This window comes from Humulus lupulus, chromosome 5 (assembly GCF_963169125.1).
Source record: "Humulus lupulus chromosome 5, drHumLupu1.1, whole genome shotgun sequence".
Classification (NCBI taxonomy): Eukaryota; Viridiplantae; Streptophyta; class Magnoliopsida; order Rosales; family Cannabaceae; genus Humulus; species Humulus lupulus.
The window spans coordinates 81,791,389-81,863,477 of NC_084797.1; the positions used below are offsets into that span (position 1 = coordinate 81,791,389).

At 41.4% G+C, this 72,089-nt stretch overlaps 1 protein-coding gene across 1 annotated transcript; it reads right to left on the bottom strand.

The window, feature by feature from the left end:
• Positions 1 to 20,203: 20,203 nt before the first annotated feature.
• LOC133779258 (uncharacterized) lies at positions 20,204 to 29,711 on the bottom strand (the record flags this gene model as incomplete). Its single annotated transcript, XM_062219242.1, has 6 exons — positions 20,204 to 20,246; positions 25,657 to 25,856; positions 25,992 to 26,760; positions 26,893 to 27,526; positions 27,968 to 28,220; positions 28,590 to 29,711. Coding segments are annotated over 6 exons (3,021 nt in total), but the record flags the coding sequence as incomplete, so codon positions are not given.
• Between the last annotated feature and the right edge of the window lie 42,378 nt (positions 29,712 to 72,089).

Genomic DNA, 72,089 nt, shown 5'->3' on the forward strand with positions numbered 1-72,089 from the left:
CTTAATATTCACTGAGCTCGGTTTAAGTGGGCCGGAGTCAGTGGGATAATGGAGGGTGCGGCCTGAGGACGCTAACCCTAGTTATCATTTGTGAATTGATGTATGATATGAGTTGATGTGTTTAGTATGCTGAATACTTGATTATTCTGAATGTTTATATGGTTGAGAATATGTTATGCAATATGAGATATTGGATTGTCTTTTGATTGCTTATGCTTTGTTGTTGTGTTTTCTTGCTGGGCCTTGGTTCACGGGTGCTACGTGGTGCAGGTAAAGGCAAAGGCAAGTTGGACCAATCCTAAGAAGGAGAGCTGCAGGGTTGAATGTACATAGCCAGCTGTTCGGTCGCCATGGCCGAGGAGTGGATCAGGACTGAGATTACCTAATTGTCTGTTTTGCCTTAATATGGCCAATACTGTATTTAGTTCTTGAATCTTTTGTAAATGGTTTTAATCTTAACATTTTTGGGATCCCGTGTAAACAGGAAATGTTTCTTTATGATGATGGTGAATTTTGAGACCAAAACATTTTAACCCTAGTTCCTTTATAGTTTCGGTAACAAGTTCTTAATTAAACGACTTGATTAGCAAGTCTAGCACTTTTATAAACACATAGTGTAACGGTCTTGGCTATGCAGGGCGTTACAGGTCATTCTTTTACTAATTCTTGCTCGAACCCGAGGTAAGAAAACTGCACCGCATATGTGACATGCATTGTTATTCTTGATGCATGTTGTATGTTTAAATGTAAACATTGATAGCATATAGAATGTTTAGCAATCTTGCTCATTTGCATATGGTTATTTTTTAGGCATGCTGGATGATTAAGTGTGATGCATGTGATGCATGAGAAACATGTGATTAGGGCATGCCATGAGTATTGACTGTGAGATTGATCAGAGCTTTAGTCTCTGTGTTTGTGCATGATCATAATTATGCTAGCAACTGTTAAGTAAGCATGTTGAATGCCCTACGTTTGAATATTCAACATATGACATATGTTTGGTAGCAATGCTTACTTGTGCATGGTATTGACTCATTAGTCAGAATTGGCAAAGGTGTTAGTATCAACTGTGAAGCTGTGACTCATTAGTCAGGTTCGGCAGTGGTACTGGGCACTGGTCACACAGTGCTGACTCATAAGTCAGGACAGCCTTAGCGTGTTCAACGCAAGCCAATAAAGATTAGATCTAATCGATATCTGCATTGAATGACTCAAAGAGCATTAATGCCGGACCGACCTCAAGTTCGATGAATACTATAAGCGCTTGTGTGACTTACCTATTAGTCACTCATCTGTAAGGCTAGTGGCTTACCTAGCAGCCACTCTTCTGTTTAAATTAGTGACTTGCTTGTCAGTCACCCAGTATGGTTTTCTAGAACCTCAAGTTATATTCACCCATCTGTTTAAGAGCTATAAGCTCTGTGTGATTATAATGATAATCATTTGATAATGTTTATATGAAATGCTGAGTTTTCTTGTTGGGCTTCGGCTCATGAGTGCTTTGTGGTGCATGTAAAGGCAAAAGAAAGCTAGACCATCCTTAAGTTGGAGAGCTTAGGTGATGATGTGAACATATGCAGCTGCTCGACCGCCATGGCCGAGGTTTGAAGGAAAGGAACCAGTGCTAAACCCTGTTTTGCCGCTTAGATCGGCTGGTTGTAAATATTTTGTTGTAAAAAACCTTTAAATTATATTTTTTGGTTCCCAATGTATACAGTAAACGTTCTAGTGAGATGCTATATCTTAGCCGAAATTTTTAATCCCTAAACCGCTAATCATACTTAGTTACACGTTTATGGCCAAATGACTCGATTAGCGAGTTTAGCACGGTTTGCAATGTGCACCATAACGGTCCCTGGAGTTGACGCGTTACAACTTTGGTATCAGAGCCTGTCAATGTTTATGGGTTCCTGAAGACAAGCTGGGCATGTACACTTGTCACTGAAGATAGCTTCACTCAGGGAATGGTAACTATTTTTGTAGTTATGTATTTAACTGCTTAAATAGAATGTAAATGCTTTACCTGCACATTGTATTAGGGAGCATGAGATTTTGATAGAGCCAGGCTAAACTCTTGACTATATGATTATATGCTCCGTAATTATATATATGATTGTGATCATATGATTACCTGCTCCATGAATATATAATTATATTATTTGCATGCTGGAGTTGGAGGCATGGTATGAATGATGGAAGAGCAGGGAACATGATTAATGTATGAATGCCATGGGCATGTTTTTTTAGCACTACAAGTGGTTTGAGATTATGGTATGGTAAGATTGGTCCCACGGGGAAAGCTCTTGATATGCTCATAATGATTAATGGGTCAAGTTATTGACTGCAGATTCAAACAACAGGTTTATAGCCAAGGCAGACAATGAGGCCTGGTGGTGGTTAAACAGAGGCTGGAAATTACAGCCAGGGTATCAGTTCTTCATCTGCTCCTACGAATTTTCAGCATATTGTCACAGATTTGCAATCAAGAATGCAGAGGCATGAGGAAAAGATCATGTGTTTGAAGTAACATCGGAGTCTGTTGGGGAGCACTTCTTCCTTGGTTATGCCAGGAGTGGCACCAGCTTTGGCTCAGCCTAGGGTTGAGAATAGATGGGAATTTCTCTGTGGAAGATTCCAGGAGTATTACCCTCCAGTCTTCGAGGGAAGCCTAGATCCATTCAGAGCTGAGCAATGGATGGCCATGATCAGTTCCATTCTTGACAGTATGGGGCTGGTAGGTCACGATAGGGTGATTTGTGCTACATATGTACTGCGGGATGATGCCCAGACATGGTTGGAGGTAGTATCCCAAACACGAGACACGGCTGTGATGGACTGGAAAGAGTTTAGGCAGCTGTTTAATGAAAAAGTATTATTGTGATGTAGCTAAGACATCTAAGATGAATGAGTTTTCGCATCTCGTTCAGGGTAAGGCAACAATAACTGAGTATGTTAATAAATTTGATGGGTTGGCCAAGTTTGCTTTTGATCTAGTATCCATAGATGTAGCTCGGAAGGAAAGGTTTATTCAAGGATTGAATCCTGGAATAGCTCAGGGCATTAGAGTTGCCCCAGTACATGAAGTCTCTACCTATGCTTAGGTGGTAGAGAAGGCTCTTTCTGTTGAGAGCATAAGAGATGAGAATAAGAGTGTTAAGGAATACGAATCTCAGATAATGGTATCTCCACTTATTGGAGTAAGCAAGAAGAAAAGCTGGAAGACTTACCCAGAATGCGCTCGGTGCAAGAGGCATCATCTGGGAGAATGCCGAGCAAGGGCATGTTTCTTATGTGACATGGTTGGGCACTTCAAGAAGGATTGCCCAAGGTTAAGAAAGGATAAGAAAAAGGGGATAGACAGCTCGACTCCGGCTCAAGTGTTTATTTCGAGGCAGTCAGAGTCTGAGACTGAGACTAGTTCCTCAGGGGTGGCAGGTCAGTTTTCTAGTTTTGATTTCTAAGTTATGCTATTGGTTTTGGTGTCATGTTATTCCTTTGTTTGTTGCATATATAGGGGCATAAAGATGATATGTTGATCACATGGTTATGTTGTGATGGGAAAGTGATATAGTATTGGTGATTTAAGATATGAGTTGGGTTATGATTAAATGAGACTCATCAGTGATTTTGATTAAGTTGGTTATAACTGACTTCAGATGATTCGGGATATGGATTGGTTAAGTAATTATGGGGCAATGCTAAATGGCAAGGAAAGTATAGTAACTCTTGAGCTTGAGAGTGGAAAGCCTTGTGACAGTTGGCACTGTGCATAGAGTTGGTATGCTGATGACATTTGTATTGAGAGCTAGAGTTTTATTGCAGAGGGATGCATAGAACTCTTAGCTAGTGTGGTGGATACCACTTAGATGGTGCCAGTGGGGTCAGGACAGACTGGATTAGTCTGTGAGTTTCTGGATGTGCTTCCAGGGGATCTGCCAGGGTTTCCTTTATATGAAAAGGTAGAATGGTGATTGGATTAGTGCCAGGAGTGGAGTCAAATTTAGGGCACTGTATTGAATGGCTCAGTAGGGTTGTAAGAACTCAAGGTTTAGATATTGAGTAAGATGGAATTCTCTAAGGTGGATCTTGGATCTGGTTAGGATCAGTTAGAGACCAGGGAGAAGGTTGATCAGAAGACTATTATAATAGATAAGAGCACAGGGAGTGCTGAGTATGTCTTGAGAATTTGTTTAATGCCAAGTGTTTGTGAATTAGATGGACAGAATATTCAAAAGATTATTTGAATGGGTCAAGGAACACCTTGGAAGGCAAGAGTTTCCTTGGGTGGTAAGGATATTACAGGTGCTTTATGAAAAGGTTCTGAGTCTTTTTGCAGATCAGAACCAGTTAGTGGGTTGTTATGACATCTCAGTGACAGAGAAAAGTAATTGCCTAAGCAACATGTTGATTAAAGTATCTGACCAGAACTAGAGTAGAGTTTCTGGTGGGCCAGGTGGCCAGTTTATTGTTTGAGATTATTATCTCAGAGAAGATCAAAAGGAAAATAACTAAGTGAACCACATATAAGAAAAATTGAATGGAAATCTTAGCTGGATTAGCTAAGGGTTTTGCAATATCAGGTATGTGTTTATTGTGGTGTAAGGATCGGACTTGGGATCCGATGAACATTGAGATTAATTGGGAGATTCTGGATGAATCTCATGTTACTCTTTTATTCTCTTCATTCATGTATCATGGGAATGTGGTAGGATATGAAAGCTTCATAGTGATGGCCTGTGATGGAGAGGGATGTAATGGTATATGTGGCAAAGTTCTTAACCTGTTAGTAGGCCGGATCAGAGGGTCAGAAATTAGTGAGACCATGGTAGCCTTTGAGTACTTTATAATGGAAACAAGATAGCATCGGGATGGGTTTTGCGGTGGGATTGCCCAGGTTAGTGGGCCAGTATGAGTTGGCAGTGAGTCAATGTGGACCAGCAATCCAAGTGAGTTTGTTTTTGTCAGTAAGGATAAGTGACACAGCTGATTCGTATTCAGATCTCTTTGAGAAAGGAAGAGAGTTATCCAGTGTTGAAAAGGTATCTTATGAGATAAGGTATGATAAAGGATGTTTAGCACCAGTTCATTGGAATGAGATGAGTGAGGTGTTGATTATGGATCATAAGATGGTTCAAGGGACCATTGAGACTATGAGAGGTTGGAGCTTCGATGCTCACTTCTTAGAGTAAATGGAAAAGTTTTACTGAATTGAAAAGCAGGAACATAGAGTTCCAGGTAGAAGATCATATCTTCCTTACAAGTATCACCGTGGAAATGGGTGATGAGTTAAGGGCAAGTTGAGCCCTAGAAAAGTATAACCGTTTGAGTCCTGAATAGGACTGGTCAGGTTAACTTGATTCGACCTTGTTTTGGCACTGTCAGTTGTGAACAGTGTATTTTGTATTTACATGCTGAGGACATGGGTTGAAAGAAACTCATGAGTTGAGTTATGACAATTTGAAGATTGAGGCTAAGTTATCTTGAAAGGAATAGCCAGTCCAGTTATGGGACAAAAAGAATAAGGTTCTGAGGAATAAAGTATACCTTGGGTTAAGGTATGTTGCAGAAGCAGTGAGGTCAAGAGAATGACCTGGGAAACTGGAATTAGTTGTGCGGAATTCTTATTCCGGGCAAGTCAAATAAATTTCGAGGACGAAATTTTTGTAAGGAGGGGATAGTTGTAATGGCCCAAATTTCCTAATAAGGTTTATGACCTTGATTAGGAGGCCGGGAGGGTCATAATTGATTAATTATGATATTTAATGATTATATGCATGTTTATGTGAATTATATTATTATATGATGGTAAATGCATGCATATGGGTTCAATTTTAATTGTAAGGGCATTTTGGTAATTTGACCCGTTGATGGCGTGATTGTGTATTTTCATGCATATGGGTGAACTATAAATAATACCACATTATATGTGGATTGGTTCGAGCCATTCGGCATGAGACGATCATGGAATGCAAGTTTTCGGTCCAGTCATAACGAGATTAAGTTCGGGGCTCAGAGTGAGTCTCGGGGTAATTTGGTGATTAGAACGTTGCCGGGAATTAAAGGGTAACGGGATATGAATTATTGGTATTTGAGAATATTGAGAATGACGGGAATTGGAGGGTATTAATTATAATTAATGAGATAGGCAGGAAAGGACGGTTTTACCCTTGGAAGACTTTAGAGGGATTTAAGCGACCTAGGGGAAAAATAGACATTTCACCCCTAAGATATATATCAATCTTTGGGTTGTAGAAACTTTCAGAACAGAGCATTTGTTTTCCCTTCTCATGATCATCATCTCCTCTCTTTCTCCCTTGGAATTTTTGACCCCAATTTGAAGTATCAAGCTAGGAAATCAAGTTTACAGGTTATAAACTTGGTTCAACCATTGAAGGGGATCTAAGTCAAGCTTAAGGTAAGGAATTCAGCCATGAAAATCTTTGGTTTATACCCTGTTTTTCTAGTAAGTTTTCAGTTGATAATTTGAGGTGTTAGTTGTGAGAATTCATGGAAGTTTTTGTGTAAGATTATTTGGGTTTTGATGAGGGTGTGTTGTAGATGAAGTTTAGGGGTTAAATTAGATGTTTAGATGATGTTTGAGATTGGTTTTGAGGCTTGGTTTCAGGGGGAAATCGCAAGGAGGGAAACCAGAAAAGTTTCTGGTCCGCTGATGGCGCCCCAGCGCTAGGCAGGGCAGGTTTTGGGCTTCTCTGACTTTGGGGCAGCGCCCCAGTGCTAGTGAATTTTCCAGCAAGCCTATTTTAGGGCTCGGGGTGACTTTTAAGGCTTGGGGGTTGGTTCCTTTACCCCGTTTGGGTAGATTAAGAGTCCCGAGAGTGCGGGATGGATCCCAGGAGTGTGGTTTTAGATTATAAACCTTTTTATGATTTATTTTATTGATGGGATTCCATATTTGGTTATGACTAGGCGGTCTGCTAAAGGATCAAAGGGTTGATCGTTCTCTAGGGTCGTTCGTTTACTAATTCTTGCTCGAACCTGAGGTAAGAAAAATGCACCCTGTGTATATGTGACATGCATGGTTATTCTTGATGCATGTTGGATGTTTAAATGTAATGCACGAGAAACATGTGATTAGGACATGCTATGTATATTGAATATGAGATTGTTCAGAGCTTGAGCCTCTGTGTTTATGCATGATCCTAATTGTGCTAGTAATAATTGAGTAAGCATGATGAATGCCATGCATTCGGATATTTGACATATGATATATGTTTGGTGGCATTGCTTACTTGTGTATGGCACTGACTAGTCAGGGTCGGCACTGGTCGAGTATCATAGACCTAATAGCCGAGAACGGCATAGCGTCATGAACGCAGGGCTGATTAAAAGATTAGATCTAATCGATATCATCATTGAATGACTCTAGGGCATTAATGCTGGATCAACCCTAAGGTCGATGAATCTTATAAGCGCTTGACTAGTCTAAGCTAGTTACTTAGAGCAAGGGCCTAAGGCTTAGGTGATTGCTTGTCACATGGCTAGGGAACAGAGTTCCATAGTTATGACTCTAGAGTCATGAGGAAGGTTATGTTGGTGACTAGTCATCATGCACCTATCCTGTTTAAGCTAGTGAAAGGTTCACTTATCTATAAAGCCCTGGTGACCCTATCATCACATGACTATTGGGAATAAACCCACCTTAGTGACTATTACAACTGTCACTCTTCTATTTGGGGCTAAAAGCCTTGAATGATTATTATGATCATTGGTTGATGTGTTATACTCAACAATACATGAATTCATTTGCCTGCTTGACTAGGGCTATATCTGCTAGGCGTGTGCCTTATGATTTGATGACATGTTATTACTGTTCATGAGCATATTGAGTTTTTTTGCTGGGCTTCGGCTCACGGGTGCAATGTGGTGCAGGTAAAGGCAAAAGAAAGCTGGACCATCCTTGAGTTGGAGAGCTTAGGTGACGATGTGTACATATGCAGCTGCTCGACCGCCACGGCCGAGGGTTTGAAGAGGAACTAGGGTTAAACCCTGTTTTGCTGCTTAGATCGGCTGGTTGTAAATATTTTCTTGTAATAGGCCTTTAAATTATATTTTTGGGATCCCAATGTATATAGTAAACGTTCTAATGAAATGTTACATCTTAACCAAAATTTTCAATCCCTAAACCGCTAATCATACTTAGATACACGATTGGCCAAATAACTCGATTAGCGAGTTTAGCACTGTTTATAAGGCACATCGTAACGGTCCCTGGAGTTTGGGGCGTTACAAGCACCCTTTGCCTGTTCTAACCTCTTTTCAAAGACATTTTGAGCGTTTTGTTCACGACTTCTACTTGGCCATTCGTTTGGGGTTGCACTACGACCGAGAAACTTTTGTGAATTCCATGCTTCTCGCATAAATCGGTGAAAATGCTACTATCGATATACAAACCCTTATCCGACACCAATTTTCTCGGGAGCCCGTACCGGAAGATAATGTTCTTGATCACAAAATCCAGAATCTTCTTGGATGTGATGGTTACGAGTGGTTCGACCTCAACCCATTTGGTAAAGTAGTCGACTGCTAGCACTGCGTACCATGCACCTCATTTCCCTATGGGTAACAATCCGATTAAGTTGATTCCCCAAACTGCGAAAGGCCACGGGCTGGTCTTCTAAGTCAACTCATTAGGAGGTGCTCGGGGTATGTTGACGTAACGCTGGCACTTGTCCCACTTCTTAACAATTAATTAATTATGTGTAATTAATTAATTGTTTGACTAATTAGTTTTATTCGAATAACTTTATAGTAGTTGAAATTAATATTAATCAGTATTTGGATTAATATTATAGAGAGTTAAATATTATCTTAGTATAAGATAATTATTCAAAACAGATAAATTAAGATAAGGTTAATTTTGAGTTAAGTGATATTTATTTTTGAAATAATATTTGTATTATTTTTTAATAAATATATTGTCTTAACTTTAATTAAAAAAACAAATGAGAAAAAATAGGGACATATGAGTGTGTGTACACGCCACTCACTGTGTTTGCTCAGTGAGTGGCACCACACTCATGTGACAAGTGTCCCTGGGATTTGAATTTTGAATTGTTTAAAATTCAAATATTATTTGTTTATTTAATTATTGTTTTAATTTGATTAAAATAAAGATCTAACATATCAGTTTTGAATTGATTAAATTTAAAAAGAAATAAAATTGTTTTATTATCTATATAAGTTTAAAAAGATACGATCTTTAATCAGACGTATCAGTTGGAATCAGTCGATATATTTTTCTAAGCCTAAAAAATTCCCTAGAACTCTCAAAAGCCTTCTATTCTCCAAACTCTCTAGATCTCATGTGTTGAGAACATCTAACGAGCCTAAATAATTAAACCAGTGAATCTCACGTGCCCACACATGTCCTTGTGTGTTTGAGGAATTGCTTGGAAGACTTTGGTGTGAGTCTTCGTGTAATGCCCTAGATAGTCAAGACAATTACACTGTGTATTTTAAATAGTGCTGGACTTGCTAATCAAGTTATTTGTACATAAACGTGTTACTAAGGTTAATTAACGAATTAGGGTCAAAAGATTTTGATTGTAGAAATAGCTATTTTCAAAAGTTTGAGTCTGTACATGGGATCCCAAAAAATAAGTGTTTACAAGGCATATACAACTTCAAAATAATTACAAGGTAAGCCAGCCTAAGCGGAAAAATTAAGTTGGCTCTAGTCCCCGTTGATCCCTCGGCCGTGGCAGTCGAGCAGCTGCAAATGTACACGCCGCCCCTAAAGCTCTCCAACTCACAACTGGTCCAACTTTCCCTTTCCCGTACCTGCACCATATAACACCCGTGAGCCAAGGCTCAGCAAGAAAACTTAAATAACAAACATAAATGAACAACAATATATAAATAGTCGACTCAAAGTATTCAACTCAAAATAATAACATGACATAAGCAATGAGCTAGGTAGTAATAATGTGCTCATTCCAACACATAATTCAATCTCAACATTCAATGCAGTTAGTTAAGTGCAAACGACACTTCTATTTATTTTAGTGACATCCCTTAGGCCGAGTCCTCTGGTCATATAGCTGACCCTGACACGCTTAGGCCCAGTTGCGTTCTGCACAATTATCGTTAGCCCCGATTCCCTTAGTCCGGACATTCAGATTAAGCATAAACAAATGAATAGATTGCAGAATACGCAATCAGTTGCAACATAAACAAGCATGCATAACAAAATATTCTCAAACACAAATATAATCATACTTTCATGTATAATCATAGTCATAATCATATTTGTTAACAAGGGTCCAAGCCCTGATCACAACCCGGGCGCAGTTTTCTTACCTCGAGTCTGAGCAGAAGGTGTAAGGCAGTCCCGAGCACGATCCCTAATCCTGAGCCTTAGCGGTAAAACCTAGTCACAATGCAATAGTGGATAACCATCAAAACTTAAACCAATTAAAAGCTTCAAAATAATATACTAGCCTTTGGGACCTCGAATTCTACTAAATCGAGTAGTAGAATCCTTCTCGAGCCCATATGTTTGAGTTCTCGAGCTAAAAAAATGTTTTGGCTGTTTTTCTCAATTAGAGTCATGGCTCAGGCCCAAGGGCCGAGTCAGAGAGCTTGGGGCTCTCTCCTGAGAGACACGGGCCGCGGTGCACCATAACCAGCACTGCAGTGCTTAGGCGATTTCAGAGAACCACCTAAGCCATTTCATGTATACAGGTTTCGACGCTTGAAGAACAACACCACGGCTTGAACCCGAAACCCTGAAATTATGGGGCTTTTCCCTGCATTTACCCCTAACCAAATTCACCAAAATTTGTCCTAAACATGCCCTACAGCCAGAATTGAGTCTAGGACTCTCAATAACATATCACAAACAACACAACCAACCCAGTAATTCAAGCCAATACCTTAACCCAAATCAAAACTCAACCATTATTAAAAACTTAACCTAAACTAAAATCACAGCAGAAATCCACCAAAACCAAATAAAAAGCCTTACCTCTACTAAGAATTTTGACCCCCTGAGTTGTTCCAATTCAATCCTAGCTTCAATCCCCTATTCACAGCCTCAATTGTCAACCCTTCATCCTCAAAATCTTAAGGTTTCTCCAAAGCTTCAAGAGAGAAAGAAAGAGAGAGAGAGAGAGAGAGAGAGAGAGAGAGAGTAAGCTGAGGGAATGTCCTTTTTGTTTCTGGTTGTTTCTCAGGATTGCCTAAGTATATCCTAAGCTTAGAAAATGACTAAAATGCCCCTAGTCTTATCCTTAGCCCTTTAATGCCTCCAAGGGCGAACCCGTCATTTACCACATTTCTCGCTAATCCTCAAGTAGTTCTATAAATTCCTAATTAATCATGACATACCCAATTTATCACCAAATAACTACCCGTTAATCGGTAAATCTCGAGTACGCACTACGTTCCCAAAATACCCCTAGGCTCACCCCGAGCCGGGTATTTGATCCTGTTGTGACTATTTCACTAATCCGCTCACTAGGATCTCCTCGAGCCGAACATCGCAAATATATCCACATAATAATTTGGTCTCAATCATTTAACACATATAATCACATTTATACCCTCAACAAGTCAAAATTACAAATATGCCCTTATTAACAAGAGGGGGCCCGCATGCATATTTAATACACATATATTCATATTACCATATAAATCATGTATGCCACGTAGTCACACATTTATTCAATTAATTCCACATATATAAATCCAATTATGCCCTCCTGACAATCAAGGCACTAAGCCTTATTATCAAATTTGGGACATTACACTTTTTGTGGATAGGAAGATCATTTGATTATACAAAAGGACTTAAGGACTCTTGATAGGCTACAAGAGGTATTCTTCTTTCCTTTTTGTGTGTATATTTAATGTATAAATATATGTATTGATCCTGGCTCCGTATTAAAGATTTTTTTTAAAACCAGCAGCCCCTTCCGCTGCATCCCTGATTTTGTTAAATTAATACCAACAAGTAGTTCTCATGCTTTAGCCAAATAAAAGGCCATCTTAGAGCCCTGAGCTCGGTATTCACCAGTCACTTGATTTATCATTAGATGTGAATCACTGAAAATCTCGAGTCCCTTAGCTTGAAACTCTTGGGGAACTTGTAATCCTTCGAGGAGTGCTTCATATTCCGCTTCATTATTGGAAGCCTCAAAACTGAATCTCAAGACGTTGTGTACCCGATGACCGTCGGATGATACCAAAATAAGGTCACCTCCCGAGCCAACCTCGTTTGAGGACCCATCAACAAATAACTTCTAAGTGGGGACCTATATTCTGCTTGTCTCAGGCCTATCACATATTTTGGTACTTTTAGCGACAACATTAGCTAACATTTGTCCTTTGATAGTCATTCTTGGGCAGTAAGCTATATCGTATTGGCTGAGTTCAATGGCCCATTTTAACAGTCTTCTTGAAGCTTCTGGCTTTTGGAAGACTTGTCATAGAGGATGGTGATAGGATAGTTTTTACAACGTTTTGGAGAGTCATTTCAGGGAATTTATATGCTTATTTTGTAACGCCCTCCTACCCTAGAGTCGTTACCATGTGATTTTAAAACATGCAATTAACTCACTAATTGAGGTATAAAGGCCAAAAAGTGTGATTAATTAAAGTAAAGACTCATTTAAATAAGATTTTAGTATAAGAGGTTGGACATTCATTTAAATCATAAAAGTGCTACATTGGGATCCAAAAATATCGTTTAAAATATATTTACAACTCAAAAGTTAGGGTACAGTTTACCTAAGCCACAAAATCAAATGTTTGTACAGTGTTCCTCAAAACTATCCCAGTTGTGGAGGCCAGGTAGGCCAAACATGTACACACCACTCCATGCCCTACAACTCATGGTTGGCCGATCTTTTTCTTGCCGTTACCTGCACCATATAGCACCCGTGAGCGGAGGCCCATCAAAAAAACTTCACAACACAATATATAATAATTTATTTCAACAAATGCATAACTAATCAAACATAACCGACAATCTAAAAGTATCTATCAGAATTCACAACAACGCTGCAACGCCCTGCTAATTAGGGTCCATTACCAAGTGTGTTTAAAATTAGTGATGGACTCGCTAAACGAGTCATTTGGACTAAAACATGTGATTAAGCCACTAAGGGTTCAAGTATAAAATTTTTAGTCAAGACATAAACATTTCCATTGAACAAAAACTTAAGTCTTTACATGGGATCCCAAAATACAAGTTTAAAAGTTGGTTACAACCCAGAGATTACAAAATAAACCGACCTAATTGGAAAAACAGGGTCCAACCATAGCTCCCCTGTGATATATCGGTCGTGGCGGTCGAGCGGACTGCATTTGTACACATCACCGCTATTGTTCTCCAACTCATGGCTGACCAAGCTTCTCCTTACCCTTACTTGTACCACAAAGCACCCGTGAGCCAAATGACTCAGCAAGAAAACATATTCAGACAATTCACAGAATATAACAACATGCTTAGTAGTAATAACTGGAACCAAGCATACACACTGTACAGATAAGTGACCATAGGGTCACAAAAGTGCATGTCATACTCCCTTTTATTCATATGGTATCCGAACCAGTCAAGCGCATAAGGCATTCCCGAGGTGGCCTAGCCATAATGGCCTGCGCTCAACGCGCATAACACCAATCACGACTTATAAGTTGAGCCTTACAGACCCTTGACTTATAAGTCAAGCCTTGGAAACCTTCAACTTATAAGCCGAACCCCCTTTTAACCAGATATACCCTTGACTAGAAGATCAAGCTTTAATTAGATACAACAAATAAATTCTCGGTTAATAAACCGAGCTTCCTAGGCAGAACAAACATCCACATAATACATTCATCATACATGTAGATACAATGCTCCACAGTATACTAAGCAGATATGCACATGCATAATTATAATCATGCTCATTAGCTGGGCTCGAGCCCTAATCACATTTACATTTAACAAATGGACCAAGCCCCAATCATATTACATTAATAGCTGGGCCAAGCCTCAATCATACATTTCACGTATCGGATGCAATTTTTTTACCTCAATCTTCGTGCAGGTAGTGGAACGACCTCGAGCGCTGATCCTGACTCGAGCTTGGTGGAAACCCTAGTCACAACGCAAGTATACGTCATCATGACTTAACCCTAGAACTCGAGTTCTAATTTTGACCCATCCAGATGTTTTTATCATAATTCCAGCCACAGAAACCCTACTCTAAGCCCAAGTAACAAAACCTACTAATCATACCATCCAAAACATCCACAAACTTACAATTCAGAAATAAAAAAAATATAAAACTCAAGAACACAAATTAAATACCCAAATAGAGGAATCACACCTCTAAATTTGAATTTATGGATGTGATGATAACCTTAGCTGCTTCTAACTCCAATCCCAAGTTGCCACTCCTCTAGAATTGCCTTCACTTTCCACAAAAATTCAAGCTTAGACTTGCCTTGGTGTGCCTTAAGTGAGTTCTTCCAAATTGCTCCCACAACCAAAGAAAAGAGTGTTGTATGTGAGTGAGCTAGGTACCCAGTTGCTGGCCTAGTCAATAGACCCATGTGGTCAAAAGACCATAATGCCCCTTGCCCCATTACCCCTAACGGTTACTCTCAAGGGTAATTTAGTCGTTTGGCATATTTCCCGCTAACCTCAAATTATCATATACAATCCCAAATAATTTATCAAACCAATGTTCATCAATTAATTCCCATTACTCAATAATTCCCGATAATTTACCAAAATACCCCTAAGCTCACCCCGAGCCGGGTATTTTGCCCCGTTGTGACTTTTCCGCTAACTAGCTCCCTAGTACCGCCTCATGCCGGGTAGCTCAAATATATCCACATAATAATGTGGTCGCAATCGTATATCACACATATTTATAATTATACCATTAATGAGTCAAAATTATGAAAATACCCTTCTAATAAGAAACAGGCCCACATGCATATTTTATACACCTAAACATGCAAGCATAATCATATCATAATACAATTCACATAATAACATGCTCATAACACATAAGCACTCAATTAATTCAATTTTTGCCTCCCGACCCCCTAATCCAGGCACTAAGCCATATTAGGTAATTTGGGGCGCTACAAGTGGCCTACGCCGATCAGGGTGCGCTACCAGGCACCAAGTTCACGGTCCCAACCAAGCGGGGGAGTACAACACCCTTAGAGGGACTCGATCTGGTGGCCGGCATTCAACATGCTTAATGTCGATCCTGGAATTTGCCACTCCCGGCCTTTGCTATTCTCGATCTCTACCTATCCCGGCCCTTGCCGCTCCCGACCCTTGTCGCTTCTGGGCTTTGCTATTCCCAGCCTTTGCCGATCCCGACCTTTGCCGTTCCGTCACAAGCACATGCATGACGTAATAGTTACAAACAATACACATAACACTAAGCACAATATAGCTCTACGGGCACATGCAGTTTTCTTACCTTGAGTCCTGAGCTGACAACACAAGGCGATCCTGGGCACAATCCCTAAATCCGAGCTTATTGGTAAAACCTAGTCACAACGCAACAATAATAAATATCCATCAAACACTAAACCAATTAAAAACTTCAGAATAATATTCTAGCCTCTGGGACCTCGAATTCTACTAAACTGGGTAGTAGAATCCTTCCCGAGCCCTTAAATTTGAGTTCCTGAGCTTAAACCCTATTTTAGCCATTCCCCTAATTTGAGCCGCAACCCAACCCCCTAGGGCCGTAACGCGCTACGAGTCAGAGAGCCCCAAGGCCTTCTTCTGGGGGACGCGGGCCGCAGCATGCCCTAACATGCGTCGCGATGCCTTGACGGTTTCAAAGACCCCTAAGGTCTTCCAAGTTCATGCGGGTCATGACGCTAAAAAAAAATGCCGCGGCGCGACCTCGCAAACCCAAAATTTCTGGGTTTTTCTTGCGTTTTCCCCAAACCAAAATAATCAGAATTCACTCCAAATGTAAACTAAATCCAGAATTGAACCTCTATGCCTCAATACTACACCTAAGGCAACACAACCACCACAACAACTAAGCCCAAAACTTCATCACAACTCAAAATCAAATCCTTGAGTTCAAAACTCAAAAACACCAAAACCAAACTAGAAATTCAATAAGAACAGAGGAATTTGCTTACCCTCATCGCAAATTACGAACCTAGGCTGGCCCTTGATTAATTCCCAACTCTATATCCCTTCCAAGCTCACCAAATCCAAGTTTCTAGCCTTAAATTCCTAAGCCAACTCCTCCAAAATGATGCAACCCCATTCAAGGCTCAAGGGAAAGAGGGAAATGAGAGAGAGAAGAAAAGAGAGCTGCTGAGTGTAGTTTCTAGAGTTGTTTGAAAGTTTCCTACAGATTCTAAGTCTACGAAGGTGGGTGGGACCATTCCTCTACACCCGTTCTTCGTCATGATCCTGGACCACTTTGACCTCGCTCCACTTCAGCTGGCACCCAACAGCTGGTTGACCCTGAGCTGCTTGTACATGGCGTTCATGAAGCTCAATGATCACACTCCCACGAACCAAGAGGTGCATTTCATGTACAATCTCATGCCCACTCCCAAGTTGAAGTGCTTCTACTTTTTACAAAAGGCCAACTCTTTGGTCTCTTTGATCAAAGGATCCGTTTCTAACCCGGGTTCGTGGAAGTAGGTCTTTTTCTTTGTCAAAGGCCCTCTTTCTGTCTGCGAACATTTTCGTTCCTCTCCAAGTAAGTACTTCAAGTCTTTTATTTTACATTAAGCTTGCTATTGTGGACCTTATATTCATAATGATAGCTGGGTTGGTTGTTCAGAGAGTTTTACTATCCTTGCGTTTCTGAGTCAGAGGCGGCTCCGGTGGATGTCTTCCTTGATGCGGACCCTTCAACAAAGATGGCTGCCCATCTTTTTACTGTGGCCAACCTCAACTATTATGGTCTATCCAGGGTTTTGTAGCTCAACATGCTATGGCACATTTCTAAGCGAAAGAAAAAAATGGCTCCGGCAGAACCTCACTCAGACGATGGTGATGTTGAATGGGTGCCTGAGGAGACTTCTCTCGAATCAAAATGTCCAGCCCGACTGCCTCCAGCCTCTAGGGGATGCCCTTCTTCTGTTCCTATGTACCATGACACGACTTCTCATTCCCATGGTTCACAGTCCATGCAAGGGCGCTTTGTTCTTCCTTCTTACGATGAATTTGACAATCTCCCTTATGCCTCTGCTAGTCATGGCTATTGTGGGTATCCTTCATCTAATGCTCCTGCGCCTCCTCCTCGCTCGGTGAGTGGGTCATCTGTCCCTGCTCACCCCGACACTCTTGATTTGGAAGGGATGTCTTGGGTGAGTCGCACATTAACCCTTATGTGCAAAGGTATGCCCAGGTTGTCGAGGATATCCCCGAGAGCGAGTGGAGAGGTCTCGAGAGTTTTAACATGGCGGAGCTTGGGGAGACCCTCATGCACTCCACTACTTGGGTGAGTTCATGCATCTTACATTGGTCTTTTTTTGTGTTTGGGTTCCCTATTTGCTCACTTTTTGTTTCCTTGCAGACTTCTCTGGTGGCTCAGCACTTGATAGATTCGGCACTTGACTTATCTTCATCCAACGCTGAAAGGGATCATCTTGTGACCAGAGTTCAGGAGCTTGAGGGACAACTTACTAATGCCAATCTCAAGCTAGAGACAGCCTTGGCGAATGCCTCATCGTCAGCCAAAAAGAAAAAGGGAGCAGAAGCCCAGGATGAGGTGTTGCGAGAGAGGATCACCCTCCTGGAGGTCGATCTGGCAGAGGTTGAATATAAGTCTGTGGAGCACATCCTGTAGGAGTGTGGAGGCAGAATCCTGGTTTCGACTCCTCCTTTGGTGATCATGCCGTTTCCAAGGTGGTCGAGTGGAATGCTCGCGTTGGGAGGCCTCGAGATTTTCTTTTTACAGCTTTTATTTTCCCATTTCAATTTGGTTGTATAATTATTCAAACCTTATTATACCGGAGAGGTTTCTCCAGGTTCTTTGCTTTTTTCCTTTAGGAACTTTTATAAGTCCTGTTGTGGTTGGTGGTGACTTTATCCTGCAGAATTATAACTTTTTTTTTTGCTTTTTTTTTTTATATATATGTGATCTTTTGTTATTGTTTCTTTATGTTTGAGGTCCTTTTGAGCCTGCTCCTGTATACAGGAGCAAAAAAGGGTTTGATATGTCTCTCTTTTTTGATAACTTGCTGATGTTTAATCTGGACCAGTAGTAATAGTCTCTTCGGTGCACCTTGACTGTATTTGTAAGGATATGTTTACCTTTTGGGTTGTAGCTATCCTTTTATATATTTTCGCGTGCGCTTGTTATTTTTTTGCGAGAAGCGTCCTTCTCGTCATTATGTATAGTACTATTTTTACAAGGGTCTCTTTTAGGACCCTTTTTGGCTAGACGACTTGGTGGCTGCTCTAGGCTTATTGGTGGATGCTCTCCCTGAGGTGTTCCCCTCGTGGAAGTATCAACCTTTATTACGGGGTTATCCTCATGAAATCGTTTGACTTCTTTTCACATGCGTCTCTTTTACAAGGGTACCTTTTAGGATGCTTTTTGGCTAGATGACTTAGTGGCCGCTCTAGGCTTATTGGTGGATGTCCCCCTTGAGGCTTTACCCCTCGTGGAGGTGTTAGCCCTTATTAGGGGGGTTATCCTCGTGAGACCTTTTGGCTCCCTTGACATCCATAAGGGTAGCTAATCCTTATGAACCCAAGAAGTGCTCCAGATTTATCAGCGGGTGTCCTCATTGAGACCATACCCCTCGCGGAGGTGTTTAGCCTTTGTTGTGAGGTTATCCCTGCAGGACCTTTTGGCTCCCTTGATATCCACAAGGGTAGCTAACCCTCATGAACTCAAGAGGTTCCTTGCAAGATTTTCTTCTTTATTTCTTTTTTTTTCTTTGCTATATACTCTGCCCCCAAGTGGTTGGCGAGATTGATCTCGTCGGGCACTTTGATCATTTTGCTAATGTACTTTGATAATTTCAATTGGCGATGGGTACACAAGAGGTAGATATGTGCTCGCATAAATGAGGAGTGTGACACGCCAATAAGAAACATATTCATTAAAAATGAGTTGAGTAGATAGATATTTATGGAAACAATGTGCTTACTTCGTACCAGGGGATTTAGGTGACCCCTTTAATTCATAGCTGCCTCTGAGGGGATGACTCATAACTACGTTGGGAGGTTAATAGTCTTTGATTCATTGTACCAAAAGTGGAGCTTTACTCGATATTCCTTCTCAAGCACGTATCCTCAGCTGGTCATGTTCCTCCTCTACTCGGATGCATTCTAAAGCTCTTTCATAGAAGTCACCTATGTCCCCTATTTCTCTCTTGAGCACACTTCCTCACATTCCGCTCTTCGGATGTACCCTTGCGGTAATGGCCATTCTTAACTCGTCCTTAGATTACCTTCCCACTTTGGCTACCTCTGCGTTGAAGCGTTGGATATACTTTCTCAGGCTTTCATTTTCACCTTGCTTTATGTTGATGTGGCTCCTAGCAGGTGTCACAGCGCTAGGGAATGAGCATTGTTGCGGGAGGCATTCCCCTCCTCGAGTCATACGCGATTTTTTGGGGTTAGATGGGAGAGATTCTTCTAGGATCTCCTTCGAAAGTGGAGATTTTTCCATGGATGTATTGGCTTCCAACTTCCTTTTCTATGCAACTCCTATCTATTTTCTAAGGTTCTTCATCGTGTTGCCTAGCTCCTCCCTCCTCCTGTTTATCGCGTTTAGAAGGTCGCAGGTGGATAGAGCTAGGGTCTTTCTCTCCTCCATGAAAGAATCTGTGAGGACCTTTTTTCCTTTCACTCCATCTTCACTTTGTTGGGACATACCCCTCTTGTCCCCCGACTTCTTCCTCGAGGAGGCAGTATTCAGATCATGCGTGTGCCCCTCATTTCTTGACCGCACCTGTGGCAAGGAACCTTCGTGGTGCTTCAGACATGGGGAACTACTCTCTGGAAGTTGGATTTTTCCACTGTCAATGGGGACAATCGTTTCCTTCTTTCCCTGTACTTCTCCTACATTCATGGTGGAAGGTACATCAAATTTTGCTTGTGCCATGTAGTAGAGCACTTTTAGCATTTTTCGCACTGTCTCTTCTAATTTTTTATTTTTTTAGGCGTAGCTCATCTATCTTTCTCTTATCCATTTCGATTCTGATCTCCTCAGCAACTCGAGGGTCTAACTCATGCAGGTTTGCGCTTCCATGCACTACCATCACCATGTGTACTGGCGGTTTCATGATTGAGCGAAGGGACGTGTTATAACTTTCCTCGCTTCATTCTTTTCCCCTTTCACTCTCGCTATTCCTCCAGGAGTTGGGAATTTCATGGCCAAGTGGTATACTTAGGTTATTGCCTTCAACTCTCTTAAGGATGGTCTTCCAAATACTGAATTTAAGGCTAAGGCATAGTCTACCACGACAAAGTTTGTCATTACAGTGGTTTGTCTAGGTTGCTCTCCCATGGTGAAGGGTAACTCGATTGCGCCTAAGGGCTGTATCGAGTCCCTTGTAAACCCATACAAGGAGGTATTGCTGGGTGGTATAGGATGTCTATGGAGCTCCCATTGTCTACCAGGACCCGATGCACCCTCATGTTAGCCAGCTGTACAGTCAGTACCAAGGGGTTGTTGTGCGGAAAATGCACACCCCGTACGTCTTCTTCAATGAAGGCTATTGAGTCATTTTCTCCCTTAAAGCTTTTTGGGGGTCGTTGTTCCAAGCTTAAGATGCATGGAAGTGGACTTTGCCTGGCTTCCCTGCCGTATCTATCTTGCCCCTTCCTCGATTCGCCTCTGAATCCTGGCCCTCCAAAGATGGTCCTCACCTCTCCTTGCACCTCTATGGCTACATCTCGTGCCCGTGGCAAGGGTGGTTTGTCTTCTGGTCTTTTGTTTTCTCTTCGGATGTATCTACCCAAGTTCCCCCTACGTATGAGTTCTTCGATTTCCACCTTTAAATGAGTGCATTCTGCCGTGGAGTGGCCAATGTCTTTATGGTACTGACAGTATTTGCTGGGATCTCTCTTCGATCGGTCTCTCTTCATTGGTGGGGGTCTCTTGAAGGGGACCTGATTCTCATTCGTGACGAAGATATGTTCCCTAGTATGTGTTAGGTCAGTATAAAAGGTGTATGGGGTCTGCCTATGTTCACCCACACGTTTGGGTTTCCTAGGATGATCATCACTCGGCCCTTCGTAGGCCCTATTTTTCTTTGCACTATTTAGGCCTTCATGGGTTGAGGGTTTTAGGGATGGCTCACTCTTTCTAGCCTTAAGACTCTCATGGCCATCCTCAATGTAGATGTATTTCTGTGCCTGTTCATAGATGTAACGCCCTGGTTACTCCAAGACCGTTACTGTGAACTTTGAACCGTGCTTAACTCGCTAACCGAGTTCTTTGGTTATAAACGTGCATCTAGGTGTTATTAAAAGGTTAAGATGTAAAACAAATCAAAAGGAAAGGATATATTTTATTTAAAACATAAAACTGTTCATGGGCCCATAAAAACGTTTACAAGTTATTTACGATACAAAATGGTCATTATAGTATAAAATTTACAACCCGTCGACCTAAGCGGCAAAAAATAGGGTTAACCCCTACTCCCTTTGAGAAACTCCTTGGCCGTGGTGGTCAAGAGGCCGCATATGTACACATCGCCACCTAAGCTCTCCACTCAAGGCTGGGTGAGCTTTTCTTTCCCTTTACCTACATCATATAGCACCCATGAGCCAAAGCCCAGCAAGAAAACTCATTACTGCATATAAACATTATCAAATGATGATCATTATAATCATACAGAGCTTATATCCCTGAACAGATGAGTGAATATCACTTTGTGGTTACGTTAACCACGAAGGAGCGTATAACTCTAATTAGATGAGTGGTTTAACACTTGAGGTTCTGGTAAACCATAATGAGTGACTGAAAATCAAGTCACTATGGGGCTGGACACCTATAGCCATGTGACTAAATAGTCATTGGGGCTCTCTAGCCCTGGCTCTAATCCGTTGAGTGACTGATGGGTAGTCACTACGGGCTCGACACCCACAGCCATGTGACTAAACAGTCACTGGGGCTTTCTAGCCCTGGCTCTAAGTGACTAGCCTTTGGCTAGACAAGCGCTTTTAGTTTTCATCGAACTTGAGGTTGGTCTGACATTAATACTCATTTAAGTCATTCAATGCAGATGTCGATTAGATCTAATCTTTGTCGGCTTGCATTAAACACGCTAAGACCGTTCATGACTTATGAGTCAATACCATGTGACCAGTGCTCAGTACTACTGCCAAACTTGACTAATGAGTCACAGCTTCACAATTAATACTGACACCATTTCCAATTCTGACTATTTAGTCAGTGCCATGCACAAGTGAGCAAGATTTTCCAAGCATTCAATATGCAATCAATGTCCACACTTAAACATTCAACATGCCTCAAGAATAACCATGCATGTCACATATGGGGTGCAATTTTCTTACCTCTGGTTTGAGCGAGAATTAGTAAAAGAACGACCCTTTAGAATGATCTGTCTTTTAGTTCCTTAGCGGTCACCTAGTCATAACCAATTGGAATCAATCAATAAAGTAAATCAATAAAAGGTTCATAATCTAAAACCTCACTCCCGGGATCAATCCCACACTCTCAGGACTCCTAATCCACCCAAACGGGGTAAAGAAACCAACCCCCGAACCCCGAAAGTCATCCCGAGCCCTAAAACTAGGACTTACAGAAGCTGACCTAGCGCTGGGGCGCTGCCCCAAGTCAGAGAGACCCACCTCCCTGCTCTGCCTAGCGCTGGGGCGCCACCTGCAGGACCCGATTTTTTTGGTCTTCTCCCCTGTGATTTTGTAACGCCCTACTTCCTTAGAGCCGTTACTAAGTGAGTTTTAAGACAAAACAGTGTGCAATGAACTCGCTAACCGAGGTTTTTTTTTAAACGAAAGTGTGACTAATTAAAAAGTGAAGGCTGTAATCCTTGAAAATGCGTTGTTTCATTAAAACTTCTAGTATTAAACATTTGGGATCCCAAAATAAGGTTTGAAAACTATTTACATCTTGAAATAAGTTTACAGTTGATTAGTTATAAGAATCATAGATTATTACAACCGTTTTTCGAATAAACCCCCAACCAAAGCAGTCGGGCAGGTCAAACATGTACGCGTCGCTTCACGCTCTCCGTACTCATGGTTGGTTGACTCAATCTATGCCCTTACCTGCAACACAGAGCACCCGTGAGTCGAAGCCCAGCAAGAAAACTCATGCAGAACATAACATATGCAAATTATACAGTTAATCATATCAGATAATCCACAGATAAACAAGTCAACCATTAGACTAAGCAAACACGGCCATGCCGCCCCATAAGCCTTACCAAAGCCTGGGGTCTCGGTCCTTACCGTAGGATCTCACATGTATCCACTGGGTCCCACCTTGACTATAAGCATCCCATGTGCTAAGTGTTACTTCCGGCCCCACTGCCGTTCTCGGCTCCATTGCCGTTCTCGGCTCCGCGCCGCATCATTCCACTATAACCACATATAGTATAACTCAAACAACATTCAAACAAATATCAATTCATTTAAGTCTACACCCTAACATGTAATGCAAAATATAGGGTCGTGCCCTGCAATCATCTCATCATGCAATATAGGGCCGTGCCCCGCAATCACACTATGGGCCCATGCCCTATCCTACGGGTGTTATAGTTTTCTTACCTGTACTTCGAGCTTCCTGATGAACTAAAGCTGCGAGCACGGTCCTCTAGCACGAGCCTCTCTAATATCCTAGTCACAACACACATGAAACATCCTTTAATACTAATCAATTCAAAACCACTTCCCAGGACCAATCCCACACTCTCGGGACTCCCAAATTCCTAAAACAATTCATCGGAAACATCCCCTGAACCCCCGGAGCAAAAGCTCAAATTTGCAAAATTTCCCATCCTGAAAAAGGTGTAGCGCCGCGGCACTACCCGCAAGGGCCGCGGCGCCCAGAGAAGTCAGAAAGCCCCCTGACTGCAAACAGCTTCGCGCCGCGGCGCCCAAGAACAGGGCCGCGACGCTCCTTCGCGAACCCAGGAAAAACTGGGGTTTTCCTCTGCATTTCATCATCCAAAACACTCCCAAACAAATACCTAAACCCCAAGATCAATTCAAAACCCCACATAGACCATTTAACAACTCAGAACATCATTAAAGAAACCCAAACACACAATCAAATCCCCAAAATCCACATCTTTGATTTTCAACTTCAGAAAATATAAAACCCAAAACTCAAACTTAAACCATGCTTAAATTCCTCAAACCATAACAGAAACAAGCCTTAAATTACATAAAGTCCTTACCTTGAATGAAGAATCCCACCCTAAGCTCCCTTGATTCATCTCCTAAGTCTCCAATTTCAGCTCCTTCACTCTTCTTCTTCTTCTTCTTCTTCTCATTGCCCTAACTTTCCTTCTCTTTAGTTTTTCTTCTCTTTATTTTTAACAAAACCAAACAATGACCAAGCCCCAAACCGTGTACCCCTTAATACCCAGCTGCAACATATCCAATTCCCAGCCAAATGACCATAATACCCCTCCTAATAATCCTTTTGCCAACTAAACCTCAAGGGCACTCTAGTCATTTTTTATATATTGCAATTCTACCATTTCTTTCACCTAAACTTGTTACTCTCAGCAATAACTAATGGTTACCCAGGTTACTAAATCTCCAATAACCATTAACCGCCAATTCTCTACTTAACCATAAAATTCCCAAAGTACCCCTAGGCTCCTCCCGAGTCGGGTATAGAAATCCCGTTGTGAATCTTAAGTTAACTTGCTCTCTAGGACCGTCTCCGCACGTGCTGATACGAACTACGCCAACAAGTGTGACGAAACCCGACACCAAATAAGGAACAGCCACCAAGAGCACACGAGATTGGAATGGAACCGCGACCCAATGCTTAGCCAAGCACGAACCTTGGTATGAGGAAGACGCCACAAACGGGAATGGAATCCGTTTGATAAGTCAGGATGAACGCCACAAGGAATCTCCTTGATAAGTTCAAAAGTTTCTTCAAGAACTCAAGAAGAAATAAACTCACAATTTCATTCAACATAATCTGATTTTCCCAAATGTTTTGGCAGTCCTTATAAGGACGAAAATTACATGAAAACAAGACCCTTGGTCTTCCTAATGAAACCGAAAAATTAAGGACAGCCCCTTTGTCTTCCTAATGAAAACTGAAATTAAAGACAAGCATTTTGTCTTCCTCATGAAAACCGAAAATTAAAGACAAAAGGACTATTGGACTCACACAAGTCAAATGTTTGACTTATCACAAAAATAAAGAAAGACCAAATAACAACAATAACGTAAATAAATTAAAATGACAAATACAATAAGACTCATGAAGCTCCTAAACTCAGTCAACTTTGATGAGTAAGACAAGTCTTTGTTCTCCTTCAATGTTGACCACGGTCTCCTCTTGTTTTAGGACTTTGTGGACTAGGCTGTTAAGTTCTTCCTTGAATCTCTTGGCTCGTGCCCTCGTCACTGGACCAACTGGAACTTGGCTTGATACTTGGGTCTTGGTGTCCTCATCATTCCCCCCCTCTTTAGAAGGATTTGACCTTAAATCGTCACCTGCATCAAAAGGACTCAAATCAGAAACATTAAAAGTAGCACTAACATTATACTCACCTGGTAAATCGAGTCTGTAGGCATTGTCATTGATCCTTTCAAGTACTTGAAATGGACCATCTCCTCGAGGTAGCAATTTTGAACGCCTTTGTGTTGGGAATCGCTCTTTCCTCATGTGTAACCATACCCAATCACCGGGCTCAAAAACCTGCTTATGACGACCCTTGTTAGCTTGCTTAATGTATTGTTCAGTCCTTCTTTCTATGTTGAGTCGCGCCCTCTCATGGATTTTCTTCACAAATTCTGCCTTCTTCTCGCCATCTAAATTCAAATGCTCAGAAACAGGTAAAGGTGATAAATCCAAAGGAGTTAGAGGATTAAAACCATAAACAATTTCAAATGGTGAAAATTTAGTAGCAGAATGCATTGAACGATTATAAGCAAACTCAACATGTGGCAAACAATCTTCCCAAGTCTTAATATTTTTACTTATGATAGCCCTCAACAAGGTGGATAGGGTCCTATTAACTACTTCTGTTTGACCATCGGTTTGAGGGTGACAAGTAGTAGAAAATAATAGTTTTGTCCCAAGTTTTCCCCACAATGTTTTCCAAAAATAGCTTAAGAACTTAGCATCCCTATCTGATACAATTGTTCTAGGCATACCATGTAATCTCACAATCTCCCTAAAGAACAAATCTGCAACGTTAGAGGCATCATCAGTTTTATGACAAGGAATAAAATGAGCCATCTTAGAAAATCTGTCTACAACCACAAAGATTGAATCCCTCCCACGCTTACTTCTAGGTAAACCCAACACAAAATCCATTGAAATGTCAACCCATGGTGAACTAGGGATAGGTAGGGGTGTGTAAAGGCCATTTGGCTGAACTCTTGATTTAGCTTGCCTACAAGTGACACACCTACCACAAATTCGCTCAACATCTCGTTTCATGTGGGGCCAAAAGAAGTGCTCTTGCAACATAACTAGGGTCTTAGCAACTCCAAAATGTCCCATCAACCCTCCCCCGTGGGACTCTCTAACTAGCAAATCTCTCAAAGAACAATTTGGTACACACAACCTATGTTCCCTAAACAAGAAACCCTCATGCCTATAAAATTTTCCTTCAGCAGATTTTTCACAAACACCATAAATTTCCCCAAAATCATGGTCAGCAAAATACAGCTCCTTTATGTGTTCAAACCCCAGTAATTTAGCATCAAGAGTGGAGATTAGGGCATACCTGCGAGAAAGGGCATCAGCAACCACATTCTCCTTACCTTGTTTATAGCGAATGACATAAGGAAATGTCTCAATGAACTCAACCCATCTGGCATGTCTCTTGTTGAGCTTGTGTTGGCCTTTCAAATGTTTCAAGGATTCATGATCTGTGCGAATCACAAACTCCTTTGGCCACAAATAGTGCTGCCATGTTTCTAAAGCACGCACTAGTGCATACAATTCTTTGTCATAGGTGGGGTAATTGAGGGCAGCCCCACTTAGCTTTTCGCTAAAGTATGCAAGCGGTCTCCCATCCTGCATAAGAACAGCGCCAATACCTATTCCAGAAGCATCACATTCAACTTCAAAAGTGTTAGAAAAGTTAGGCAAAGCAAGTAAAGGAGCATGAGTAAGCTGGTATTTCAGTAGCTGAAATGCCTCCTCTTGAGCTTCACCCCATTTAAATATCACATTCTTTTTGATAACTTCTGTAAGTGGTGCGGCGATGGTGCTAAAATTTTTCACAAACCTCCTGTAGAAGCTAGCAAGTCCATGAAAACTTCTAACATTACCTATAGTTGTAAGGGTCGGCCACTCTTGGATGGCTTTGATCTTTTCTTCATCCACCTGAATACCTGTAGCACTTACAACAAAGCCTAGGAAAACAAGCTTATCGGTGCAGAAAGTACACTTACTGAGGTTAGCATATAAACTCTGTTTCCTAAGAACATCCAAAACAGAATGCAAATGCAAAACATGGTCATGCAAATTCTTACTATAAATAAGAATATCATCAAAATACACAACCACAAATTTTCCAATGAAAGCACGCAATACATGATTCATTAAGCGCATGAAAGTGCTAGGTGCATTAGTTAGTCCAAATGGCATGACTAACCACTCATACAATCCATGTTTAGTTTTAAAAGCAGTTTTCCACTCATCCCCTTCTTTCATACGTATCTGATGATACCCACTTTTAAGATCAATTTTGGAAAACACACAAGAACCATGCAATTCATCTAACATGTCATCTAAACGAGGAATGGGATGTCGATATTTTACCGTTATATTGTTGATGGCTCGACAGTCAACACACATCCTCCATGTTCCATCCTTCTTGGGAACTAGAATCACTGGAACAGCACAAGGGCTCATGCTTTCTCTCACATGCCCTTTCTCCATCAATTCTTCAATTTGCCTTTGCAATTCCTTTGTTTCATCAGGATTACTTCTGTAGGCTGGTCGGTTTGGGATGGAAGCACCTGGAACAAAATCAATTTGATGTTCTATTCCTCGAACAGGTGGCAAACCATGTGGTACTTTCTCAGGAAACACATCCTCAAATTCCTGCAAAATAGACACAACAACACTTGGCAGCGAAGAATCAAGTTGGTTAGTATTTAAAAGAGCCTCCTTATACATGAGTAAAATCATGGGCTGTTTTGTACACAATGCTCTCTTAACCTCACTTTTTTTTGCATAAAAATTATTTTGTTTTCTCTCACTTGATTCCACACTTTTCTCTCTTTGTCTCTCTTTTTCCTCACTCTCATTCATCTTTTCATTCTCTTTTTGCTCACTCATTTTCTTTTTGTCACTCAATTTTTGCAACCTCACTTGATCTTCATACACTTGCTTTGGTGTCAAAGGCGCTAGAGTGATTGTTCGTTGACGGAATGTGAATGAATACTTGTTGGTGAAGCCGTCATGCTGCACCCGCCGATCAAATTGCCAAGGCCTTCCTAGAAGGAGGTGTCCAGCTTGCATGGGAACCACATCACACAACACCTCATCTTCATACTTGCCAATTCGAAATGAGACTAGCACCTGTTTTGTAACCCTCACTTCACCACTATCATTCAGCCATTGCAATTTGTATGGACAAGGATGCCTAAGCGTTGTAAGCCCCAGCTTGGCAACCATGGAAGCACTAGCAACATTAGTACAACTACCTCCATCAATAATGACACTACATACCTTGTCTCTCACATGACAACGAGTGTGAAAGATGTTCTCTCGCTGCACCTCTTCTTCCTCTTCTTTTGCTTGCAAATTCAGGACTCGCCTTGTGACTAGTGCAAGCATCTCACCAGATTCTGGTCCATACTCATTGTCAGAAGCATCTTCCAATGGTGGCATGTCAGCAAGATCATCTTCATCTTCAGAATCTATCTCTCCACTTTCTCGAATCACCATGACTCTCTTGTTTGGACACTGGCTAGCAATGTGTCCTCTCCCTTGACATTTGAAACACCTTATCTCACTAGAATGAGACTTAGTAGGAGTTGTTTTACCTTGAGGTGGCGTGGCTGTGGTGGCTGGTTTTGGTGTAGATGATGAAGTGGGTTGGTCTTCTTTCTTTGGATAGTTCGACCTCCAAGGTGTTGTACTTGGATTGTGTGGGCTCGGTCTTGACCTCGAACTTGAACTACCCTTCTTGAGCTGCCTCTCAAATTTGATTGCCATATGAACCAAATCCTCCAATTCCACATAATGGTGTAGCTCGATTGGGTCAGCAATCTCTCTGTTCAACCCATTCAAAAACCTTGCCATGGTTGCCTCCCGATCCTCTTCAACATTGGCTCTAATCATAGCCATCTCCATCTCCTTGTAATACTCATCAACACTTCTGGACCCTTGACGAAGACCCTGCAACTTAAGGTATAGATCTCGATAATAATGAGATGGTACAAATCGCCGTCTCATCACCCTCTTCATGGCCTCCCATGTGTCAATAGGGCGATCTCCACTCCGCCTCCTGTTGATGCATAATTGATCCCACCAAACAATAGCATAATCAGTAAACTCAATGGCAGCAAGTTTTACCTTCTTCATGTCGGAGTAGTTGTGACAATCAAAAACTAGCTCCATTTTCTTCTCCCACTCAAGGTATGCTTCAGGATCACTCTTCCCCTGAAATGCCGGGATTCTCATTTTGATATTCCCCATATAATTATCTACCTGGTTCCTATCTTCTCTATTCCCACCATACCTCCGATGGTTACCCGTCGACATCCTATCAAACTCATCATCAGAAACTACCCCTTCTAAATCCCCTTCATTCTCATCCTCCCTTTGGTGCACCCTATTCCTCCTTGGTCTCCGTTGTGCCCTCTCTTCTACCCTATCCAACCGCTCATGTATTTGCTCACACTCCTCCCTCAACATCCTCCTCATCTCCCCCATTAAAGCTTCAATTTGTAGATTTGGAACTGTAGGTGGTGGAGCATCATTGCCTGCATTTCTTTCTGTATTTTGTGACATGATGGAGAATCTGCAAAACAATAAGGTTAGACAATTATAGAAAGGACCTCACTGCACTCCCTCACGTGTTTCACTCAAAGAAAATGGTCACTCAAGTACACTCGTGTTTGCACTCAATGATGGCTTTTACCCTCAAATAAGCTCACACCTCTGCCTTTTTCCCCTCTATTTTCTTCTTTAAGCTCTTTGAAAACTAATGAAACAGTGATATGGAGTATTCAAGCAGCAAATCCAACCAAACAAACCAAACGAACACCGACGAAAACTGGTAAAAATGACGAAAAATGATGATTTTTGGAACACTTGTGTGGGGTTTTGGCAAAAAGGCCTCTAGACCATGGGGAACAAGAATATAACAAAAAATTTTTAAGAGGGGTTTCCAGACTCTTTTTTTTTTTTTTTTTTTTTTTTTTGCTCTCGGATCCCCTTCCCTTTTCCTTTCCTTTCCTTTCTTCCTTTTTGTTTTTTTTTTTATCTCTCAAATTTGATAACCCAGATACTCAATTTTTGAAAAGAAATTTTTTTGAACACCAAAGAACCAATCCGGAAACCAAGCAAACTGTGGTACTATAACAGATTCAAGAACACTCCCAATAACAGAAAACCAATATTCCCAAAATCCAATCTGTGATTCAACCAATAAGATCAAAACCAAAATAATTTGTGGCACTATAATAGTCTCGGATTCCACATCAAATAAAGGAACCAATTGAAACCAGGGACACAATTGAAACAAGGGAGTTATCAATACCAAATTCGGATTTCACAACAAGAACAAGAGAAACCCAAGACAAAATTCGGATTTCAAAACAAAACAGCAAGAGAAACTCAATGACAATTCAGATTCCACAATTAGAACAAGAGAAAAACTCAAAGCCCTAATTCACGTTAAGAACCCTAATTCACGATTTTAGAAACAAAAAGAAAACAAATTAGGGGAAATTTCAGAAACCCTAATTCAATTCCAATATTTGAACAAAGAAACGAAATGGAAAAAACAAGGGGAAAAAAAAAAAGCTAGGCCAAACCGTATGAACCTAGGCTCGGATTTCAAACAAGGAGACAATTGAAATAAGGAAATCAACAAACTCTAGAATAGTTTCGGACACCAATGTTGACCACGGTCTCCTCTTGTTTTAGGACTTTGTGGACTAGGCTGTTAAGTTCTTCCTTGAATCTCTTGGCTCGTGCCCTCGTCACTGGACCAACTGGAACTTGGCTTGATACTTGGGTCTTGGTGTCCTCATCACGTGCATCACAACAATAACACCACACTCACGTGGTACAATTCACAGAATACAATTATCACATATATGCCCTCAGCGGGCTAAAATTACCAATTTACCCCTATCATGCAAACGGGGTCCACATGCATATTTATTTCACCTAACATGCATACTAACCACGTAGTCATGCATCTCGAATGTTCAATTAGTCATATAACATACTTTAAATCATAACCATGCATTTAACTCATAAAATCACACATAAATCCCAACATACCCTCCTGGCACACTAATCAAGGCCCTCAAGCCTTATTAGTGATTTTGGGTCGTTACAGATTTCCCCTGAAAACTAAGCTTTCAAACCAACCCTAAACATCACTCAAACATGCCATTTAACCCCAAAACTTCATCCATACCCCAACCTCATCAAAACCCAAGTAAACTTAATCAAAAACTTCCATTGATTCCCAACTAATCACTTCCAATTTCACAACTGAAAACCATTAGAAAAATAGAGTATAGCTAAAGTTTCACGGATGAATTCTTACCTCAAGTTGGATTTGAGTCCTCTTCAATGGATGAACTAAAGTTCTAAGCTCCAAACTTTGATTCCCTAGCTTGGTTCTTCAAATTGGGGTTCAAAAATTCCAAAGGAGGAAGGAGGGGGATGATGATTGTGAGAAGGAGTGAGAAAGCTCTGCGTTGGTAAGCTTCTACAATCCAAATGGTTGATATATATCTTAGGGGTGAAAAGACTATTTTGCCCCTAGGTCATTTAAAGGTTTCTAAAGACTCCCAAGGGTAAAATCTTCCTTTCCCACCTATTTCGTTAATCATAATTAACACCCTCCAATTCCCGTTATTCTCGATATTCTCAAATACCAATAATTCATATCCCGTTGCCCTTTTATTCCCAACAACGCTCTAATCACCAAATTACCCCGCGACTCACCCTGAGTCCCGAACTTAATCCCGTTATGACCAAACCGCTAACTTACATTCAATGATCGTCTCATGCCGAATAGATTGAACAAATCCACATTATGATGTGGCCTCAACAACAAATCACCGACATGCATACAAATATACAATTACGCCCTCAACTGGTCAAATTACCAAAATACCCCTGTGATGAAATGTGGACCCACATGCATGCATTTAACATCATATTATAATATAATTCACATAAACATGCATTTAATAGTTTAATGGCATAATAAATCAATTATGGCCCTTCCGACCTACTAATCCAACCATTAAACCACATTAGGGATTTTGGGGCATTACAATAGAAGTTGTCTAAGTCAGTGACCTCCCTCTTTAGCATGTTATCCCATAGCTTACTACCCGAGCACACTCTAGCTGTAATTGCCATTTTTAACTCCCCTCGGGTCAAGCTTCCTACTTTAGTTGCCTCCATATTGAACCTATTAATATAGATATTTAGCTTCTCATCCTCTCATTGTTTTACGTTAGCAAGGCTGGTGCCCAACATGGTGTAATCATGCACTGCGTGATGTTGCTGGAGGATTTCATCAGAAAATTGTTGCCAAGACCTGATGGACCCTGGCCTAAGTCTCTTGAACAACTTGTATGTAGGTCCCTTTAACGTGACTACGAAGCAGTGGCATCTGGCTTTGTTATTAATCCCCCTTAACTTCATTAGGTCATTGAATGCATCAAGACGGTACTTTGGATCCATATTTCCCTCATAGGGGGTCATGTGGGGCTCTTTGAAGTTGGTCGTTCGCCTCACGACTTGGATTTCTCTAGTGAAGGGTGAGTCGTAATTAAACTCGTCATCGATAACGTGCCCCCCAAACGCGGTGATTATCTTGCTATGTAGGCTCCTCATCTCGGTGTCTAGGTCTTGTCTCCATTTGTTCAAGGAGTCCCTCAAGTCGGATGGGTTGGCCTTTCCTTTCCTTTTGTCTTCTAGGGGAGCCATAGGAGGTGTGGTCCCCACACCCGACCTTCTCCTATTGAGCTCTTCCCTCAAGTCCGGGGGTGTTTCCCTTGAAGTGGCCTCAACTTCATTTCGAGGGTTAGCATCGTTCCTCCGCTCCGTCCTCTTAGGCTGCTTCGTCTGCCCAGGACACTAATGCTTCTTTGGCCAAGGGGTATTGCTAGTGGAGAGTCGATTCCTCCCATCATCCACAGGGACTGTGGTCTTTCCCCTCTCATGGCCTTTTTCCTTTCGCTTAGGAAGAGGCATGCTTGACTTTCCCTGTAACAGGCCATTTAACACCTCTTGCCTGTTTTCTAAGGTGGTTTCTAGCCTTTGGTTTATTTGGTGTAACTCACATATCTCATCCTCGAACAATTGAGTCCTCGAGCTCAAGCTTATGGAATGTACTCGAGGCCTCTTGTCGGGACTCTGCGTTGAAGGACCCGGATCTCGCCAGCCGGAGTTTGACTCCGGTGGTGGCCTTGGGGGAGGGAATGCTCCTCTGCCACCCGTAGGAGCAGCTGCTGGTCATGGATGGTCTCCATCAGGTTGGAAGTTGGGGATGAAGCCTCCATTTCTTTTTCAGGAGCCATGGGCTCCTTTGGTGCATCCACATTTCCGGGGGGTGGAGGGTACTTCATGGAGGCTTTCAACGGATCTCTGTTCAGGTGGACAACAAACTCTTGTGGTTCTCTCAAGTGCTTAGAACGTCTTGGCATCTTTCCTTGTTGGAATCAATAGAAGAACAGTGGCTTGACACTTATCCTTCCTGCAGACGGTGCCAAATTGTTGATGGTAAGAACTCATCAACTAAGTTAGATCAAGAATTTTGTGAGTTGTAAAAGAAGCGAACTTAAATCGACTGAACTTCAAGCAAATTTTTTGATGGTTTCAAGAACACAAAACGCAAATGCTAGAATTTAAGAAAGGAAAATAGAGAGAATGTAGAATGTGTGTTTTCATTAGCAATGGCTGATTACAAAACTCCCAAAATTCAAGGAGGTCATATTTATAGTAGAGCATTATTGGCTCACTGTACATGGTGGTCCTAGGGGAACATGACCCTGTATATGCAGTCTACGGATGACAATGGTGTTGGGAGTGTGGTGGTCGGCTCCAGTACACACCAAGGGTCTATGGGATCACCTCAACTTTAGTACCTAGTTGTACCCCCACCATCTATTTAGTACTAATGTCAGAGGTTGGCTGGGAAGGACCACATCAGGTACCTTACTCCCAGGACCACTACTTGTATGGCATGGTGTTTAGGGTTAAACACCTGGAGTCTTCAGGGCCGTACCCCCGTACGTACTTCGTATCTATACGATCTCTTTGAGTCATGCATAGGTTTTTATCCTCACAATGCATCCTACTCTTTTAACCTTTAAGTGTTGAAGTCTTTATGGTTCATCAAGGGAGACACGATCCCAAGAGGCATGGGAGGCCAATGCCTTACAAGATGCTCGTCATGGGGGGAAGGACCATGTGGAAGGCTATGCCTCTTGAGATGTTGGTGCGAGATAGGGGCCTGTGGCGCAAGACGGGGTCGCAAGGTGGAGGCCTGGGGTATGAGACAGTGCCTCTTGAGGCGTTGGCATGAGGCAAGGGTCTATGGCACGGGATGGTGCCTTGTGAGGCATTGGTGCGAGGCAGGAGCCTGTGACGCAAGACGGGGTCGTGAGGTGGAGGCTTGGGTGCGTGGGAGGGTGCCTCGCGAGGTGTTGGCACGAGGCAGAGGCTTGTGGCGCGAGATGGGGTCGCCATGCAGAGGCCTAGGGCACGAGACGGTGTCTCGTGAGGCATTGGCACGAGGCAGGGACCTGTGGCATGAGACGGGGTAGCGAGGTAGAGGCCTGGGGCTTGAAACGGTGCTTCGCGAGGCATTGGCGCGAGGCAGGGGTCTGTGGCGTGAGACAGGGTCGCGAGGCGGAGGCCTGTGGCACGAGACCATGCCTCGCTTGGTGCTGTCGCGGGGCCTTTAGTGCAAGGCCAAAGGTCGGGATTGGCCGTTTCCATCCTAAGCCTATACTTTGAAGGTTACAAGGCGGGGACCTCATGTAATTGAAATTTTGGCATCCACAAGCATGAACTAATTTTCTTTTTAGGGTGTTAATGGATTCTTCTTGAAACCTTATGATTATCTAATGCAATTTTTATGAATTTCATGTGAATATCGTGAATTATTTGATTTGTGTTTAATGCTTGTGAAACATTGGCCACCAATTGCATGATTTATATGATTTTAATCTAAAATCTGAAAAGTGAAGGATAAATATGCTTCATTCAAATAATCATAGATTTGTATTGGACGAGAGTACCCGTATGATTTATGTAGCTTATGGATTACGTGTTTAATGCTTGCAATTTGTTTAATTTACCACAGAGATGTAGGAAGTTTTTTGTTACGTTCTCTTAATCCAGGACCATTATACTGTGTACTTTAACTAGTGTCAGACTTGCTAATCATGTCATTTGGTTATAAACGTCTAACTAAGGTTAATGTCAAGGGTTAGGGTTAAATTTTTTGGTCAAATGAGATGTTGAATTTTCTTTTAAATGTTTAATACACACATGGGATCCCAAAATGTTACAAACAGATGTTTTAAAGGGTCTATACTAATCAAAAGTACAACCAGCCAGCCTAAGCAAAAAAATAAGGGATACAACCCTAGTCCTTCTGAGATATCCTCGATCGTGTTGGTCGAGCAGCGCATATGTACACGCCACCACCGAGGCTCTCAACCTCATGGCTGGTCTAGCTTTCCTTTCCCCTAACTTGCACCACATAGCACCCATGAGTCAAGGCTCAGTAAAAAAACTTAAACACGTGCATGAACAATAAATACAAATTCCAGATACATATCTAGCATGCCAACCAGTAATAACCTACTCAAGCATGGATACAATTACAAATAAATGATCATTGGAACATTCTGGGGACCGCTGCCCTGAATAGATGACCATAGAGTCAACCTGGGACCTATGCTCTAGCTATGTGACCATAAAGTCACATGGGGCCCTCGCCCTTAGCTTTGAGTAACTAGCCATAGAGCTAGCCAAGCACTTTGTTTTCCAACGACCATAGGGTCGACCAATGTAATAGTACATCCCTGATTGGGCCTAAGCCTCTCGACTAGCGTGCAACATACTATTGCCACCCTTGACTAATAAGTCAAGGCCTTAAACCAGATATTCAGATAAACAGACAAATAGATACATATAAGAATACTTCAGACAATATAAATATGCATACATATTAGTCATATAGCTCAGTCAGTTGATTACAAACATAGTAATAACCATGTTCCTTAATGGGGCCGAGCCCTAATTACACAGACAATGCAAACAATCATTAAACAGTTATCCAAACATGGAGCATTCAAGCATGCATAATCAATGAGCACAAACATAACTTACTCACGATCGTTCTCAGGGGCTCGAGCCCTATTCATAGTTATAGCCAACAACCAGGCCAAGCCCTAATCACATATACCACATATTTTGGGTGCATTTTTCTTACCTTAGGTGCTAGTGCAATGTATATTAAGAACGACCCTCGAGCACGATCCCGGTTCCGAGCCCCTACCAATAACCTAGTCACAACCAATAGAGAATCTCGTAAAAAAAATGAGCGAATAAAGGCTTCCAGATTGATTCCTAGCCTCTGATATGTCAAATTCTACTAATCCAGGTAGAAGGATTGATCCTAAGCCCTTAGGTTTGAGTTCCCGCACTCAAAACCCTCCAAAGCCTCAAAATCCCTTCAAGCGTCGCAGCCCAAACAAAAGAGCTGCGACCTACCCCAAGTCAGAGAGCCCAAGCTCTCTCCTACTTCCACACGCACCGCGACATGCCTTAACAGGTGATGCTGCTCAAAAGGGCTGATAGCTCCTACTTCTCCCTGCGTTCATAAGAGTCACGACGCCCCAAGAACAGGGTCGTGAGTCGACATGAAAACTCTATTTTTTTCTCCATTTTTCTCTAGCCAAACCCCTCCAAAAACCTATCCAAACATAGCTAAATCTCAAAAGTAAAGTTCCCAATCAACTCAACACCTCGAAACACACAGAACCCATGCCTAAACTTGGCCAAAAACTCTTCAAATCCCAAACTTCATAGCCGAGTTTTTAAACTCCAAAACTTAGCTAAAATCTAGAAAAACATTGAGATTCAAGGCTGGAAATCATTACCTCAGTTGCCCCAAGTGATGCTAAGCTTCTCCCCAAGCAATCCCGAGCCTAGGCTAGCCTCGATTCCTCCCAGATCGCAAGAATTCCCAAGTAATTTGAGTGAGTGTGTGAAAGAGAGAGAGAGAGGGAGAGAGCTAAATGAGTTTTCATATGTTTTGGTGTTTGTGAGGCTTACTTAGACTCTAAGTAACCTTAAGCAAATCCCAAGGCTCGGGGTACCAAATACGTCCCCTAGGGAAAAATGGTCAAAACTCCCAGAATTACGTCTAATTCTTACTAATACTGAATATATCCTTGAATATTCATTCCCATTACCCGATCACCCCTTAACTCACCCCGAGTTGGGTATTAGGTCCCGTTGTGACTTTCCCGCTAACTTTCTCCCTAGGATCGTCTCGTGCCAAGTAACCCATATATACCCACATAATAATGTGGTCTCACACATATATCACATTATGCAAATATATTCCAAATATACCCATAACAGGCCAAATTACGAAAATTGTCATTCAAATAAGAAACAGGCCCACATGCATATTTAATACACCTAAACATGCATATCTAGTCATATTATAATATAACTCACATAATCATATAATTAAACACATATATGTCACATAAACACATAAATTTCCATAAATTGCCATCCTGCCCCCCTAATCAAGGCCCTAAGCCTTATTAGGTAATTTGGGATATTACAACTATCCCCTCCTTACAAAAATTTCGTCCTAGAAATTTTACCTGAACAACTTGGGATACTGATTCTTCATATGTGCCTCCATCTCCCAGGTTGCTTCCTCGGCCTTGCTGTTCCTCCATAGTACCTTAACTAAAGGTATAGTCTTGTTCCTCAGGACTTTGTCCTTCCTGTCTAAAATCTGAACTAGTTGCTCCTCATAGGACAAATCTGTCTCCAGTTCCAAATCCTTGTAACTCAATACATGAATCCCATCTGATACGTACTTCCTAACCATGGAAATATGAAATACATTGTGCACACTAGAGAGTGCAGGGGGTAAGGCCAACCTATAGGCCACTTGACCGATCCTCTCCAGGATCTCAAAAGGTCCAACAAACCTAGGGCTCAACTTGCCCTTATTCAAAAATCTCTTCACCCTTCTCAGTGGTGAAAACCTAAGAAGACATAGCTCCCACTTGGAACTCCACGTTCCTTCGCTTTGGGTTTGAATAACTCTTCTGTCTACTCACAGACACGAGCATCCGAGCTCTAATTTTTTTAATAGCCTCAGTGGTCCTCGGAACTGCCTCAAGACCCAAATATTTCCTCTCACCCGTCTCATCCCAATGAATGGGTGATCTACACTTCCTACCATACAACATCTTATAAGGTGTCACTCCAATAGTCTATTGATAGCTGTTATTATAGGAAAACTCTATCAGAGACAAACATTTACTCTAAGACCCTTCAAAGTCCAACACACATGCTTTTAGCATGTCCTCCAATATCTGGATAGTGTTCTCAAACAAACCATCGATTTGAGGATGATAAGTTGTACTGAACTTCAGCTGTGTACCCATCGCCCTCTGTAAACTTCCCCAAAACTTGGAAGTAAAGATAGGGTCCCCATCAGACACAATAGACCTCAGAGTCCCATGAAGGTGAACTATCTCTCTCACATAGAGATCTGCATGTTGGTCAACCGTGTAATTCGTCCTCACTGGTAGAAAGTAAGATGATTTCGTATACCGATCTTCAATGACCCAAATTGAATCATGCTGGCCCACTGTCCTGTGCAATCCGACCACAAAATCCATCGCGATGTCCTCCCATTTTCACTCTGGGATATGTAGAGGCTACAACAACCCTGCTGGTCTCTGATGCTCTGCCTTGACTTGCTGACAGGTCATGCACTTCACCACGTACTCAGTCACATCCCTCTTCATCCCAGACCACCAATATAAAACTTTTAGATCCTGGTACATTTTCGTGGTGCCTGGAAGTAAAGAATAAGGGGTAGTATGAGAATCATAGAGAATCTCCCGTCTAATCCCAATGTCCATTGGAACGTAAATCCGATCCTTGTATCTTAATAAACCCAGTCCTTAGCTACTTCAGCTAGAACGTTCCCTCTGATCTTTCCCAACTGTGGGTCACTCAATTGCTTTTCCTTAATCCTCTCCAACAGAGTACACTACAAGGTGATGTTGGCTAACTGGCCCACCACTAGCTCAATACCTGCTCTAGTCATATCCTAAGCCAACTCCTTGGATATCTTCGTAGCACTATACAAGTGTCCCGGACCCTTCCAACTTAAGGCATCTACTACCATGTTGGCTTTCCCTAGGTGATAGAGGATCTCACAATTATAATCATTCACCAGCTCTAACCAATGTCTTTACCTCATGTTCAAATCCTTTTGGATGAAGAAGTATTTCAAATTTTTGTGTTTTGTGTATATCTCACACTTCTCACCATATAAGTAGTGTCGCCACACCTTCAATGCAAAAACTACTGCTGCAAGTTCTAAATCATGTGTGGGGTACATCTGTTTGTACTCCTTCAGCTGACGTGATGCATAGGCAATCATATTCCTTGCCTGCATAAGAACACAACATATGCCCTGCCTCAAGGCGTCACAATAAACCACAAATTTGTCTTGATCTGTAGGAAGAATCAGAATTAGGGCGGTGATCAAGTTCTTCTTCAGTCTCTGGAAACTATCCTCACACCTGTCTGACCATATGACCCTCTAATTCTTGCGTTTCAACTTTGTCAGTGGTGACACAATCTTGGAAAACCCCTCCACAAAGCGTCTGTAATAACCTGCCAACCTCAGGAAACTTCTGATCTCTGAAGCATTCTTTGGCCTTGGCTAATCTCTGACAACCTCAATCTTAGCTGGATCCACCATAATTCCATTCTTACTGACTATGTGACCGAAGAAAGTCACTTGTGGCAACCAAATCTCGCACTTCTTGAATTTCGCATACAACCTGTGCTCTCTCAGCCTCTGTAATACTAATCTGGGATGCTGCTCGTGCTCTGTCTCATACTGAGAGTATACCAGTATGTAGTCAATAAAGATGATCACAAACCTATCCAGGCAATCTTTGAAGGCCCTGTTCATCAGATCCATAAACGATGCTGGGGAATTAGTTAGTCCAAATAACATTACCAAAACCTCATAATGCCAGTACCTGGTACGAAAGGCTATCTTTGGTATATCCTCCTCCCTGATCCTCAGCTGGTGATAACCAAATCGAAGATCTATCTTTGAGAATATAGTCCTACCCTATAATTGATCAAACAGATCATCAATCATTGGCAGAGGATACCTGTTCATGATAGTCAACTTGTTTAGTTCACTATAATTGATACACATCCTTAGAGAACCATCTTTCTTCTTCACGAAGAGAACTAGTGTGCCCCATGGTGAAAAATTGGGCCTAATAAAACCCAAGTCTAGTAACTTCTGTAATTGAACTTTTAGTTCCTTCAGCTCTGCCGGAGCCATCCTATAAGCTGCCCTAGACACTGGCTCTGTCCCTGGTGCCAGTTCAATCACAAACTCTATCTCCCTGTGTGGAGGTAACCTTGGCAGATCCTCTAGAAACACATCCAGAACACACAAACTAATCTAGTCTGTCTTGGTCCCACTGGAACGACCTGACTGGTATTATTGATCAAATAAGAGATTATACGCAGCGAAACAACAATCAAAATTGTTAATTTAACCCCATAAGATTTCTAGATCTACTTCTTGAAATACATATATATATATTGAATCAAAGAGATGAATAGAAAAATTACCTCAAGTCCTTCCTCGCTGCTATCTTTTTATACGGCAAAATCCTTGAGATCTCACACCAAGATCTTCCAAAAATGTTTTCAACACACAAAGAATGAGTGTGTGCTCGTTATACAAAACAATGGGCAAGATCTATTTATCAAATGCTCTCAACACATGAGATCTGATAAAGTTTGGACCTAAATTTGTGAAGAACAATGACCTATGCATGTAGCACTGTTCTATTTCTTTCAGGGAGATTTCACGATATATTTTCTATCTCTGAAAAGTATCGCTCTGGAAAAACTGATCTCCTATATTTAATATATCCAATATATTAAAAATAAATAATATTAGTTATTTTAAACAATTTAAAAATAACTAATAACTAATCAGTTATCAGATTTTTTGTTTAAATAATAATATTTTAATCATATTAAAATATCTCATTATTTATTTAATATTTAAATAACTAAAATTGTTGAACCAAGATTCTTCTAGAATCTTCTTGTGCGTGTAGCACAGTGTCTGTGCACTATGCTACATGCCCAACTCATGTCAGGGAGGGCATGTGATTTTCCCAATTTTCATCATTATTTAAATACCAAAAATCCCAAAATTAAATTAATTCAAAATTAATTATATTATTGTTAAATTAAATAATTAATTAATTACACATAATTATACAATAATTATGTCTAGTGCATGGAAAAATATTTTACTTATCAAATAAGTCCTTTTGCCCATTTTTGTATATATCTTTGTTAGTGTTTGTTTGAGCCATTTCGGGGACCATAGACTTATAACATTAAGCTCCAATAAATTAAAAATAAATAATTAAACTCTTTAATCATAATAGTTAATTTATTAATTCCGATATTTCTCCACTATAAATTCAGAATGGAACTCTTTATGTTATAGATATACTTTTACAGAAATCTTATTTTAAGTTGTCCATTGATATAACCATCTTACAATAGTTCAACCCTCTAATTAATTAGTTCATAAATTAGAATGGAAGAATTACCATTTTACCTTTCTAATTTACTTCTTATTCCTTAAGTATCATTAATTCACTAGTGAATAATTAATCTACAATCTAATTATAGAATTGAGCTCAAAATCATTCAGTTCCAGAATTAACCCTTAAGGGAACCAATATACGATCCGTTAGGAAAGATTAGATTCCGTATTGTTGATACATGTTCCCAGCCATCCATGATATTAAATCTCCAAAAAAAAAGTCATTAGCCTCAATCTAGGAAGAGACCTTAACGAATGAATCAAAAGATTTAATAAACATAAACAGGAGTTTATGAACACTCAGGATTTAGGTTGATTTATAAATGATCATCAGTTATGATATGAATTACAAATCTTTATTATTAAATGGTTTTTTGATAAAGACTTTTATTCATATTGGTCCTTGTCATATATAATCATATTATATAAAGCACCTTTACCGAGATGTCTTACCACATCAATAATCTGAATCTAGATTATTTGTATCAACATGATACTCAGTAAACCGTACTTACAACCGTAATTAAAGAATTCCATAACTTCAATTTGTTGTTGACTATGTTTATTCATTCATGTGATCTTAATTCTCCCATACTAATACAAGATCACATTCTCAATAATGAATATGGAATTTTTTTGATATTGAAAAAAAATTATTCAAACAATAATTTAAATAATCTAAATATAACAATAATAGACCATTGTATTTATTTATTCATTGAAATAATAAATGTCTTTTACATGTTTTTAGGACATACTCCTAATAATCTCTCACTTGTACTTAAAGCAAGTAAGGCATTTCTCTCAATCCCATATTACGTACATGACCCTCGAATTGCTTTGCAGGAAGTGTCTTCATAAATGGGTCTGCCAGGTTGTGTTCTGATGCGATTTTCAGAATGGACACATCTCTTCTATGTACGATTTCTCTGACTAAGTGGTATTTGCGCTCTATATGCTTTCCCCTCTTGTGGCTTCTTGGTTCTTTAGAATTAGCCACTGCTCCACTGTTGTCACAGTAAAGAACAAGTGGTTTCTCCACTTCTGGAACCACTTCCAGATTCGTGTAGAACTTTTTCAGCCAAACTGCTTCACAAGCTGCTATGTATTCAGCTTCCATGGTTGAATCAACTATACTGGATTGCTTAATGCTTATCCAGACAACTGCTCCACCACCAAGAGTGAATACTGGCCCAGAAGTAGAATTTCTACTATCTTTGTCTGATTGAAACTCTGAGTTAGTGTATCCAGTAGGTTCAAGGTCACTACCCGAATATACTAGCATATAGTTCCTTGTTCTCCTGAGATACTTGAGAATATGTTTCACCGCAATCCAGTGTTCCAAACCTAGATTTGAATGATAATGGTTGAAAATCCCTACTGCATAACATATGTCAGGTCTAGTACATAACATTGCATACATTAGGCTCCCTACAACTGATGCATAGGGATACTTTCTCATGTCCTCTTGCTCTTGTGGTGTCTTTGGACACTAATCTTTGCAAAGAGTAATTCCATGTATGGTCGGCAATTGACCATTTTTGGAATTTTCCATAGAGAATCTTTCAAGCACTTTATCAATATAATTTTCTTGTGAAAGTGCCAAGAGCTTGTTCTTTCTATCTCTTAGAAATTTAATGCCTAGAACATAGCTCGCTTCTCCCAAATCTTTCATTTGGAATTTGTCAGCCAACCATTTATTTACATTTGATAATATCTCTACATCATTCCCAATGAGTAGGATATCATAACGTAAAGAACTAAGAAAACCACAACTTTCCCTTTGATGTATTTATAAACACATGCTTCGTCAACATTTTGTTCAAAGCCATATGTTTTGATAGTTTCATCAAAAGTTAAGTTCCAAGAACTTGATGCTTGTTTCAATCCATATATGGATTTCAACAGCTTGCATACCTTTTGATCTTGATCCTCCTTAATAAACCCTTCTGGTTGTTCCATATATATGGTTTCATCAAGTTGGCCATTTAGAAAGGCTGTCTTGACGTCCATTTGCCAGATCTCGTAATCATAGATGGCAGCTATGGATAAAATTATGTGAATGGACTTAAGCATGACTACAGGAGAAAATGTTTCTTCATAATCTACACCCTCTCTCTGTGTGTAGCCTTTGGCCGCAAGCCTTGATTTATAAGTCTTTACCTTTCCATCTGCACCCCTTTTCTTCTTGTAGATCCATTTACATCCAATGGCTTTAATATTGTCAGGCAGATCTACAAGAACCCAGACAGAATTGGAATACATTGATTCCATTTCTTGATTCATGGGAGCTTGCCACTTATCAACATCAGGGTCTTCCATTGCTTCTTTAAAAGTCAATGGATCGTCCTTTTCAGTATCTGATACAAGAACGTTTGCCTCATGTTCGTAGAGAATATGTTGTCTCACAATCCTCCGACCACGACGTTGCACTGGTTTTTCCTTTTTAGGAATTGTGGTTTCTTTGGTTGTTTAATCATTAACTGATGAAGAAGATGGAGATGAAATTTTATCTGTCATTAGTTCCTGTAAAACTACTTTGCCCTGAGGTTTAAAATCATGCATATAGTCGTGTTCTAAAAAGGTTGCATTCGTAGAAATAAATACCTTTTGATCACTTGGACTATAGAAATATCTGCCTCTTGTTTCTGGAGCATAGTCCACAAATATACACACTTCTGACCTTGAATCCAGTTTTCCAGATTTAGGTCTTAGCACATGAGCAGGACAACCCCAAATACGAAAATGTTATAAACTAGGTTTATTTCCATTCCATAATTCTAGTGGTGTCTTTGTCATAGCTTTGGACGAAACTACATTCAAAATGTAATTAGCTGTTTCAAGTGCATATCCCCAAAACGATAAGGGAAGTGAAGAGTAGCTTAACATAGACTTGACCATGTCCAACAAGGTCCGGTTTCTTATCTCTGAAACTCCGTTTTGTTGTGGTGTTCCAAGTGCTGTGAGTTGGGATAGAATAGCATGCTCCAGCAAGAAATCTTTGAATTCAGAATCCAAATATTCACCACCATGGTCAGATCGGAGTGTCTTTAAAGATTTACCTAATTGCTTCTCAGCTAAGGCTTTGAAGTCTTTAAACCTATCAAAAGTTTCTGACTTCTTAAGCATTAGGTAGAAATGACCGTATCTAGAATAGTCGCCAGTAAATGCGACAAAATATTCATAACCACCTTGAGCTTGAATGTTAATTGGACCACATACATCGCTATGTATAAGCTCTAGTGGTTCTCTGGCTCTATTTCCCTTTGAAGTGAAATGTCGTTTTGTCAATTTTCCTTCTAAACAGGATTCACAAACCAGTAGGGTTCCAACTATTAGTTCCCTCAAAGGTCCATCTTTAGTTAACCGATTTATCATATCTAGAATAATATGACCTAATCTTAAGTGCCAAAGATACATGTCATTTTCTTTAGAAACCTTTTGTCTTTTGTTACTTTTTGGATTAGCCACTTTGAATAATTTAGAATTATTGAGCGATTTTTCAATTGGATTAAGCATGTACAGTCTGTCTTTTTATTTTGCATGACAAATATTGTCCCCATTCTTTGAAATAAAAATCACATTATTATAAAAAGAAATGCCAAAATTTTGTTCATGTAACAAAGATAAAGAAATAATGTTTCTAGTAATTTTAGGAATAAAGAGAACATTATTCAAAACTAGAAAATTGTTCTTAAAAATTAAACGGACTGTTCCACATACTTTAGCTGAAACAAGTGCTCCACTTCCCACTCTCATAGTCATCTCTCCTTGCTCCAATTGCTTTGCGGACTCAAGCATTTGCAAACAAGAACAAACATGGTACGTGGAACCAGAATCAACTATCCGGGATGATTTATCATGTTCCACCATACAAGCTTCGAGTACAAGTAAATCTAATTTACCTTTCTTTTTCTCTTTCAGCTCGGCGAGATACTTTGGACAATTTCTCTTCCAATGACCGTCGACATTACAATGGAAACACTTTCCTTTGGATGCCTTTTGTTTGGGGTCATTGTTCTTTTTGTTCTCGGGTGCCTTGGATGACTTCTTTGCCTTTTTTGAATTGTCCTTTTTAGGTTTGCAGTCATTGTTATTGCTTTTCCTTTTCTTCTTAGAAGAAGATGGCTTGGCTTCAACAACATTTGCTTCAACCTGACATGAGATTGTATTGTTCAAAGACTCAAAATTTTGTAATTCATTCAACAATTGTGTCATGTTAAATTCTAATTTTTTCATGACATAATTTGTTGTGAATGTAGAAAAGCAGGAGTTAAAGACTCAAGTATAATGCTTACTTGTGTCTTTTCATCCATGACTGCTCCGTGCGTCTCAGCTTCATGGAGTACACTGATCATGTTCAAGACATGCTCACGCACAGATTGACCTTTCTTCATCTTAGCATTCATGTAGGTTCTAGTAGCCTCATGACGACTTTGATCAGATGGGCGCCAGAACATTTCCTTAAGAGATTCTAGTATCTCAAAAGCAGTTTCCATGGATTCATGCTTTGTTCGTAAGACATCACTCATGCTTACAAGCATATAGCACTTAGCTTTGTTATTGGATTGAATCCATGCATCATATTTGTCCCGAATATGTTTCGGGGCAGTGGTGCCAGGTTCTTCAGGACATTCCTCATTTAGGATAAACTTGTGGTTTTCGCTAACCGACAACAGATTCATATTTGATTTCCATTTTGTGAAGTTATCACCAGTTAATTTGTCTTGTGCGATTAAAGCAGTGATTGGATGACTAGAGATAGACATTTTCTGAATAAAAAAAAATACAAATATTATTATATTTAGAAAAATAAATATCAAAGTATCAGAAATTAAACATGATGCATGAGCACAATAAAAAACACATAAAATAAAGTTTAATTTCCACGATAAAACTTTCTAACAATTAAAGTGCCGCCTTAGGGTCGGTCAAACCTAAAATACATCATTAGTCCCTATCTGTGTAAGAAATATAACCTTGCTATTGACATGTCTAGACACCTTCCTTAGGGGGACGGAAACAAAGCCGTCACAAGGCGTTATTCATATCTCACGGTGTTATATCAATAATGGAGACCACGGGTTATGCTGAGTTATCAACCCTCTCCCATTCACTATTTTGAAATAAGTGTTTTTAACCTAATTAATTCCAAATTAATTATAGATTCTTTAAACTTTATGAATATAATTAAAATTGGTAAGAAAGCATGTTCTAGGCAATATCCAATTTTAAATTACCAATTGTATTCATCTAAACTTTACTAAAAAATAATTTTAAAATAAAGTTGGTTTAAAGAAATTAAGTCATAAAGACTTAAAAAAAATGGTGTGATATTTTACCAAGTTTTCAAAAGAATAAAACTAAGTAATTTATATGCAATTAGTTTCACAAAACAAATCATATAAACATATAGGACAATCTTAATAATCATGTTTCTACCAATGAGATGCATGATAATAACTGTGTGGGTTTATTATGTATGGCACAAAATGCATGAACATATTATCAATCGCATGAAAATAATTATTTAAATAAATAAACAATAAATGTTGAACTGAGTGCTTTTGGGTATTTCTAATTTTACAACCTCTTTATAAAATTAAAATAATATAAAATAAAAAACCGCCTAGATCTCCATCAGACTTCTTCACTTTACTTTCAGTAGAATTTGTGTCATTGGTCTAGAATAATAATAAGAAAACAATTTTCTAATTATCTTGATTAATTAAAACAAAACTTTTAAATAATCATAATTTTATTTTCCACTAATTAAAACAACTTTTAATTAAAAATAGAAATAAATTTAATTAAAATCTGTTATTTTGAATTTTTTTTAAAATAAGATATTAAAAAAAAAGTTTGTTAGGATAACAAAAATATCTCATTATTTAAATATCAAATTTCTAACAAAAAGGATATTTAACATTTTAAATTTTTTTTAAAAAATAACAGATTAATTTCAGAAAAATAAAAAAAATTCTGGACCAGTAAGACAGGGACATGCGGCACTGAAAAGTGCTGTCGGGGCCCACTGTTCGGAACCATACGACGTCCCTGGTAGTGACTTGGAGGATGGCCTCGGAGGAACAGCTGCTGAATTCTGAATCCCGGGCTCTGTTTTGACTTTGTATGATCAGAATTACACTTTTATGATTTAAAAAAAAACAAATAAAATTACATAAATCCTATGCCCCTTAATGGCTTACACAATGATCTAATCATAAACAAATCATAACCCAAAAACACCATACAATTAACGATTCAACATTCCCATGCATTCAATTATATTAAGCCATCCATTCATTCATCATAAATAAATAAATGCATAAAACTAAACCCACACCGATTCAATATATATTTATATATGTGAAGATGGCTCTGGTACTATTTGTTGGTTTTTATTGATCAAATCAGAGTTTATACACAGCGGAATAACAATCAAAATTGTTAATTTAACCCCACAAGATTTCTAGATCTACTTCTTCACATACATATATTTATTGAATCAAAGAGATGAATAGAAAAATTACCTCAAGTCCTTCCTTGCTGCTATCTTTTTGTACGACAAAATCCTCGAGATCTCACACCAAGATCTTCCAAAAATGTTCTCAACACACAAAGAACAAGTGTGGGCTCGTTATACAAAACAATAGGCAAGATCTATTTATCAGATGTTCTCAACACATGAGATCTAATAAAGTTTGGACCTAAATTTGTGAAGAACAGTGACCTATGCATGTAGCACTGTTCTATTTCTTTCAGGGAGATTTCACGATATATTTTCTATATTTGAAAAGTATCGCTCTGGAAAAACTAATCTCCTATATTTAATATATCCAACACATTAAAAATAAATAATATTAGTTGTTTTAAACAATTTAAAAATAACTAATCAATTATCAATTTTTTTGTTTAAATAATAATATTTTAATCATATTAAAATATCTCATTATTTATTTAATATTTAAATAACTAAAATTGTTGAACCAAGATTCTTCTAGAATCTTCTTGTGCGTGTAGCATAATGTGTGTGCACTGTGCTACACGCCCAACTCATGTCAGGGAGGGCATGTGATTTTCCCAATTTTTATTATTATTTAAATACAAAAAATCCCAAAAATAAATTAATTCAAAATTAATTATATTTTTGTTAAATTAAATAATTAATTAATTACACATAATTATACAATAATTATGTTTAATGCATAGAAAAATATTTACTTATCAAATAAGTCATTTTGCCCATTTTTGTATTTATCTTTGTCAGTGTTTGTTTGAGCCATTTCGGGGACCATAAACCTATAACATTAAGCTCCAATAAATTAAAAATAAATAATTAAACTCTTTAATCATAATAGTTAATTTATTAATTCTGATATTTCTCCACTATAAATTCAGAATTGAACTCTTTATGTTATAAATATACTTTTACAGAAATCTTATTTTAAGTTGTCCATTGATATAACCATCTTACAATAGTTCAACCCTCTAATTAATTAGTTCATAAATTAGAATGGAAGAATTACCATTTTACCTTTCTAATTTACTTCTTATTCCTTAAGTATCATTAATTCACTAGTGAATAATTAATCTACAATCTAATTATAGAATTGAGCTCAAAATCATTCAGTTCCAGAATTAACCCTTAAGGGAACCAATATACGATCCGTTAGGAAAGATTAGATTCCGTATTGTTGATACATGTTCCCAGCCATCCATGATATTAAATCTCCAAAACAAAAGTCATTAGCCTCAATCTAGGAAGAGACCTTAACGAATGAATCAAAAGATTTAATAAACATAAACAGGAGTTTATGAACACTCAGGATTTAGGTTGATCTATAAATGATCATCAGTTATGATATGAATTACAAATATTTATTATTAAATGGTTTTTGGATAAAGACTTTTATTCATATCGGTCCTTGTCATAAATAATCATATTATATAAAGCACATTTACCGAGATGTCTTACCACTTCAATAATCCAAATTTAGATTATTTGTATCAACATGATACTCAGTAAACCGTACTTACAACCCTAATTAAAGAATTTCATAACTTCCATTTGTTGTTGACTATTTTTATTCATTCATGTGATCTTAATTCTCTCGTACTAATACAAGATCACATTCTCAATAATGAATATTGAATTTTTCTGATATTTAAAAAAATTATTCAAACAATAATTTAAATAATCTAAATATAACAATAACAAACCATTGTATTTATTTATTCATTGAAATAATAAATGTCTTTTACATGCTTTTAGGACATACTCCTAACAAAAAGTCACATGGTCTACATATTTCGTCTATATTCCTACTAGAAACAAAAGAGTGTGTAGCACCCAAATCAATCAAACCAGTATAAAGGGTCTCAGCACTAGAAAGCTGACCTGTAACCAATGAAGGACTAGCCTCTGCCTCTGTCTGGGTCAAGGTAAACACCCGAGCTGGTGTCAGGTTGTCCACCTTCTTGGGTTCTTCCTTTCTGGCTTTTGGGCAGTCCTTCTTCAAGTGTCCCACACTCCTGTAGAAGAAGCAGGCATTCGCCCAACATTCCCCAATATGGTGCCTCCTGCACTGAGTACACTCTGGGAATGCTTTCTAGATCTCACCGCCACCCTGGCGGCCTATCTGTATACCCCTTGGCCTCCTATCTGGCCATGAGTTGAAACTGCATCTGAAGTCTTTCTCTTTTGGTCACTAGGGCCTCTGCCCCTACCAAAGCCTGCAAATGGAGGTCCCGACCTCCTAGAATCCTTTCTGGCCGTATTCTCGCACCAGATCTTGTTCTCTATGCTCTCAGCTATAAGTGCCTTCTTGACAGCCTGTGCATATGTAGTCACCCATGGCATGGTAGTCATACGAACATCACAGGCTATCATAGGCTGTAGCCCCTGGAGAAACCTTTCTCTTCTGGTCCCATCAGTGGGCGCCAGATCCCCGACAAACTTTTCCAATCTATCAAACTTCAAGGCATACTCGGTCACTGACATGTTGCGCTTAAATAACCTATTGAACTCTTTAGCCTTTGCAGCTTTAACTGCGTCATTGTAGTATTTCTCATTGAGTAGAGTTGTAAATTCCTCCCATTCCATAGTATTTACTGCCCTGGTCTGGGATACCACCTCCCACCATATTCGGGCATCCTCCCGAACACTTGTAAGTGGTGTAGGCCACTCTCTCATTACCACCTATCCTCATGAAATCCAGGATGGTGGTTATCATAGTCATCCACTACTCAGCCTTCAGTGGGTGTGAGCTGCTCTAACAAACCAGAGGGTGTTATTTCCTGAACCTCTCATACAGGGGTTCCCATCTATCTCCCACTGCCTGGGGCTATACTGTCGCTGGTTTGCTGGTACTGCAGGCTGTAGGTTCCCTGCTGGAACCTGTTGCTGTCTCAATAGGCGAATCTCATCTTCCTGCCTCTGTAACCTGGCTTGCATATCAACAAGCACCTGTTGCAAGTTTTTTAGAGCTGGTGGTGGGGCCTGGTCCTGGTCATTCTCTTCCCTGTCCTGTATCTCTTGGCCATCCAACCTCTCCAACCTTTGAGAAAGCATACTGATAACTATCCCACTCTATAGTGATCAAATCAGCCGTTAGGTAAGTAATAACTATATCTCTTGCCGCATGACCGTCCAAGACCGAACAAACAAACAAATGCAATGCTAATAAGCATGACAACACGTAATACATTCAATCATGGTGCTAATAAGCACTTCCTGATATCCATCATCAAATAACAATGCTAATAAGCATTTCTCGCTTCCATAAGCAACTAACGGTGCAAGTAAGCATGTTCAAGCATTTATACATGTATATCGATGCTAATAAGCATGTTCTTTAATCCCTGTCAGTATTAACAGTGCTAATAAGTATTTTCTGGCCCATATGCAATTAACAACGTTAATAAGCATGTTCTGACCTACATGTCCATATAACAACGCTAATAAGCGGTTCCTTTGTGTTGACGGTGAAATCTCGTCAACGAAATTAGGTCGGAAAACTCAAAGGTAAATGCGGCGATCTCTAGATAAGAACTTAGAATTAACTTATGAAAGGATAAACACAGATGAACAATGGAGTGAAAAAATGTATATTTCTTAATGGCCTCTGCATACAATGAATTTTCCAACCCCCTTTCAGGTGGTTTTAGAGTTCATTTTATAGTAGGCTCTAATGGCCTTAGGTACATAGTGGTCCAAGGGACCAAGTGGTACATACGTACTGTGTCAGGGGAGTGGCTCCAGAGGCTGTGGTCGTACACCCCATATAGGAGCAGGTGTTAGGAGGATGTCTCCACTACTTGTCTGTATCCATGTCTGATGCGTGGTGGCAGGCGTAGTGGCGCAGGAGGTAGTGGTGTCGGCTCTGACCTATGGCCGTAGACGTACGGACCATAACTCCTATCCTTGCATACCCACTCCTGGCATTCCCACTACTTTTCTGGTAGGGGTACTATATCCGTACTCTGACTTCTTTAGGTTCGTAGGTACATTCCATATTCATGCGTGTACCTTGCCCCTTGTGAGTATTCTCACCTCCAAGACCATGGAAAAGGCCATGGAGGAGGCCATGGGGCCGGGGCCATGGGCGAGGTCATGGAGGAGGCCATGGGCGAGGCCATGGAGGAGGCCATGGGGCCGGGGCCATGGAGGAGGCCATGGGGCCGAGGCCATGGAGGAGGCCATGGAGTGAGGCTTTCGGGCCGAGGCCATGGAGGAGGCCATGGAGTGAGGCCATGGGCAAGGCCATGGAGGAGGCCATGGGCGAGGCCATGGAGGAGGCCATGGGGCCGAGGCCGTGGAGGAGGCCATGGGGCCGAGGCCGTGGAGGAGGCCATGGGGCCGAGGCCATGGAGGAGGCCATGGGCGAGGCCATGGAGGAGGCCATGGGGCCGAGGCCATGTAGGAGGCCATGGGACCGAGGCCATGGAGGAGGCCATGGGCGAGGCCATGGAGGAGGCCATGGAGGAGGCCATGGGGCCGAGGCCATGGAGGAGGCCATGGTCGAGGCCATGGAGGAGGCCATGGGGCTGAGGCCATGGAGGAGGCCATGGGTGAGGCCATGGGGCCGAGGCCATGGAGGAGGCCATGGGTGAGGCCATGGAGTGAGGCCATGGGCGAGACCATGGAGGAGGCCATGGGGCCGAGGCCATGGAGGAGGCCATGGGGCCGAGGCCATGGAGGAGGCCATGGGGCCGAGGCCATGGAGGAGGCCATGGGGCCGAGGCCATGGAGGAGGCCATGGGCGAGGCCATGGAGGAGGCCATGGGCGAGGCCATGGAGGAGGCCATGGGGCCGAGGCCATGGACGAGGCCATGGGCGAGGCCATGGAGGAGGCCATGGAGGAGGCCATGGGGCCGAGGCCATGGAGGAGGCCATGGGGCCGAGGCCATGGAGGAGGCCATGGAGGAGGCCATGGGGCCGAGGCCATGGAGGAGGCCATGGGCGAGGCCATGGAGGAGGCCATGGGGCCAAGGCCATGGAGGAGGCCATGGAGTGAGGCCATGGGCGAGAGGGGCTTCGCGAGGCTACTGAGCCTTGGCACCTATGCCTTGCCAACGTGGGCCACTTGGCATCGACTCCACGAGAAACGAACCCAGACTCGTGTTGTGATGGCGCGATGGCTTCCCGAGACGACGGTGGCCTTAGGGCCTTGCCTCGGCCTCATACTTTCTCTTGATGGGATTATGAGCATCAACATTTCTCATGAGATGATCTCCTGTTTTCAACAAGGCCTACAGGCTCGAGCCCAATATCATGAATAAGCGACCCTTATCCCTATGTTCCAACCAGGGACTAAAGAGTTTCTTTTTGGTGGATTTTTGGCATCCACACTTTGCAATTCTCAAGTAGTAACAATGCTGATAAGCATCTTTCTATCATTCATGCAACAGTCAAGGACCAAACCCTATCAGAATATGTCATGCTTCCTAATAAGGCATGCATATAAGATGTAAACATTTATTTGAAACAGTTAAACACTTAATTACATAAGTAGTTACCAAACCCTAAGTCGAGCTTGTCTTTAGTGGCGAGTATACATGCCCGACCAGTCTTCAGGAACCCTTAAACCTTGGCAACTCTAATACCAAGTTGTAACATCCTCCTAATCCAGGACCGTTGCATTGTGTACTTTAAATAGTGTCAGACTTGCTAATCAAGTCATTAGGTTATAAACGTGTATGTAACGACCCCAAATTCGCTAATGAGGCTTAAGGGCCGTGATTAGTGTGACGGGAGGGCATTATTGGGTTAAATATGATTTGAATGATTTTATAGATTTAAATGCATAATTATATGATTAATAATGCTTGTATGACTATATTGAATGTTAATGTGATATATATTTGATATTTGTGAGAACCACATTATTATGTGGGTAGGTTTGCAGAGCACGACTCGAGGCGATCCTAGGGCTAGATAGCGGGAAAAGTCACAACGGGGCTTAATAGTTGACTTTGGATAAGTCAGGGGTATTGTAACGACCCGAATTTGCTAATCCGGCTTAGGGCCTTGATTAGTGTGCCTGGGGGGTAATAAATGATTTAATATGCTTTAATGTGTTCATGGGTGAATTAATGTGGTTATATGATAGTGATGCATGTTTAGTGAGTTAAATGTGCATGTGGGCCTCGTCTGGATATTAGGGGCATGAATGTGATATATGTTATATATATGTGAAATGTCTGTGCAGCACGATCCGAGATAGTCCTAGGGAGTGGTTAGCCAGAGAGTCGCAACAGGGTTGAGATTCTAACTCGGGGCGAGTCGAGGGGTAATTTGGGTACTAGGTGTGTTATGGGATTATCGGGACATGAAAATAAATATTTGGAGATATATTTGAGGATAGAATGTCTAGGCGGGAATATTGGGGAAATTTACCATTTTGCCCTCAGGGACGTTTTGGTACCCCGAGCCTTGAGGTAACCATATAGACTTAAGCTGAATAAAACAAAAAAGAGGATTTACTTAGAAGCTTTGGGAAACCGACCTCTATACTTCTCCTTCTGAACTAAGGATAGCATCTCACCATTTACATCTTTCTCTCCTTCATTCTCTAAGGCATATCAAAGGGAATTTTTTGGTGCAAGCTAGCTTAAGCAAGGGATTGGGCTGAGGAAACTTAGGAGCTTAAAGCTTGAGGATTGAGGATTAACTACAGGGATTGAATTCAGCAAGGTAAGCTTTAATTGTTGGGATTATGTTGAGAATTGTTACTGGTTTGCTAGAGTATGCATGCTAGTTAGGTTTGATATGTTCTTGAGTATTTTAGTTGGGGTTTGGAGCAGATTTTGATGGGGTTTTAGTGTTGATATTGAGCTGGTATGTATGTGTTAAGTATCTGGGTTTGATAGGTGAGTTTTGGGTGAATTAGCTTGAGGAAAGGTGTGGAAAAATGGTGGAAAATCTGGGTTCGGAGGTGAGAGCCGCGGCCCTAGGAGGGGTGCGCCGCGGCCCGTGTGCGCACGCGGCCATGGGAGGCCGAGAAGCTCATGCGCGCTGTGACACCTGGTGGGCGCGCTGTGGCCCGTGTGGGGGTCAGTGAGGTGCTAGCCTCTGTTTCGAGGCTAGCCGCGGCTCTTGTGGGTGGGGCCGCGACCCTTTGTGCCAGTTTGAGTTTTAAGGGTATTTTAGGCTTGGGAACTCAAGGGGTAAAGCTCGGGATGGATTTTATCACCCGGATTGATAGAATTCAAGGACCCGGAGGTTAGGGTTATGGCTCTAAGCTATTTGTTGGACTAGGGTTTCGGCGAGGCTCACATTGGAGGACTGTGCTCGGGGTATCGGTGCTCAGAAAGCTCGGAACTCAGGTAAGAGAACCCTTGTTCCCATAGAGCTTGTGTTCAGGGCTGAGCCCAATGTGTTTGAATGGATTGATATGCAAGGCTGAGCCCAGTGTGTTTGAATGGATTGATATGCAGGGCCGAGCCCAATATGTTAGAACTGCGGGGCATAGCCCTTTATCTGATTAAGCTAGAATTCTATACTTGCTTGTTATGCTATGTGTATTATGATGTGAATGGTCGGCTTGAGCCGGGAACAGTGTAGTCCGAGAACGGCAAAGAGCCGGAAATGGCATTGGGCACGTTGAGTGCAAGGCCGAGAACGGCACGGGGCCGGGAGCAGCGTTAAGCACGTGGAGTGTGAGTTGCCAGGGCGAGTCCCTAGAAGGATACCTGAGATATCCTCACGGCGTGGACCGCAAATCCAAGGCTTGGTAAACGCCTGGGACGGCTAGGCCATATGTGTTTAGCCAATTGGTGGCCCATTTATATTCGTGATATATGTGTTGCATATGTTATCTGTTTGTGGGTTCTCTTGCTGGGCTTCGGCTCACAGATGCTCTGTGGTGCAGGTAAGGGTAAAGAGAAGATCAACCAACCATGAGTATAGCAGGCGTGAGGCGGCGTGTACATGTTTGGCCAGCCTGGCTGCCACGGCCAGAGGATTTTGGGAGATGCTTCTAAACAGACTCTGATTTTGTCGTCTAGTCGATTTGATTTAGTTAATATGTTGTAAACATTTCTAAACTGTATTTTGGGATCCCAAGTGTAAACCTTTTATGATTTTCTATGGAAATTACTATTTCTAAGGTTTTTCCTCTGTTTATAGCTTAATTACACTGTTTGATTTAAAACCTCGATTAGCGAGATGAAAGCACGTTTTTAAACTCACTTAGTAATGGCTCTAAGGAAGTAGGGCGTTACAACTTGGTATCAGAGCGAGCCAAGGTTATTGGTTCTGGAGATTGACCGAACATGTACACACGCAGTCAGTGACAGGCTTAACTCAGGGTTGGTTGGTAAGATTGGCTAATATGTCTGAATATTTATTTGAATGCCCTGTTTGCCTGCTTATTTTATATATAGAGCATGATGAATGAATTAACATATGCATGAGATACTGATAGGGCCTGGCCCTTGATTATTGCATGAAGAGATTGAAGTGTGCTGAATAGCGTTGCTAATGCATGTGGATGAATATTGGGTTAATGGTTTGCATACTGAGTGTGTGTGGTTAACTGCCTAAATTAAATCCATATGTAATATCTGTTTATTGGCCTGTAGGAGGCATAATGAAACACGAGTATACTTAGTTGTGGTATAATTGGGTAGCTAAATGTATGGTATTGTGGATTTGGCTTAATATGCTTTATGTGTGTGTGAATATTGTGATTTTTGGACCTGGATGTGGTTTGGTTCGGAGTGTGAACTTCAAGGTAAAGAAGTTTAGTCAGCGGTGGCGGATGAACTCAGATGGCTTGCATCCGGGATGGTTAAGTAGATTTGGCATCGTAATACAGGAGAGTTGCAGATGGTAATTGGGGTTGGAAACTTCCATCTACCTTGAAAGTCCGGAGATGTCCGCTAGTATATGAGTAAATGGTATTGGTACAGTATAAGGATACAGACAGATAAAGAATAGTAACTGGAAGACTTAAGAGGCATTAGCCTCTAGTTGGAGAGGAAAGTTTGGGTTGCCTAGGAATTGTTTAGTGAATGGACAAAGCTAACTTCATTCTTGGTTATATGGAGGTGAAAGGTCATAACTAAAGGATTGTGCTAAGTACTTGTGACAGGAGGACACTAGAAAGTGGTGTTCAGGTTGAGATATTGGCATGATGGGTTGGAAAGAACTCAAATGGGGATTCGATAAAAGAAGTTATAAGGACGAGGAGATTAATAAATCTATGAGCTTGATTTGAAATAATAAGACAATGACAACCTGTGTTAGTGAGTGTTAGGAGTTGGATACCTCACTTTGGAAATTTATGCAAGTGGTGGTGGTTAGAAATAATGACCCATGTAGGGATTAAATTCTGGAATGGTTCAGAGTGTCAAGGCTGCTCCAGTGTATTAGATCTTCGGTGGTATTTGAGTAGCGGAGAGAGCCATGTTATTTGAGATCTGTGGAATGAGGTAAAGAGCATGAGTGCTACGGGGCAAGGGATGTGGAAGACAGTGCTTCTATTGGTAGAATTCAGTAAAGACAAATTCTCAGTTTTTGAGGTAGAAGGACCCCAGACAGTGCTAGGGCACCTGATTTGTGATTGGAGAGGAGCATGACTGAAAAGGTAGTTATCAAGATGGTGATAGGAACCAGGGAGGTTATTTGGTATGCACCTGAGGGAGAGGATGCCACCTGAGAGGATGTCGGGTGAGGGCACGACTTCTAAATGAAATAATTCAGTATGTTAGGATGGATTTTCCATAGTGGGGGAACGAAAGACTAGAATGCCTCGTTACACTCGAAGTTCGAGGCCGATTCCTCGAAGATGAGTATTTAACTAGATGTTTTATGTTTTAGTCATGTAATAAGCTGGAGGAACTCAGTGTTGAGAATGTTCTGAGAGGGAGTTATATATAGAGAGTTTGCCTCGAGGGTGCTGTGTGAGAAGCTGAGGATAAGAACATTTGTTGAGGAGGAATAAGGAACTCCTGGCAGATGAATTGGGATACAAGTAATTAAGAAGTTCATAGTGAGAACAATAGAGTTCGTCTAAAGGAAGTCTCAACATGAGGCATAGTGAAAGTGGATCTGTTAAGAGACAATCATGGATTATAAGGGATATCATTTTGAGTATTTTAATTAGACTGAATGGAAACTAAGCTAACCAGTGGGAAACTTGTATAGGTATATAAGGAAAGATTGGGGTTATTACAAAGTCGGGCTACAGGTAGATTTGGTATCGGGAATGTTGTGGAAGACGGCACTGGCTGACAGAAAGAATTACCTGAAGTAATTAAAGAAATTTGACCTTGGATTAGTCAGAGCATTATATGGTGAGAATTGTTGGCATCAACGGTAAAGAATGAAAAGTTTGATATTGGGTACAAGATGGGGCAATGTCTCCAGGAGTTGATCTATGACCTGGTTATTACCAGCTGGAAATCAAGGAAAGAGACATTTCAGGAGTTTTTATTTTGTACTGAGTAAGGTGTGAAGAGTTGGTAACAAAGATTCTAGAATGGTTCAAGCTACAGCAGCACAGGTACGTTCTTAAGTAGAGAATATTAGAACGGTATGGGCAAGTCCCCTTCAAGTTCACGAGCAGTATATATGGACTACTCCCAGACGAAAATGGAGAGCAAATGACTGTTATGCTGAAGACGTTAGTACCATGGAAGCAAGGTCATAGGTAAGATTCTATGAAGTGTCAGTTTGGGTTTCGTTGGAAGTACTCAGAGTAGAGCTATTAGAAGAAGGGACAGGTATGAGAAGATTTGATCTGAAGTCACGAAGAAGCTAATGAAGAAAGTCTGAAGAACAGAAAGCATAACAAGACTGGCAAGCACGTCATTTACTACATAAGTATCTCCGCAGACAACTACATCAGAGATGGGAAGAACAGTAAAACTTGAGGCTAGACGGAATGAATGGTGTCAAATCAGAATTCAAAAGACAAGGCAAGAGTTGATTGGTATCTGGTGATGCAGAAATATGTGTGTGTTATGGTTAAGTATAGAGGGATAGCATAAAGGACTTGATCTATGATGAGTGTATGGAACCGTGGGGGTGCACCACAGGTTGGGCACGCCCAGGCTCAAATTGGCGCGAGGATGGGTCGAACCTCGCGGGAGGTGAAAGAATGGAACATGGTTGATATACTTGGAATGTTAAGTTGACAGTTATGCATAGCATAAGGTACTTGAGTGTTGGGTTGTTAGTAAGAAAGATAATCTTGAGACTCAAATTTAGTGGAACGCAGCAGATGGAAGGTTGATGTTATAAGTCTTCGACTGTGCGAGGAGGAGATTTAATATGAGGTGGATCTCTTACTTGGAAGGTGTGTGTCAATTAGAAGAGCACCACAGGTTACAATGGAATTGACAGGATAACAATTGAAACTGGTATAGTGTTAGTGTGTGGTGATGGACACATATGTTTTCTTTGGATAATGGAATCCAAAGCTTTGGTTTTGTGGAAACAGGGAAGAACCCTACGAGTATTATACAAGATAAGGTACAAGAACCAGATGAATGGTCCAAGGAGAATTTGGAGTGGAGATGGGAATTATAAGTTGGAGTTGTTTCACCTCCTAGGGTTTGTAGTACTGGGAGGTTTTGACTGATGGTAGAACCCGGGATACTCGAATATGGAGAAGTAAAATGATACGATGATAGATCATAAGAATGGATCACATTAGACTATAAATAAGGAGGTGGATCAGGGGAGGGGTTGTAACTCAGCTGAATAAGATAACATACTCTGGTTTGTATAAATTGGTAATGAAATAGGGCATTGGTAATGATGAATTGAGACCCTATAGTTTCTAAGTTATGGAAAGGGACCTGAGATCGAAGGAAACAGAGCGATAATCTAGAATTACTGATTGGTTGCAGAAAGGATAGCAATCTAGTCGACCCAAATTTGCTAATCGGGCTTAGGGCCTTGATTAGTGTGCCTGGGGGGTAATAAATGATTTAATATGCTTTAATGTGTTAATGGGTGAATTAATGTGGTTATATGATAGTGATGCATGTTTAGTGAGTTAAATGTGCATGTGGGCCCCGTCTGGATATTAGGGGCATGAATGTGATATATGTTATATATATGTGAGATGCCTGTGCAGCACGATCCGAGACAGTCCTAGGGAGTGGTTAGCCAGAGAGTCGCAACAGGGTTGAGATTCTGACTCGGGGCGAATCGAGGGGTAATTTGGGTACTAGGTGTGTTATGGGATTATCGGGACATGAAAATAAATATTTGAAGATATATTTGAGGATAGAATGTCTAGGCGGGAATATTGGGGAAATTTACCATTTTGCCCTCAGGGACGTTTTGGTACCCCGAGCCTTGAGGTAACCATATAGACTTAAGCTGAATAAAACAAAAAAGAGGATTTACTTAGAAGCTTTGGGAAACCGACCTCTATACTTCTCCTTCTGAACTAAGGATAGCATCTCACCATTTACATCTTTCTCTCCTTCATTCTCTAAGGCATATCAAAGGGAATTTTTTGGTGCAAGCTAGCTTAAGCAAGGGATTGGGCTGAGGAAACTTAGGAGCTTAAAGCTTGAGGATTGAGGATCAACTACATGGATTGAATTCAGCAAGGTAAGCTTTAATTGTTGGGATTATGTTGAGAATTGTTACTGGTTTGCTAGAGTATGCATGCTAGTTAGGTTTGATATGTTCTTGAGTATTTTAGTTGGGTTTTGGAGCAGATTTTGATGGGGTTTTAGTGTTGATATTGAGCTGGTATGTATGTGTTAAGTATCTGGGTTTGATAGGTGAGTTTTGGGTGAATTAGCTTGAGGAAAGGTGTGGAAAAATGGTGGAAAATCTGGGTTCGTAGGTGAGAGTCGTGGCCCTAGGAGGGGTGCGCCCCGGCCCGTGTGCGCACGCGGCCATGGGAGGCCGAGAAGCTCATGCGCGCTGTGACACCTGGTGGGCGCGTTGCGGCCCGTGTGGGGGTCAGTGAGGTGCTAGCCTCTGTTTCGAGGCTAGTCGCGACTCTTGTGGGTGGGGCCGCGACCCTTTGTGCCAGTTTGAGTTTTAAGGGTATTTTAGGCTTAGGAAATCAAGGGGTAAAGCTCGGGATGGATTTTATCACCCGGATTGATAGAATTCAAGGACCCGGAGGTTAGGGTTATGGCTTTAAGCTATTTGTTGGATTAGAATTTGATGGATGGACATTGTTAATGTGTTGTGACTAGGGTTTTGGCGAGGCTCACGTTGGAGGACTGTGCTCGGGGTATCAGTGCTCAGAAAGCTCGGAACTCAGGTAAGAGAACCCTTGTTCCCATAGAGCTTGTGTGCAGGGCTGAGCCCAATGTGTTTGGATGGAATGATATGCAGGGCTGAGCCCAGTGTGTTTGAATGGATTGATATGCAGGGCCGAGCCCAATATGTTAGAACTGCGGGGCGTAGCCCTTTATCTGATTAAGCTAGAATTCTATACTTGCTTGTTATGCTATGTGTATTATGATGTGAATGGTCGGCTTGAGCCAGGAACAGTGTAGTCCGAGAACGGCAAAGGGCCGGAAACGACATTGGGCACGTTGAGTGCAAGGCCGAGAACGGCACGGGGCCGGGAGCAGCGTTAAGCACGTGGAGTGTGAGTTGCCAGGGCGAGTCCCTAGAAGGATACCTGGGATATCCTCACGGCGTGGACCGCAAATCTAGGGCTTGGTAAACGCCTTGGACGGCTAGGCCGTATGTGTTTAGCCAATTGGTGGCCCATTTATATGCGTGATATATGTGTTGCATATGTTATCTGTTTGTGGGTTCTCTTGCTGGGCTTCGGCTCACAGATGCGCTGTGGTGCAGGTAAGGGTAAAGAGAAGATCAACCAACCATGAGTATAGCAGGCGTGGGGCGGCGTGTACATGTTTGGCCAGTATGGCTGCCACTGCCAAAGGATTTTGGGAGATGCTTGTAAACAAACTCTGATTTTGTCGTCTAGTCAATTTGGTTTAGTTAATATGTTGTTAACATTTCTAAACTGTATTTTGGGATCCCAAGTGTAAACCTTTTATGATTTTCTATGGAAATTACTATTTCTAAGGTTTTTCCTCTGTTTATAGATTAATTACACTGTTTGATCTAAAACCTCGATTAGCGAGATGAAAGCATGTTTTTAAACTTACTTAGTAACGGCTCTAAGGAAGTAGGGCGTTACAGGTATTTTAGGTATTGGGTAGTAATTTAGACTATCGAGTTATGAAAATAAATATATGGAGATATATTTGAGGTTACGAAGTCTAGGCGGGAATATTGGGGAATTTTACCGTTTTGCCCTCGGGGACGGTTCCGGTACCCCGAGCCTCGGGATTAACTTAATGGGATAAGGTTAGGCTAAAGTTTAAGGAAAATAGTAGAAAGAAATAAACCAACCCTTTTTCCTTCTCAGCTCTTTTCTCTCTCTCAAGAAACTAAGAAGAAAACACAAGGAACACTGAGAATTTTGGAGAAATTGTTGGAATTTGAGCTGGGATTTCAGAAGAATTCAGAGGGGAAATTAGAGGCTAGCTCAAGGATTATCCAGGGAACATTTAATCAAGGCTAAGGTAAGAATTAAACTGTGTTTTGAAGTTAGAAATCTTGAGCTTTTGGCTGAGTAATGAGATGATTGTGCTATTGATGTTTAAGGTTGAATTGGAGCTGGAAAACTTGGGAATTAACAGGGATTCTGCTTAGAAAAGGAGTTCAGCAGAAGAGGTAAGTTATAATTCATGATTTAGAGGCTTAAATTCGAGTTTTGCATGGCTGGTTATAGTGTTTGAAGTTCTTGAGTTTCAGAAATTGAAGATGGGATTTCCATGAGTTTTAGGTTGAGTTTTCAGTTGAATTATGTTATTTAAGTCACTCTAAAAGTGTTGGGATTAATTGGTTTTGAATTAGGAAGCTTTGGGGTGGTTTTGGGTAAGGTTTTAAGCTTGGAATGGAGGGATTTCTGGGTTCGAAGGGAAGGGCCGCGACTCTGTTCTAGAGCGTTGCGGCCCTAGGATGAAGATGAGCCAGGAGGGCTCGGCCAAGGGTGAGCGCCGCGGCGCCCAAAGCAAGGGCTGCGGCGCGTGTCTTCTTTCAGGCATGCCCTTGGTTTTTTTTTGAGGTCAGGGCCGCAACCCTTAGATGCATACTTGAACGTTTAGGGTTTTAAAGCACGAGAATCTAGCCTAGAGTGCTCGGGATCGGTTTCACCACCGTGCTTGGTGGAATTCGGATTCCCGGAAGTTAGTTTTGTATCCGAAAACCCTTATTTGAATATTAATGGAACCCTACACCTTGGTTGTGACTAGGTGATAAAAGCTAGGGCTCGGGAATGGATCGTTCATGAGGAGCGTGGCTCGTAATCAGTAATCGGAAAGATCAAAGGTAAGAAAACTGCACCTGGTTGTATATCTGTAATGGGACTAAGGGTTTCCTATTGTGTATGCTTGAAAGGATGGTATTATGCCACGAAAACTAATCAGTGAACCAACGGCCTAAGGGTGCCAAGGGTTACACTAGCGTACAGGGCGCGGCTTGGCCGCTGGTAGCCTAGGATAACTTAATATGCACTGAGCTCGGTTTAAGCAAGCTGGAGTTAGTGGGATAAACAGAGGGTCCGACCTAAGTTGTCGGCCCTAATTATTATGTGATATGAATGTTATAAGTGATTGACTGCATCCTTGATTCTGAATATATGCTGAATGGTTAATGTGGATTATTTGATGAGAGTTCATGCTTAGTGAATTTACTATCTGTTATTATTGTTTGTGTTGCACATCATGTTTTCTTGCTGGGCCTTGGCTCACAGGTGCTACGTTGTGCAGGTAAAGGCAAGGGCAAACTTGATCAGCCTTGATTTGGAGAGCTCTGCGAGCGGAATGTACATGGCCAGCTGCTTAGCTGCCACGGTTGAGGTTTAGGCAAGGACGTGAGACCCAGAAACTGTTCATTTTTCCTTAGTATGGCTGACAGTTGTTTGTATTTTGGAAAGTCTGTAATCCAACTTTTAAATCTCTGTTTCTTTTGGGATCCCATGTAAATAACTGCTTAATTATATAAAGTAGAACTTTTGAGACCAAAACCTTTTTAACCTTAGCTCATACATGTTTAGTGACACGTTTTTAAATTAATAACTTGATTAGCAAGTCTTGCACCTTTATAAGTACACAGGGTAGTGGTCTTGGCTATCCAGGGCGTTACAACTTGGTATCAGAGCGTCCTAGGTTTAAGGGTTCCTGAAGACTGGCCGGACATGTACATTCGCTGCTAGAGACAAGCTCAAATCAGTGTTCGGTAATGTGTATATGTGTTTATATACTTATATGCCTGAAATGAGTTATGAATGTTGTTATTTATTAGATTAATAGGAAGCATGAGATACTGATAGGGCCTGGCCCTTGACTGTTGTGTGAGAATATTGAGGCATGTTTATTAGCATAGCCGTGCATGTACATGAATATTTGGATGATTAATTGTATATCGTGTATAGATAAATGCTTGATACATAGCTATTGTGTGATGAGATTGGACATGCTTATTAGCAGCCGATGCATGTGGATAAATGCCTATATGCTGATTGTTTGTGTGTGGTTATGTTCCATTGGTGGATTTTGGAGAAGTTTTTACCCTGTCATCATGGTCTGATTGCCGAGTCGTTGATTGCATATTGACTTGGATAGTTATGCGTCCAAGAAAATCTACGCGACTAGCCGGCACTAGGTCCAGGACCGGGGTTGATGACCAGGGCCAGATTCCTCCGCCAGTCCCTGAGAAATGGCAGCAGTTAATGGCAGATATGCAGGCTCGATTACAGAGTCAGGATGAACAGATTCACCTGTTGCGACAGCAGGCTCCATCAGGGAGCGCTGCCCCGATTGTACCACCTGTAATGGTACTGGTTGCTCAGTCTGAGGAGGTTGGGATTAGGTGGGAGCCATTATATGAGCAGTTCAGGAAGCAGCAACCTCCAATATTTGAAAGGGGACCGGACCCACTGAAAGCTGAGCAATGGCTAACCATGATTACTACAATTCTGGATTTCATGAGGATAGAGGGGCATGATAGAGTGGCTTGTGCCACTTATATGTTGAGAGAGGATGCCCGCATCTGGTGGGAAGTGGCATCACAGACCAGGGATGTTACTACTTTGAGTTGGGAAGGTTTCAGAGACTTGTTCAGTCAGAAGTACTACAATGTTGTCGTCAGGGCAGCGAAAGTCAATGAGTTCGTGGGTTTGGTGCAAGGCAATATGACCGTTACTGAGTATGCCCTAAAATTTGATAGGCTTACGAAGTTTGCATCAGATCTTGTGCCTACTAATGCTGCTAGGCAAGATCGATTTATCAGGGGGCTTAATGCTATGATAGCCCGGGATGTCAGGATCACAACTGTACCTGGAGGAACAACTTATGCCCATGCCGTTGAGAATGCTCTTACCTCTAAGGAAGTGGAGAACAAGATATGGAGGGAAAGTGCAGTGAGGCGGGAGGGCCGCAGAGTGGTGCCTCCTTATTCAAGGACAGGTAGGGGCGGGGGCCCCAGTGACTTCAAGAGAAAGACTCTTGACACTTCAACCGCTGCTGGTTCTGATAGGAGGGGTTGAGGTGGTCAGGGTGGCCGTCAGGATGGCGGCGAGGCATGGGGGACTTATCTGGAGTGCCCGAGGTGTAGAAGATGCCATCTAGGTGAGTGTCGGGCCAAGGCTTGCTTTGTGTGCGAGACAGTAGGGCATCTCCGAAAAGACTGCCCAACAGTGAAGAAAGGTGAGGCAGGAAAGGTGGATAGCTTGACTCCAGCTCGAGTATTCACCTTGACCCAGGCAGAGGCCGAGGCTAGTCCCTCGGTAGTGGTAGGTCAGCTTTCTAGTGCTGGCATTCCTTTTATAGTATTTATTGATTCTGGTGCTACACATTCCTTTATTTCTAGTAGAGTGATTGATAGATTGTGTAGACCTAGTGAGTATCGGACTGTAGGGTTTGGGACTTTATTGCCTACAGGGGAACTGGTAGTTTCTAGGAGATGGATTAGGGCACTGCCAGTGATAGTTGATAGTAGGGAACTTTCGGTGGATCTGATTGAGTTAGATATGGAGGATTTTGATATAATCTTAGGGATGGATTGGTTGGTCAGGTATGGAGCTACTATTGACTGCAGGAAGAAGATGGTGACTTTTGACCCTGAGGGTGAGGATCCTTTTGTTTTTGTGGGTGTGGTATGTGGACCCCGCGTACCCATGATTTCAGCGTTGAGAGCCAGAGAGTTGTTGCAGGGGGGATGCATAGGTTTTCTGGCCAGTGTAGTGGATACTACTAGGGTTATGCCGGCAGGGCCGGGAGAGACCAGATTGGTGCGTGAGTTTTTGGATGTATTTCCTGAGGATCTGCCAGGGTTACCGCCATGCAGGGAGATTTAGTTTGAGATTGAGTTAGCACCGGGGACAGAACCAGTATCTAGGACACCATACATAATGGCACCGACAGAATTGAAAGAGTTGAAGATACAGTTGCAAGAACTTCTGGATTTGGGGTTCATCAAGCCTAGCTATTCTCCATGGGGCGCTCTAGTGTTGTTTGTTAAGAAGAAGGATGGGACTTTGAGGATGTGTATAGATTATAGAGAATTGAACAAGTTGACTATCAAGAATAAGTACCCTCTACCAAGGATTGATGATTTGTTCGATCAGCTGCAGGGAAAGACAGTGTTCTCAAAGATTGATCTTCGATCTGGTTATCACCAGCTAAGGATCAAAGATGAGGATATACCGAAGACGACCTTTCGAATGCGATATGGGCATTATGAGTTCTTGGTCATGTCTTTTGGTTTGACCAATGCCCCAGCAGCTTTTATGGATTTGATGAACAGGGTGTTCAAGGACTTCTTGGATCAGTTCGTCATTGTCTTCATAGACGACATTCTGGTATACTCCAGTTCAGAGGCAGAGCATGAGCAGCATCTTCAACAGGTTCTCCAGAGGTTAAGGGAGCATCAGTTGTACGCCAAGTTTAAGAAGTGTGAGTTTTGGTTGCCAGAGGTGACTTTTCTTTGGCATATAGTTGGAGCAGAAGGGATTAAGGTAGATCCGTCCAAGGTAGAAGCAGTAAGGGATTGGCCGAGGCCAAGGAATGCCTCGGAGGTGCGGAGTTTCCTTGGATTGGCAGGTTATTACAGACGGTTCGTAGAGGGGTTTTCAAAGATTTCTTCACCAATGACAGAGTTGACAAGAAAGAATCAGAAGTTTGTTTGGTTAGAGAAGTGTGAGAACATTTTTCAAGAGTTGAAGCGACGACTTATTTCTGCACCTGTGCTGAGTCTTCCTTCAAAGGAAGGAAAAATTGTGGTCTATTGTGATGCATCAAGGATGGGTTTAGGCTACGTGCTGATGCAAAATGGGAAAGTTATAGCTTATGCATCACGGCAACTAAAGGAGTATGAGCAGCGGTTTCCGACTCATGATTTGGAACTAGCAGCAGTGGTATTCGCGCTGAAGGTATAGCGTCATTATTTGTATGGGGAGAAGTGCGAGATATACACTGACCATAAGAGTTTGAAGTATTTCTTCACTAAGAAGGATCTGAACATGAGGCAGAGACGTTGGTTGGAACTGGTTAAGGATTATGATTGTGATATCCTTTATCACCCTGGGAAGGTCAATGTGGTGGCAGATGCGTTGAGCCGGAGGGGCCCAGGACTGTTGTATAGTTCCACCCAGATTTGAAGGGAGTTAGCAGATGAAATGACTAGAGCAAAGATAGAACTAGTGGTAGGCCAGTTAGCTAATATTACCTTGCAGTCGACCCTGTTAGAGCGGGTCAAGGAGGGTCAGCTGGTGGACTTGCAGTTGTAGGAGGTTAGACAGAATTCCTTAGCGGGGACAACTAAGGATTATTCTGTTTCTAAGACAGGTTTACTTCAATATCAAGGACGGATTTGTGTTCCGACGGATGAGGAGATTAGATGAGAGATACTGGATGAGTCTCACACTACGCCATACTCACTTTATCCGGGTACCACGAAGATGTATCAGGATCTACGGACATTATATTCGTGGCCCGGGATGAAGAAGGATGTGGTAAAGTATGTGTCTAGATGTTTGACATGTCAGCAGGTAAAGGCTGAGCATCAGCGACCAGCGGGATTGCTTCAGCCTTTGGGTATCCTAAAATGGAAGTGGGAGGACATCACGATGGATTTTATGGGAGGATTACCCAGGACAGTGGGACTTTGTGACTCAGTGTGGGTGATAGTAGACAGATACACCAAGTCAGCTCATTTTCTACCAGTGAAGGCAACCTATACAGTGGAACAGTATGCAGAGTTGTATGTGAGGGAGATAGTTCTTCTCCATGGAGTTCCAAAGTCTATTGTATCTGATCGAGACCCTATCTTTACCTCCAAGTTTTGGGGAGCTCTGCAGAGAGCTATGGGGACTCAGTTGAAGTTTAGCACAGCTTTTCATCCTCAGACTGATGGACAGTCTGAGAGGACGATTCCAGTATTGGAGGACATGCTTAGGGCCTGTGTGATTGATTTCGAGGGGTCTTGGAGTAAGTATTTACCGTTGATTGAATTCTCGTATAACAACATCTATCAGTGCATGATTGGGGTGGCCCCTTATGAGATGTTATATGGGAGAAAATGTAGGTCACCCATACATTGGGATGAGATGGGTGAAAGGAGGTACTTAGGACCAAATATGGTTCAGAGGACTAATGGGGCTATTGAGAAAATTCGAGCTAGAATGCTTGCTTCGCAGAGTAGACAGAAAAGCTACGATGATCCTAAGCGTAGGAATGTGGAGTTCCAGGTTGGGGACCACGTGTTTCTGCGAGTTTCACCACTGAGAGGGGTGAGGAGGTTTGGAGTGAAGGGCAAGCTGAGCCCTTGGTTTGTTGGGCCTTTCGAGATCCAAGAGAGGATTGGGTAGGTGGCTTACAGGTTGGCCTTGCCACTGTCGCTGTCAGGAGCTCATGATGTATTCCATGTCTCCATGTTGCGGAAGTATGTTTCTGATACAACACATGTACTAAAGTATGAGGATTTAGAGCTATAGACAGATTTGTCCTATGAAGAGTGACCAGTTCATATTTTGGATCGGAAGGACAAAGTTTTAAGGAATAAGACAATCCCGTTAGTTAAGGTGTTGTGGAGAAATAGCAAGGTCGAGGAAGCGACCTGGGAGTTAGAGACAGCGATGCGGGATCAGTATCCCGAGTTATTCAGGTAAATTTTGAGGATGAAATTCTCATTAGGAGGGGATAGTTGTAACGACCCCAAATTCTCTAATGAGGCTTAAGGACCTTGATTAGTGTGCCGGGAGAGAATTATTGGGTTAAATGTGATTTGAATTATTTTATAGATTTAAATGCATAATTATATGATTAATAATACTTGTATGACTATATTGAATGTTAATGTGATATATATTTGGTATTTGTGAGAAACACATTATTATGTGGGTAGGTTTGCAGACCACGACTCGAGGCGATCCTAGGGCTAGATAGCGGGAAAATTCACAACGGGGCTTAATAGTTGACTTTGGATAAGTCAGGGGTATTTTAGGTATCGGGTAGTTATTTAGACTATCGGGTTATGAAAATAAATATATGGAGATATATTTGAGGTTAGGAAGTCTAGCGGGAATATTGGGGAATTTTACCGTTTTGCCCTCGGGGACGGTTCCGGCACCCCGAGCCTCGGGATTGACTTAACGGGATAAGGTTAGGCTAAAGTTTAAGGAAAAAAGTAGAAAGAAATAAACCAACCCTTTTTCCTTCTCAGCTCTTTTCTCTCTCTCAAGGAAACTAAGAAGAAAACACAAGGAACACTGAGAATTTTGGAGAAATTGTTGGAATTTGAGCTGGGATTTCAGAAGAATTCAGAGGGGAAATTAGAGGCTAGCTCAAGGATTATCCAGGGAACATTTAATCAAGGCTAAGGTAAGAATTAAACTGTGTTTTGAAGTTAGAAATCTTGAGCTTTTGGCTGAGTAATGAGATGATTGTGATATTGATGTTTAAGGTTGAATTGGAGCTGGAAAACTTGGGAATTAACAGGGATTCTGCTTAGAAAAGGAGTTCAGCTGAAGAGGTAAGTTATAATTCATGATTTAGAGGCTTAAATTCGAGTTTTGCATGGCTGGTTTTAGTGTTTGAAGTTCTTGAGTTTCAGAAATTGAAGATGGGATTTCCATGAGTTTTAGGTTGAGTTTTCAGTTGAATTATGTTGTTTAAGTCACTCTAAAAGTGTTGGGATTAATTGGTTTTGAATTAGGAAGCTTTGGGGTGGTTTTGGGTAAGGTTTTAAGCTTGGAATGGAGGGATTTCTGGGTTCGAAGGGAAGGTTCGCGACTCTGTTCTAGAGCACTGCGGCCCTAGGATGAAGATGAGCCAGGAGGGCTCGGCCAAGGGTGAGTGCCACGGCGCCCAAAGCAAGGGCCGCAGCGCGTGTCTTCTTTTAGGCATGCCCTTGGTTCTGTTTTAAGGTCAGGGCCGCGGCTAGGCTTCAAGGGCCGCAACCCTTAGATGCATACTTGAACGTTTAGGGTTTTAAAGCACGGGAATCTAGCCTAGAGTGCTCGGGATCGATTTCACCACCATGCTCGGTGGAATTTGGATTCCCGAAAGTTAGTTTTGTATCCGGAAACCCTTATTTGAATATTAATGGAACCCTACACCTTGGTTGTGACTAGGTGATAAAAGCTAGGGCTCGGGAACGGATCGTGCCTGAGGAGCGTGGCTCGTAATCAGTAACCGCAAAGATCAAAGGTAAGAAAATTGCACCTGGTTGTATATCTGTAATGGGACTAAGGGTTTCCTATTGTGTATGCTTGAAAGGATGGTATTATGCCACACAAACTAATTAGTGAACCAACGACCTAAGGGTGCCAAGGGTTACACTAGCGCTCAGGGCGCGACTTAGCCACTGGTAGCCGAGGACAGCTTAATATGCACTGAGCTCGGTTTAAGCGGGCTGGAGTCAGTGGGATAAACAGAGGGTGCGGCCTAAGTTGTCGGCCCTGATTATTATGTGATATGAATGTTATAAGTGATTGACTGCATCCTTGATTCTGAATATATGCTGAATGGTTAATGTGGAGTTTTTTTTATGAGAGTTCATGCTTAGTGAATTTACTATCTGTTATTATTGTTTGTGTTGCACATCATGTTTTCTTGCTGGGCCTTGGCTCACGAGTGCTATGTGGTGCTGGTAAATGCAAGGGCAAACTTGATTAGCCTTGATTTGGAGAGCTCTGCGAGCGGAATGTACATGGCCAGCTGCTTAGCTGCCACGATTGAGGTTTAGGCAGGGACGCGAGACCCAGAAATTGTCCATTTTGCCTTAGTATGGCTGACAGTTGTTA